This window comes from Athene noctua, chromosome 1 (genome assembly GCF_965140245.1).
Source record: "Athene noctua chromosome 1, bAthNoc1.hap1.1, whole genome shotgun sequence".
In the NCBI taxonomy this organism is placed as follows: Eukaryota; Metazoa; Chordata; class Aves; order Strigiformes; family Strigidae; genus Athene; species Athene noctua.
In genome coordinates this window covers 6891820-6963085 of record NC_134037.1, presented here as the reverse complement: position 1 = coordinate 6963085, position 71266 = coordinate 6891820, and the positions used below count along the sequence as shown (strand labels likewise).

General features: G+C 41.6%; 3 protein-coding genes across 6 annotated transcripts; 2 read left to right on the top strand and 1 right to left on the bottom strand.

Moving 5' to 3' along the window:
- Positions 1–18750: 18750 nt before the first annotated feature.
- Positions 18751–24071, top strand: LOC141967645 (opsin-5-like). The gene is made up of 4 exons (XM_074921635.1): positions 18751–18823; positions 21694–21987; positions 22576–22907; positions 23724–24071. The coding sequence occupies exons 1-4, from the start codon at positions 18751–18753 to the stop codon at positions 24069–24071; spliced, it is 1047 nt and encodes a 348-aa protein (XP_074777736.1).
- Positions 24072–29772: 5701 nt separating this feature from the next.
- On the bottom strand, positions 29773–56038 carry MMUT (methylmalonyl-CoA mutase). Of its 3 annotated transcripts, none has more exons than XM_074895491.1 (13): positions 55994–56038; positions 54171–54582; positions 51694–52061; positions 50828–50985; positions 49279–49450; positions 46725–46973; positions 45361–45472; positions 43953–44068; positions 43171–43286; positions 35063–35194; positions 31800–31947; positions 31517–31684; positions 29773–30192 (listed from the first exon to the last, which is right to left on the bottom strand). In XM_074895491.1, exons 2-13 carry the CDS (start codon positions 54547–54549, stop codon positions 30064–30066), a joined length of 2247 nt encoding a protein of 748 aa, XP_074751592.1. In that variant the 5' UTR covers positions 54550–54582; positions 55994–56038; the 3' UTR covers positions 29773–30063. The 3 variants fall into 3 exon arrangements, with proteins under 3 accessions (XP_074751592.1, XP_074751591.1, XP_074751594.1); XM_074895490.1 differs by having other exon boundaries at positions 55916–56021; XM_074895493.1 differs by lacking the exon at positions 55994–56038 and adding an exon at positions 55770–55790.
- Positions 56039–56082: 44 nt separating this feature from the next.
- CENPQ (centromere protein Q) lies at positions 56083–63403 on the top strand. Of its 2 annotated transcripts, none has more exons than XM_074921620.1 (9): positions 56083–56184; positions 57360–57516; positions 58260–58317; positions 59023–59137; positions 59401–59469; positions 60730–60859; positions 61120–61239; positions 61508–61585; positions 62004–63403. In XM_074921620.1, the coding sequence occupies exons 1-9, from the start codon at positions 56096–56098 to the stop codon at positions 62130–62132; spliced, it is 945 nt and encodes a 314-aa protein (XP_074777721.1). In that variant the 5' UTR covers positions 56083–56095; the 3' UTR covers positions 62133–63403. The 2 variants fall into 2 exon arrangements, with proteins under 2 accessions (XP_074777721.1, XP_074777730.1); XM_074921629.1 differs by lacking the exon at positions 56083–56184 and adding an exon at positions 56476–56546.
- The last annotated feature ends 7863 nt before the right edge of the window (positions 63404–71266 follow it).

Here is a 71266-nt window from a genome sequence, read left to right as displayed (position 1 = left end):
TTGGGAAGGACTGATTTTTTTAACTGAATCTGTCTGAAAAAATACCAATGTGAAAGAAATGTGGCAAAGGAAGTTTCAGCTTGAAAGTTCCAGTATAGTAAGATTTCATTGAGGAAAACATGAGGAAATCTTGATAGAGTATATTGATGCCTCTGCCTTCGATAATAATTTGAAAACTGAACATTAAAATACTGACAGTTTAACAAAGAGTAATGTGCCATCACTTGTCAAAAATAATATTGTAGGAAAAGGTCAGCTGTTTGAGAAAGCAAGCGCCTGTGGATTGACAAGGTTAATCATAAAAATAAGTGTATTGCTGCCAAATTGCCAGTTGCTGGGTAACCCACGGCTGAAGAAAAGTTTATTTGATTAATGGAAGGAATTTAACGATTTACCATCTGTGTGGAGTTTTCTTCAGTGGACCGTGTTGCCCCAGGGAAAGTTCAGACTAGATGTTAGGAAGCATTTCTTTCCAGAAGGGGTTGTTGGGCGTTGGAACGGGCTGCCCAGGGAGGTGGTGGTGTCCCCATCCCTGGAGGGGTTCAAGAGTTGGGTCGATTTAGAGCTTAAGGATCTGCTGTAGGTGGGAACTGTGCTAGGTGAACGGCTGGACTAGATGATCTCCAGGGTCCTTTCCAACCTAGATGATTATGTGATTCTGTGTGTAAGACTAAATACGTGTTATACAGACAAAAAGCAATGAGCTTTGTTGGTGGAGTTCCGGTTATGATCGAGACAGGAGGCTCAGTCCAGTTACTGCACGTCGGTAGGTGTCTTGGGCTGATTGAGAAGCCCTAGGCTACCCCACTGGTTCTTCTGCTGCTGGTCTACAAGGAGCAGGTACCCTGATTCTGTCATATTGGCCAGGCCTGTGACTATGTCTCCCATATCACAGAATGTTTAAAACTGCTAGAAATCATCTGTGAACTGACTCAAATCCTTAAAATGAGATTGAACTACAGATTAAGAAATCTGCACCACATGTGTCTACAGGTGCAGCAGATGTCTAAGATCCCATTATAGATGGTAGACCCTAGGGGCTAATTAAGCTGATCAGCCACGGTTCAGTTGCCTAACCATGGGTGTCTAGTACCACCAAAGTGCCATAGGGCATGTGAGACGTCCGTGTTGGCTGGCAGATACAACAGATACGATGTGAAAATGAGCCCTTCTGGAAGAGCCCCTGTGGACCAGGTAAGATAAATCAAGGCTTCTCAAATGGCTTGATGCTTTTGCAGTCTACCTGTTACATTTGGTCAGCTAACCTCTCTCTAGACTCCACTGATAACACCAGCTGCAGGCTCAGATCAGTTGGCTGAACGTGAATAGTAATAAAAAGTTCCTTTATTTAGTTTTGTTGTATCCCTAATAGACTTAAAATAACTTAAAATAAAACATCAACACCGGATAAAATAAACTACATGTGGTTTATTTATGGAGAAGTTTCTTCACAGGCACAAGGATTGAAGACCAACCTGAAAGCATGAGAAAGAGCGTTTGGTGGCTAGACCTCCTCACTCACAATGGAGAATGTTCTGCTAGCTTCTGACTGGATATTATTTGATTGTTTAGCTGGTTCTTGACACGGTTTTTGCACATGGCAGAGCATTTTTGTTGATTGGAGGCCTTTTGGTGTGATCTGGTCATGTCCTATTGTGAATTTCTCTTATCCTCCAGAAGTGGTTGTCTCGATCCCAGTTGCTGTTCAGAAATTATCCATCCATCTCTCTGTCTCTGCCAGGCTCCACCAACAAATTACACAGTGACAGCCACCTTCACAAAGCAGTAGAACTCAATCCATCTATCTATCTACATTGTCGACAAAGTACTGGTCTGGTTTGCATCCAGGCAAACTAAAACTCTCCTAAGCAATTTCCAGGCATAGTTAGGAGTTAGCATGGGCCAGGGACAACTTCCCAGGACAGAGAGCAAGAAAGGAAAACAAACGGGGAATGACCAACGAAGATTAATTTCCTTACTGATCAGGTGAAAACCTCTAGCACCAGTGAAGGAATCTATCAAAACACTTACTACAAAATAAAATAGCCAATCAGAACGGAATCCACCTTCTTTTCTTCTCTTTTGCCACTTCTTAGAATAATGTATTACCTCACCTATCTATGCTTCTATAAAGCTTCCTTTAAACTAGACACCTAAGGCTCTTCTTATGGATAAAAGGGAAATAGTGTGTGATCCATCTAACCTTTAGATGTCTACGTTAAGAGAAGATGAATCTTTCACCTGGAAATACCTGTTGTAGTGTGTAAAGGGGATCTAGAATAGCTTAGACGACTCCCATCCAAATGTACTTCTGTAATTTCCTGAAAAGCTTCTGTCTGCAAACTTAGTCCACTGATCGCCAAAGTCCTCAGCAAGGGAGACTAAAACAGGTACATGCAGAACAAGAAACCTCGGAGTTAGGACTTCTGCTCTGGGCTGCAAAAATGATAACTTGTCTGAAGACATAAAAAGGTATGTCTGACTATAACTTATCTTTTTTTGGTTGTTTCAAAAGATTTCTTAAAAAATCCCCCCAAAACCTGAACTATATGCTGATCAGATGTGGTTTATGGAATTACAGCCTGTTTGGTTACTTTTCTGCAGCTGGGAGGAGTGTCTCAACTGAAAACAAAATAGATAAAAGGCTTTTCAGCTGTTTTCCAGCTTTGTTATGTATTCTGCAGCTGCTTCATAATCATAGCAAAAATCAACTATATTACTCATGCTGACAAGATTGAAAATGATGGAAAATTATGGGAAAGGAGAAGCCAAAGATTTTTGTGTTTGCAACCTTTACCCTAGCTAAACACATCAGGTCCCTGCTAGCCTATTTTTGTGTTTTTCTTCCAGCTTAGATTATTCCATCCTAAAAGTTTAGGTTATACTTTTAATAACAAAAAAACCCATAAGGGACATTTTATGTGAAACAAGAATTTTCTCCAGAATTGATTTTCCTCCGCATGTTGCAGAGCACCAAGTCTGGCATCAAGTAAATTCCATTAATGCAAGTACAAAATACTCTTTTTTTCTATCATTTTGTCTTGCACAAGTGACAGTTACATGGCATGTTAGAAGTGATTGAGTCTTTCACTGAGTGGTATGGACTTCTCCTTAGAGTAGGATGATTACTGGGGTTACTTATCAGTCAGAAGGCATTATATTTTCAATGACTATGTTGTAATTAAGCACAGATGAGACACAAGCAAGCATTGCTCTAAAAAATGCAGTTCACGTAATGCTGAATTGAAGAAAATTTCCAAGGAAAGGGACTAGGAAGAAATTTATTTGGGACACATGATTCCTGTGAATTGTCCCAAGCCACCAGCTTGCAGTGTTTCCCCAGAGACCCACCTGTGATGTGCTACAGGAAGACACTTGGTTCTTTCCCCGGCAAACAAAAACAGCACTTGGGGTTTTTCCAGAGGGTCATTTGCTGTGCTGGCATTTAGCACGTACTCCAGAAGTGGCAAAGTTAACACTGACAGACTTCTCCCTAGCTGAAGTGACCTGGAGTAGCTGTGGTTCACTCAGAAACAAACCAAACTGTATTTCTGTTAGACAGGCTTCTCACCAAAAACATTACAAAGGAGATATCTCATGTTAGAGATTGAGAAAATAAAAGAAAACATAGATGATTCTCTTGCCTAAACAAGGAGACTGGAACAGTCCTGGTGTCTCAGGTGCCACCTCAGTGCTGTATCAACGGGAACACAAAAGGCAGTTAATGTTTATTGCACTGACAATTCCATGGCCCATAATATCTCCTTGCACCAGTTCCCGTGGCTGATATCACAGTATGTCAAAACCTTATGCCATCTCTCTAGTGCAAAAGAGAGAAATCCTACTTACTACCACTCATTAAAAAAGAAATCTTCCCACTCTTTCAAAAGCTAAATATAGCTTCTAGGAGCATTCTGAGAGCAAAACTCATATTGAGCCTACCTGAAAATCCAAATTGGGCTCAATTTTCAGAAATCTGTATTCATGCCTTATCTGTATTTCTTTATAGAATTTTTGAGACCACAAGTCCAGTTCTTGCCGCAAAGGGAGCTGCATTCCCTAACAGATGATACGAGTCTGTACATCTCAGGGAAGTCTGTTAAGTTCACAAAGTGCTGTGAGATTTCAAAATACTGGTATTATGGAAATAGGCATTGTTATTCTTGTTTTTAATAGCTGTTGACAGTCATGAGTATTCTGAGGATAAGTGCCAAGTTAGAAGCTGTGTTTCTGACTAGAGCTTTTCAAATTCGCAAGGACTCTATTATGTTTTCGGTAATTTTGTGAGAAGCTTTATGTTGGTGTGTCTGGACTCTCATCCGAGAAACATCTGGTGGAAGGGGATCAGACTGACACAACAAAGACTGGCAGTCACACTTACATGTCCTCTTGTGGAGCCAGTTTATGGTTTTGGTTGTGGTAAAGATGTTGTACACTTAATCTTTGCAGGGCTTTATCGAATTTACTTGAGCCGTTTGAAACTCAGGATTTCCATTTCATGGCAGATACTGAAGTTTCATGCTTTATTTTCTTTCTCAGTATGAATAAAACCACAAGTATAAAAACTGTCCTGCACATTTAGAAAAGCATTACTTTAAAAAGAAAAAAGAAAGAAAGTATGTACACAGGAAACTTCACTTAAAATTGAAATTTCTACTTAAAAGCTTATTTTGGGTTCTTTTAATCTTTTTATTGATTCATTATGTCCTGACAGAACAATTCTAGTGCTCCAGGATATGGCACATCTCATCACACTGTAGCCTGGCAGGATATGGTCCAGGTAAGGATGCTATTACTGGGCAACCAAGTGGGCAGTTTCCACTGGATGGGTTTCAACTACAATTACCTAATTTTAGGTATCTACTTTGTGTAGTAACTACATTGGAGCTGGCGACCCAATTCCTGGTTTGGAGAAGGATCTTCTAGAACCAACAGAGTGTAGATACCTACATTTAATCAGGTGAATTGTTTTCCAGCTTCTACTGCCTTTATTGACTAGTTCTTCAGCAAGTATAACAGGAGCCTGTTGTAGACATGTACATTTAGGTTTGAATTTGGTGCGAATTTCACCCTATATTTTTCACCAGTGGGATGAGAGCTTTCTGAGAACAAAGTATTGGCAATAATTTGAAGCCTCTTGTCCATTTAATATTATTATCTTTGGAATATACCAGAGACTATTTTAGACCTGTCATCTAGAACATGTAACCAGATCAGGGTACATTAAAGGCAATCTTGTTACGGAAATAACTTGGTATATTTTTAAGCTATTAATATAAAATCTCATGGAGGCAAAGCTCTGTAGTTCATGGAAGACAGCTCAAAGCCGACTGGGTTTACCTGAATCTCCACTGGGATCTTGCCTTGATTTAGCTGTTTGATTTAGCAATCAGAGATAAAAGCACAACATTTTTGAAGCTTGTCTAATGAAGATGCTTGCAGTGAAATTCTTCCCACCACATGTCAGTGTCTGAATCTGAGAAAATTACTGCAGGCTCCCTTTATTGTCAATGAGAAGAAACAGGCATTTAGAGTGTGAGTCATCTGACCTATTTTAGATGTCCGTTTTGGAGTGATGAGTTGCAGATGAAATACTGACTTCTCTCCATTGAGTACCAGAGCAGAGGGTGATTATCTTAGATGTAGACACCTAATGGGATTAGATGAACTCATCCCATCCCCATTTCAGAGTACAATGAGGGTATGCTTTGCCCTATCAGCAGCAAACAGCTTTATCGCCCAACAAGCACCATGGCTGATATGGGATCTGTCCCAAGTTTAATCTGCATGGATATGAGAACAGCCACTGGAACTGGAGCTCCATTTCCATTTGGGAATGATTCACAGCCCACTGAGGTCAACGGGAATCTTTCCATTGGCTTCAGTGGGCTTTGCAAACCCCCGGGGTTTCGCATACATTAATTTAGCAGCTGGGTGCCACAATTTAAGATAACATCATTCTTCTGGTTTATATTATTAATGTTTTGCCAAAGGTTGTCACTCATGCGGCAGAGCTGGCAGAACAAAAGTGAGTCATAAACTAATATGGGGGCTCGCTCAGTCATAAAGGCTGTGTGTATACATTAGCACAACAATCCCTCCCCTTAGTACCTGAACCTCCTCTTATTTGGTCAGTCTAGTCCACAGTCTTCATTATCACGGCAATCAACACTTTGTCCATCTAATCCAGGGCTGCCACTGGTCTGTGGGATACAAAGAACAGCTTCCCCATCCAATCTGAGTGTTGACTGCCTTCCTCAAAGAGCCCCAGCAGTCTGGTCAGCTGGCTCACCAGAGGCAGGAATAAGTTAGGGAGTCTATTCTAAACTGTTTACATAGGTTCTCGTTATGATCTGTGAAGGACAGGTCACCTCCAGCTGAAGGGAGGTGGGATGATGTTTCATATGGAGGATGTCTGTCTCCAGCCGTGCTGTGAGGGGGGCCTGTGGGTGACTAACGTTGACAGGACTGTTATCAGAATGTGAATCCATCAGTAGCTGTTTCCCTGACACGCAATCTCTATCCTTTCATCATCTGACCATCCTGAAGCCTACATCTCAGTAGCAAGTCTGATGGATTAAACAAACTACCTCTGGTGATGAGGGGATTGAAAGTACCTTTGATAAGAATTCAGGGTAGAAAAAACTGGGATAAATCTGCATGTTCTTCCTGTCTGCCAGACAGGCAGAGATGTTGCTTCTATGAGGGAGAACTGATAAGAGGAAATACATTATTGCATTGTATTACTCAAGCTTGAAACTTCATTAATTAACAATAAGTAACATGAAAGGTCATTGTAGCTTTGGGGCCAAGTGAAGATTTTAGAGAGAAAATATGAGGGTTTAAGGATTTGTCTTATTTTTGTGGCATTGTGGGTGCTTTTGCAATACTTTTACTCACCCCACTGCTCCAATCTTTCTTCTTTTCAGTATCTGGGAAAGATTACTCTTTTGTGCCTGGAGAATGCCTCAGAGAATGTGCTATTGCCTTATTAGCAGAGCCTTACAGGTACCAACAATTTTCTGCAACAACAAAGTGGAAAACTCATGTTTCTCCTGTTGTCCAATAGGGTTTTCACAGTCAAACTGGGATCATACATACATAAATAACACCATTGTCCTAATCATGTTTCTACAGGAAGAAACTAGTAATTTAAAACCTTGGGGAAAATAAATTAAAGCTGGACAGCTAAAATACTTTATTATATTAAATAGCACAGCAGGATTCATGGCTGTTGCGTGGTCTGAGGAATTTCAGATTTTGCTAGTAGTGGAAACAAGGAGAATATACAGAAAGTTTAAAGTCTTAACTCGAGATTTGAGGCACCTAGGTTCCAACTCATCCCTTCCTATAGGTTTCTTCTGTTGCCTAGAATAAGTCAGTCAGAACAGGATTCAGCTCAACCAAATGTAGCCACCTCAAACCCGGTGGCTTGTTTAAGGCACCTCTCTGGGCTCCCTGTAGTCACTTCCAGATGGCAACTGATCTCATTCAGATAAGGTGCATATTTCTGCACCAGTAGTTCCTGTCTTTCACCATTGATTCTAGAACTTTGAATGACCAGTTTAAAATAGACCTAAAACTTTTAAATGGTTTTATTTAGCTGACGTAAATTTTGTTCTAATGTTAGGGTTATAAAATTGATTTAAGTACACGTGAAAGATTTTAATATATCCAGTTACAAGCCAAGAAATAAGTTTTGTTTCTGATGTTAGGGTTATAAAATCGATTTAAGTACATGTGACAGACAAATATTTTAATATATTCAGTTACAGGCAAAAACAGATTAATATTATCCTGTCATCTCCACACGTTAAATTGGTCACAAGTCAGTATCACAGAAACGATGAGTGAAAAAAGCATCATAATTATGGTTCTTTATTTACCTCATGGTTTTTGTGCCTGTTGTATTCATGCTGTCAGGGTTTTTCTAAATAACCGTAATGGATAAAGATGGCCTATTCTGAATGAATACAGAGATTTTCTCCTAATGAGGAAATGGAGTCTACAAACAAACAAACAAACAAATGTTTGCAACACAGGCTGAACAGAAAATGCTCTTGGGGAGGGATTCTCCAAGTGGAAAGCATCTCTACTTCCAGAAAAGCCAAAGTGTGCCATGGGGGCCTTTGTCCCCACGTGCTGATGTGAGTTCAACAAGCCCCCAACAACAAGCCCCTTTTGCCCCCAAGTTCTGTGCTTACGTGAGTAAAAGGAGCCACCAGCTGTGCTCTGAGCCGCAGGGCAGGCGGGTGGCACAGCTCAGATCTGTGCACCTGAATCTTCTTTCCTCCCAGCACAGGACCCACCAGGAATGGTCCCTGGTGCACTGGTATCCCTTGAATCGTGCCCAGACACTGCCTGAGAGAATGCTGGTTCGCACAGGACAGAACCATGCCATGAAGTGTGCTCGCGGTTTAAAGAATATAAAGAAGAAGAAAGCTTTATTGACATCCATAATTCAATTTTTGAGCATTGAGGCAGAGAAAGATTTAAACACTTGCCAAAAAGCAGACAGGAAGACTGTGGCAAGGCAAGGAACTGAACCCAGCACTCCCCAGGGCCCTCACCACAAGACTGTTCTGATTTTTTTTTTTTCTGAGGCTAGGTTCATCTCTGTTTTTTCAGTGTAATTGAGTACAGAACGTATTCACAGTTGCTGTTTTTAAGAATGGTTTATTACAGAATAATCTAAACCAGTGTATTAAAAGTAAGACAATATTTTTTCCGATGTCCAGCAGATTACTTAAGCAGCAGAGGAATTTGTGTCACACCTACCTCGAGATGCAGAAGGCTGCAGTCATGCATTACTTTTCTGAGGCCTTTTGTTCTTCTTCCTAGTTTTTCACTGTAGAATGGCTCTTGGAAGGTAATCAGAGGGATAACTCTATATTGGCAAAACATATCTGAGCCCTGTTTAAATATGCAGGAAATTGCTGAAAGTTTCTCCGTGCAAATACAGGGAATATCCACTAACCATTTAATTTAACCCCAGTCCCACTTTTGTTTCCTGTCAAGTATCAAGAACAGTGAGCCGAGCACCTGACTGCAGTTTAGTAACACTTGTGGGAAGTATTTTTTGCAATTTCCATGATCTTTTACATCCCTGCAAAGGGCATTTCACACCACTGCAAAAAGGGAGTGAAGTGCCAGGGAATAAACTAAGCACCTTCTGACACAGAGGTGTGGGATATGCTCTCTGAAAGCAACACGTAGCTGCAGCTTGATTGACTTGGAAGGCTCAAGCAATTAAAATGTTAGTGACTAATATCTAATAATATCGAGAAAGTAGTACAGTAGTTCCTTTTCTTTGCCTCACAGTCCTACTCTTCCATATTTGCAGTCAGCTTGAATCTTGGCAGTTTTGTATAGCAGGGATTGAACACTACTTGACTGGAAGGGTCAAAAGGCCATGGAAAGGAAGTCAAGACAGAATAGCTGTGACTTCTCTCACTCACAGAAATATAATCTGAAGGCTGAAAAAGAGACCTGAACATGATTTTGCAAATTTAATAAAGACCTCGAAAGCGACAGGGAGTCTTGACATGAAGGCTTCTTGTGCCATCCCTGTTGCTCAGGCCCCTTAAACTCACTCAGCCAAGCTCTTTCATGTGAAGTTAAGATCCAAGGAAGTTCCCTTAGTAGTGGGTTGTTGCGTTAGCGGTTGCTGGGCAGGCAGCTGTGCTGAATGCTGTCCCTAACAGGGTCATTTTAAAAGTACTGTTGGTGCCACCACAGCTTATCGTAGAACAGTTTTGTCTTCCCCATTCTACCTAATAGGAGATTTGTTATCATCAAGTCTGTTGCACATTTGTTTCCCAACCTTTCTGTCTTCTTTCTCCATTAAACCTTGTTTTCCAGATTGAACAAGGAAACCTGTTCTTTTCCATCCAAGGGAAGCATCTCCATGAATCTCCACTCATATTTTCCAATATATTTTTACAGGATTCTGTCTCTCAGCTATTTTTCTCTTCCAAGTGTCTCTAAATAATAAGTTGTAAATCTGGCATTTCTGAATTCCCCGTGTGGGTCCATTTAGAAATTAGTTAAGAGTAAAATTAGCCAAATCCTAATATGAAAGAAAATTGGCCTCCTTCTTAAAACTATTGTTGTATCACAATGGTGCTGAGAGGCACAAGCCAGTAATGGCACTGCATTGTTACCAGACACTGAGCAGAAATTGTAGATCAGTCAGATCTTGAAAAATGTACGATCTCAGTGGATAAATCAGAGGCAGAAAGAGGAAGTAAGTGTCTTGATGAGTGTCACGCAATAGGCAACAGCAGGACCAGAGCAGTACCATCGAGTTCATCTGTAGTGCCATACGACTGCACCCTTGAGCCCTACTCCACTGTCTGTCTGCACTGGACACACAGACATTCTTGCTTTGATATCACACCCCTGTTGCTGTCTGTGGAGAAACTGGAAAAGGGAATAGAGGTGGATGCACCTTGGAGCTTCAGTCCTGCAGACAGTGTTTTTAAACCCAAACAGTGTCCAGAGACTCCACGGTGTCAACACAACTAGGTTACACCATCTGGCTAAAGAATATCAGTATATACTTCACCTCTGTCCCCACAGGTAATAAAACCTCCATCTCTTGTTTCCCACTCTGGTAACCTTTCCTCTGACAACCTTTAAATAAATCTAACAAGCTCCCCTCAAAAGAAATCCCCCTCTCCATCCCTCAGTAAAGCATGCAACACCAACACAAGCAAGAATACAATCACTGGAATCTACCAGAGGCACCACTGGGTGGGTTTTATTGTCCTCATGCCCATGTTTAAAAAGGCCGTCTAGTGTTAGCCATTCCCTATGACCCTGGATGCCAAACATGCCCATTTGTGGCTATCACCACCGCAGCCTGTTTTGTCCTGTCTCAATTCTGCCAGATCCTAGTCCTGCTACCAAAGTTAAAGAACAAAGAGAAGGACCAGTTTCACCTGTGCCGTCGGAGTGATGCTGCCTCTCAACACGGTTCCGTATTTCCCAACAAAGCGGGGAGAACTGAGTTTTGTCGTTCAAAAGAGGAAGGAGTGAGTCCCGATCAGCACTAGGTCATATGAAAAGAAGACAAAGAAGGAGAAGCGCTGAGACTGGTCTTGAAGCTGGGAAGATTCCTGAAGAGCTGGCCTTGGGCTCCCAGTGATGCTGGAGTCATCTGGGCAGGTACAGTCCCAACCCTACACACTGTGATCCCTTTCTGATGTCTGACTCCCACTGGCATGATTACTATTTTGCTGCTTTCGGGACAATTCTGAGCTCAGCATCACAGTCAGTCAAGTCTTTGTTGCCACCATGCTACAGTTACACAGAACCAGAGAGTCTTAAATGAGTCAATCTGTTCACTGGGGTTTCTTTGGTGCATAGAGTGGCTGCAGTGCATTGCTTCCCAGTTCATCCTTCTCTGTAGCCCTGCTCCTGCGTGCAGTCTGTCTAGAGGTGTGCAGAGAATAATGATACAGAACTACCACACAGGAATAGTCTTGTGGTGGTTGAGTTCTGGGTCGTGCCTTCTACAAATTGTATAGCTTTTTCTCATGATCAGAATGACACAGAAGAACCATGAATAAATGGAGTGCAGGACCAAAATGCAAAGGAAATTCAGTGGAACTTGCTACCTGAAATGCTGGGGTTTCAACCCCAAGCCCCAGATTAAGGTTGACATCTGGGTGATTCCCCCAGCCCTTCCCAAAGGGGGGTGAGTTTCCCTTTAGGCTCCCCCCCAGGGTGGGCCGGCCTGGCAGACAGAGCCATTGGGTCAGTGAGCCCCAGGGGTCCCGCAGTGAGTAACCCAAGGTCAGGTGTCCCACTGAGGGATAAAAGCTGGGACCCCTGGCAGGAGGGGCAGTGTCTGTGTGTGAGGTGGGTGCCCTGTGCAGAGTTCCCTGTTGGGGAAGGACCTCCCGCCTCCCTGGGACTGGGCTCCAGTCAGGTCTGGCTTTTGTAAACGCGGGCTGTGTAGAGATTCAGTGTGTGGCTTCCTCGGTCTCATGTGTTTGGCTTGTTGACCTGGTTGTCTCCCGTCCCTTCTATGGGAGACTGCATTTCACTGGTTATCCCACTCACTGTTGGTCGTGTGGTGTCGTTGTTGGGGTCATTGGGATTGATGTCAGTTATGTATAATCTGACTTGTTTGTTCCCCCAGCGCTCACCCATGTACTGACCCTTTTGTTTCAGATACAGTTTGGTTATTGGTTCATCTTTATGCTGGCTGTGTTCTTTATGCTAGGCCTGATAATTGGCAAAACACTACCAAAACCTACTGTCAATAAATAGTTGAAAAATTACTTAAACTGCAAGTGAGAGTTCCTTCATGATTATTTGTGCAAAATCCAGCATAACAGGACATGAATTTGTCTTTGAAACCTTGAAAGTTAGAGTATTAGTGCTGTTCATACTATTAAAGTTGAGGTCCAGAAATTCTGTCACCATATTAAATACGAGCAGGTTTCCATTGTCAAATTCCACACCGTGGGCAATACGTTTTATTCTTATTTTTTTCCTGACATAGCAGTAGTTTTCATGTTATGTTAGCACCTTCGGTGCCATTTCTTTTTCACTCATAGTGTATTAGTGTCTGTCTTATCACACCTTTGAAAGAAATAGCTGTAATATGCTTCATACTTGCATGTTAAATTAACCTTTTCGTAACTCATTACCATCTTTCCCTTCCTACCTCATGCTATGTTTCTGCTTTGTCTTGTTTTCGTAGTACTTCTCAAATTAGTGCCTTTCATTTCATATTTGGGAACTGTTAAAAAAAAAAAAAATTGTTTCTGAGAGGGCAGCCTGTTGGCTAGTTGGAAAGAGCTGGCTTGTCATGTCAGGGACATAACACATCTTTACTGCATGTGTGAGTTTCCTCACAGCTGTACATCTTATCTTCTCCTTTTCACCAATGCAGAATGAGTATCAATGGTTACCAGCTACAAACAAATTATGACACTGTTGTTTGATAAGCGTGAGCTTCTGGTTTTAGTTCCATGTTATATTTACTAGTCCTGGTGTGGATGTTGTACAAGTTTTTGTTTCCTTGTGTCTCAATCCCTGGTACATTTTTCAATCATTTAGTGTTAAAATGCTATTTACCCTCACCTCAAACTGCCAGTAGTGTTGAACAACTCTTAAAAGTGAAGAATAAAAGCAATGTAAAAATCTTAAAATCATCTTTCTGTCCTGTGTGTTGGCCTTGGGTTTGGAATCCACTTTCTGCTCTGGGGTCAAACGCTCACTGGGATAACAGCTGCAGCTCAGGTCTTCCTGCTGATTCTCTAACTGCTATGGTGGAAGTTATACCCACTTCGACTGGCTTAACCAACAGCTGAGTATTATATGTAAAAATGGTTTTAGTGAAAGAGAAAATTTTTTTGATCCAAACTGGATTCTTCAGGGGAGCAACTACCTTCAGTTACTGTAGGGGGAAGCCGGGGAGGTTAGTGTCCCTAGACCAAATTTAGACTTTGTAAATGACCCCTCAGGCAATAACATGCAAGTCAGTGCAGACATCCAGAAGAAAACAATTTAGAAATTACTATGCTTGAGGTTGCAAATACCAGCTTAAACAAGATTTGGTTGTTGAAAACATACAACCTCATGAGCAGACTCTGAGAATTCAACTTAAATGCTGATTCTGGTTTTCATAAATGGAGATGAAAGCTAGAAGCTCAACTAGAGGTCTCGGTTCAAAGATGAGCTTCCAAAAGTAAGAAAGACTGCAGAAATAGCCTAATAGTTAAATGGAAAGAAGTTGTAGGAATTCCTGGAGAATATGATGAAGTCATCTCCTCTGCAGAGTTTGAGAAAGGTGGCATTTGTTAATAAAAAAGCTTGAGTGTGCATCATGACAGAGTTGTTTTGAAGCGAGGAGAAGGCACCCAAAAGGGACTGTCCAAATAGATTGTTTCCAGTACTCTGCTCAGCTTGAGGTCTCAGAATCTTCACAGAAGAGAAGATCTGGACGGAGCAGCCAGAGGTAAAGAGGAATAGCAAAGCCATGCTCCTCTTCTCAAGGGTACATGACTATTTTTGATAGACATGACTTCTGTGCAGATATGGACATAGATTCATAGTCCTCTCCACATATCAGGAGATATCAACAATATTGATATATGGTACCAAACCAAACACAATATCACTGGCTCCAAAAATCTCTGCAAATTAAACTACCACATATTGGTAAACTGATAATTCAGAATAATTCCCTTAGTCCTACAGATTCAGAATACTCTTTTCTTTTTCTTTTTTTTTTTTTTTTTTTTTTTCCTGTGAAAAGGAAAAAGTTGTGGTACATTCTAACTTGGTAGCATCAAGTAATTACACAACCCATACCTTGTTTTACATCAACGATAGGAAGTCTGTTTATATATATGTATATATTTATACCAAATATGTATATATGTTTTCACGGTGAATTAATTTTAAGTTTCACGTAACCTTTCAGAAGTGAGAGGTAGCAACTTTATTCTTCTGTCTGTCTAATGTAAAGAGCACTTCCTTAAACTGAAGTTCCACAAAACAGTTCTAAAATATGATCCCCAAAAGCTGTGTCTGTCAAGCTGTATAAACTTTGACTGTGCTTTGGTTGTAAACAGATAATCTAGATTGATCCGACGTGCAGAAAGATAATGCTGGGTACAACTTGCTATTGTTAAACACCGCATGAATAATGCACTGGATTTGGGATCAGTCAACTCTTCTGGTTTTAATCATTTATTTTCTTTTCTTCCATTTCGTAACTGAACTGTTGATGTAATCCTACCCCATGTGAATGCTAAATTCAGGGTTTCACAATAAATTAAATGCCATCTAAACCAGCATGAAATATCCACAGTGTAATCTAAGGTGCCCACAAAAGTTGGAAGAGGACTAGGCTCTTGATGTAGCCAATGGGGTCTTCAGGGAGTCGTTAAATTCTCAGCAAAATGTTTTAATCTTGCCTCTGTTTTCTCTTTGCTTGCCTGAAGAAATGTAATACCTTATTTCAGTAGTGAGAGGATGGACCATGCAACAAGTGGGAAAGCAGGACAACTGACTTGGATTGGGTGATGTCAGGCTCCTTGAACTGAGCTCTCTGTCATGATTTCAAAAAAAAAAAAAAGAAACATTAGGTGAGCTGACTACGTGACACAGGCCAGGAACTTTCCAAAGAATTTTCTTTATCAGAATTATAAGATATATATATTTATATATAAGTAATCTTTAAAACAGTTACTTCTCATCCAATGACGGCACCTTGAGAATCTATTTCTCAGCTAAATGTTTGCATCCAGGATCAGAGCAAGACCGATGGGCAACATCTGTACCAGGGAACTAAACACTGTCACTTTATCCTCGAAATCAATGTCCTTACTGCCATATCGGGAATGGTCCTGAGCCCATTTTAGCTGATCCGTGCCTGGGAATGACTTAGGACAGTGCTAGTTAGCCCAGCCCAAAACAGTGCCAACAACTGCTCTGTGAATTTAACAAGGTGAACTGTCAAATTCCAGCATCTTTGTGGTGATCTGACATCATTTAATTTACTGATATGATTCTGTGTGCACTATACTGGATTGTCGGAATGCACCAATCTTCTTTCCGTCACAGGATTTACTCTCTCTTTTGCTGACTCTAGCAGGTATTTCTTCCCCAAATTGGGATCGAATGGTAACCTCTCTTTCTTGAACAGACCACACTGATTTGATCAATCTGTTTAAGACTTATTGCTAGGCATGTTTTTGAGACACGATATCCGTCCTTTTATAGCCTTTTCTGATAGAAGAACTTTATTTTATAATTAATATTGTATATATCCCACCTTCCTAGATTAAATTGATACTCACTTGATACCCAAGGCTTGAGAGGCATTGCAGCAAACAACTACATTCAGGTGACTATCTGCTGCCAAGGAACATTCAGTGAGGGATGTCTGTACTGAACAGCTCATGAGTAGGTGCTTGATTTCTTGAGTTACATGGTATCTTTATTCAAAAACTCTATGAGACTTTGTATGAGACCACAAAGGGGCACAGGAACAAGATGTCTGCAGAGGAGCTCCACCTGTTGTGGCGTCTCCATCCTTGGAGATATACAAAACCCAACTGGATACGGCCTTGAGCAATCTGCTGTAGCTGACCCTGTTCTGATCAGGGGGCTTGGACTTGGACATCTTCAGAGGTGACTCCAGCCTCAATGACTCTGTGTGCTCTTTTCATTGGATCAAGCTTTGGAACATCAGTCTCTCTTCACCCTGATAAGACTCAGAGTCCCTCCTACCTGTTTTTGCTTCCCTTTACCCATAACTCACACCTTCCTAGCTGTCCAGTTTAAACAGGAACCTCACAACCTTTTTGTCTTAGCTGCTCAGATTTTTCAGGCCAGCAATTTCTGTCATCGAATTTATAAGCTCAGGAGAAGAACTGGTGGACTGTTCCATCTCCTAGTACTTATCTATGCCGTGAATACATGCGGACTCCGTTGTGTTTTTACAGACTTTGGAGCAACATGGAGTGGGTTGGGGGAATTTTTCAGAAACCTTTAAGGTGACTACACATAAGCCAGCCTCAGTCAAGAAGTAGCTTTGTACAAAGAAGTGGTTTCTGAGGATGGGAATTATTAGGTTGTAGCATCTCTTGAAATCCCCACTTGGGTAATACTGTGAGCTACAGTATCTGTTCTCTGATGGAAAAATAGACATTCCCTCTCTGCTCTCCTCTGCTATATCTTGCCTCCATTTAGCTCCTGACATCAGGACTTGTGAACTAGAGCATTGCTGTAGGCTAATGAAGCCACCTAACTCTCAGTAGTGCTCAGTCTCGCTTAAAAATAAGGTTTGTGTCTGTGACAGCAGAATTAGTGCTGAATTTCATACCCAAGTTCTCTGTTCGGTGGTGGAGGCAGATTTACTAAGAACAAAATTCATAACACCCAGCATGCTGACAGTGGGGAATCCTGATGTGGGGCCATGGTCCCAGATACAGGGATTTTGTTTATTTGAAGTAATAACTATACCCTGAGCAGCATCTCTGTGACATTAGTTCACATTTTGAAGCTGTAGCTAGTGGCCAATACTGAACCACCATTACCCCTGCAGATTTTTTTTCTATGTCATAGCTGTTCATTGCAAAATATATTAACAACTTCTGGGGCAAGAGCTCCCTTCAGCACCGCACTAGAGAGTCAGATACCAGTTGTTTTTTATCCCTCTAATCTTGTGATTTAGGTGTGGAGTAATCCAGCTTCAAGTGCAGAGGAAAGCTTCTCTCTGTTTTGCCATTTTCCTTATCCCAAAGCATCTCTGTAACCTGCAGAATAAAATGCTTTTACAGGAAAAAAATATATTCAAGCCCCTGAAACCAGAGGAGGGAACTGATTTCTCCATTTCACAGAGGAGGGCTAAGCTTTTAGGACAAAGGTGCCCTGAGAAGACTGTGAGTACTACTGAGCCTTGTGCTATATGTCTTGTGTTGCATGTACTTTGTTGCTGAATTATTCCTCGAAGTCTTCAGCGCAGGGATCCCTGGTGTGTAAATCCCAGACAGCTTCCGTGGGGAACAAGCCCAGAGACACGCAGCAAAGCTGAGGCGGCCGGTTTCGCTTTATGGTGAAACTCAAAGCTTTTAGTCTCTCAGATCCCTAAGGATTTCAGAATTTAGGCTGTTCCTTCTATACTTAAGCACCTAAATTCCATCTAGATTGCACATGAGATGCCCACATGTTCTTGGGGATTTTACAATTCCCTATGTCTGAACAGAGTAGAATAGGCCAAGCGGAGAATGATGCTAATGCAGCTTAGCACATCCAGGTACTGGAATTAAGTAATTTAGAATAGGTCAAGTCTTCAGCGTGCTGGGTGGGTGTTGCCCAGGCTAAAAGTCAAGTTAATGACACTGCAACTACAGAGCTGTTAAGTGCGTGCATCAAAACCAAGACCTGCATATGTAGATTGATAGATAAACCTGTAGCACTTACCTGGAGCCTGGACCAAAACTTAGCATTAAGACTGAGAGAGCATTATGATGATTTTAAGGCTTGAGTATTACAAGGAGAAGGTAAACTTGGATGTAAGGCATTGCTCTGGTTGCCTGCCAGGTAAAAACACTGAAGTGTTACTCGAGTGAACTCAGAAGTTGGTTCTGCTGCGGTGCTCTGCAGCTGTGCACACCGGACTGAGCATCCTCCAGTTCTGCCCTGGAGCAGGTCTGAAAGTCCTGCCTTCAGTGGTGTGACTTTGGCCCTTCTGAACCCCTTCAGCAGACAGTTTTCCTCTAATACTTCAACACCTCGTATTTCCCATACTCAGCTATAAAGCTGGAAAACAAAACTGCCGACCTTCCTTCCCCTGCCTGATCTCTCAGCCTGGATTTATTTCCCATGCTGATGGTTGAATTAGTTTTGCTCGGCAATGGCAGTTTGAGGGGATTTGCGTTGTGAAGTTTCTTGACAAGCCAAGGAGCAGGGTGGTATGAGAGGAGGGGGTGGGTGGAGAGATGCTCTGCCAGGCAGGCAGGCAGGCGGGATCACTCTGGCAGTGGCTCTGCCTAGCTTTCACTCCCTCTCCCCAGGGAGGGAGCCTTTCCCTCACTCCAGGCTTCTCCCCTGCCACACAAGAGGGAGGGGGAGAGGAGAAAACAGAAGGGTCCCTTCACACTGACAGCACCCAACTGCCCACCTCACATCTGCAGCCGGCAAACCGTGAGGAAGAGTCTATTTGCCCCTACAGTCACTTCACCTTTGATTTAAAACCTTCACCCACTTCCACAAGGGATGATGGAGGAGCAATACATTTCCAAACTCCACCCGGTTGTGGATTACGGAGCTGGGGTCTTTCTTCTGATCATAGGTGAGTTCTGCCTTCAAACCTGCCTGTTTGCTTCAAGCCTAGGAGCGGACACAGCGGGGCTGCCCTGTCAGTGCTGTGGTCAGCACCGGCAGCTCCAGAGGAAGCTGGAGGGAAATGATAGAATTATCTGTTTCCACTCAGGTTCCTGCTTATCGCCTTTGAGTTGGTTGGATGCCAGGATTAATCTCCGCTCTCAGATTTACAGTCTTTTGTTTCAATGCTGAAGGCTTGCCAGCATAAGTTTGCCTCTGAGGCATCACAAGTGTTTAAAATAAGTTGTCTGCCACTTCTCCCGGCATCTCAGCCCTGCAAACTGAGAGATGAGGCAGCCTGTTTCATGGGACTGATAGGGGAGAGCAACTCTGATCTGACCCTCGGGGGGGGGGGGGGGATGTTCATTATGCATAAGGAGCAGCTGTGTCTTGGTAGGATAAACTGCTATAAAATAGCACAGGGTTTCCAAATAGCATTTCTGGATTTTATAATGGCCTGTTTGCCCCGCTGAAGGCAGATTTACAGTGAAATACAAGTGGGCATATCTACCAGTCTGCTCCAGCATGGCTTTAGCTAAGCTTTTTCTGCCTTGTCTGTTTGTTGCATGTACCCAGGTGATTTGTTTACTATTGGTGTAGATTTGGAGAGGAGCAGAACTGGTTTAGGCATGCAGTCCAACTAAATTTTGCTAAGATGCGAGTATCTTCTTCCCTTCAGATCATTTGAAAAAGGAAGACAAGCGTATATTTTTATGTGTTTTAATACAGAGCCTCTCAGCAGCAATGCTGGACTTCAGCATTTCACACCTCACCCCTGTTCCCGCACACTTTTCCCTGCACTGCTCCCTCAGTTGTGCTGACAGCAGAGACTAGAGCTCAGGGTGAGAAAAATCACTATCGGGAAAACAACGAAGGGTTTTTCTTTTAATACAAGTCAGGATACCAGCTGTTTTCTCATACAAAAGTTAAGTACATGGATGCATCTCACAGATTTGTCCTGTGCCATCCAGCAGCCTCATAGGCAGCGGAATGGAGGGGAATAATATCTGTCAAAATAAAAAAGAGGGTGGGCCTGGATGTCTGCCCCCGACGCTAAGACTAAGAGCTACTTCCTACCTTTTGTGTAGTAGTTACAGCTCTCACAGAAGAAAGTGAACTGGGTTCGTTTTCCCCCTGAAGCCTGAGGATGTCCCAACCTGTGGCTGTTGTTTGGCAGGAGAGTGCTCTCCTCACCACGCCACAGGTTGCCATCTGTCAGCAAGCGGCCCCGTGCCAAGCCACCGTGGGCATCTCTGGGTGTGCAGATGTACAACTAAGAGCAGGGAACTCTTCAAGCATATTCAGAGGTGCCAAGTGAATGTGTGTGGTTAGAAAGGGAATGAAAGAGGGATGTGGGCTCTCAGATTTGTACCTCTGTGCTGTCTAAGCTTTGTCTTGGGATCTCTGCCCATTCTTGGATTTATGCCAATGTATTTATTCCATTTTGTTGCATATGCCTTTATTAATTCCTCCGTGGGCACTTTATTATGTGGCATCTGTGAGCAAATGCAGCCTTTCTGCAATAATAGTGACAAGGGAACATGACAGAGTCTTTTTCTGTTTCTCTATTTAATTTCTGACTTTAGAGGGCACCTTCTCAGGAAAACCTTTGATCAAAGTGTAGCTCCAGCACAATGTTCTCTTGAAAAAAAAAGAGGAAATAATTTCCTCTAGTTGTTTGCTACTTGGACTGTTGACACTGTTGTCATGAATGCTTTGAAGCCCTATGGCATAGCTGAATAACATGTGTCCGATGGGTCCTTTTGCAGAGCAATCTCCAGCCTGCTGCACGCTTCTGGCTAAACAGTTTCTATGGTCTGTCTGACTGCACTCAGAGACCACCAGAACAGTGCGGGTGTCTGAACTGTGGCACAGAGTGATTCTGAACCACTTGACTAGAGAGAGCCCTGAGCTGCCCAGCCAGCCCATGTGGACTACTGAGGCAGCTCAGAGCCCAGGAGGCTTGTGCTGGGGCTCCAGTGGAAGATACATTGCAGAGAGGGAAGGGTTTGGGAAGCCGAGGGCACCAGATGAGAGGCGGGGACAAGCAGGCAGCACAGCTGGAGTTCTTCAGTAGGAAGGAGAAGTAAGTGAGGATGTTACCAGGGAAAAAAGAAAGTGAATAGGCCCATTTTATTTGATAGTGTGTTGTGCAGGATAATGTAAGGATGGAGTGAACGGGTGTGGGCTGTTCGCATGAGGTAGGAGCCACGGGGGAACAGGTGGGATATAGTGCCTGGGGAGCGGAGTGTGACATGGAAGTGAAGAGCTATAGTGTGGTGATGTGAAGGGGCAAGATATGGTCTACTATTCATATGACAAAATCTCCCCCAGTCGGTAAGGCTGGCCAGCACTACAGGAGGCTGTGAACAGAAATCTGAAGCACTCTTTGCTCTAACAGGTCCATAATGGAAACACAGCCTGACTGGGAAATCCTTGCAGGGAGGCAGGAATTGAAATCCAAGAGCTGGCTGAAGCAAAACAGTGGATGCTGTGGTGGGGATGCCGAGCAGTGGGGCAGCTCTCAGGAATGCCATCCAGGTGGCATGTCCTACCTGCTGTCTAGGAGACCGAGTTCCCGCGCCGTGAGCTGAGGAGCACGGCTTCATAGCAGGGCACAGCAGGTACACACCGGCGTGTTTTCAACCACCGGGACGTGGTGGTGCTCTGTTAGCCAGGCAGGTGCTGAATTCTGGCTGGTCTCCCGGTCTGTCCTGTCTTCCAGACTTCAGTTCCAGGCCAATGACTGGCATTTTTCACATCATTTGTATAGTCAACAGGTTTCACAGGTGTGTAAACTATGAGGTATTATTGTCTGTGCTGATTCTTCTCTTTCAGCCATCCTGACAATCCTTGGCAATTCAGTTGTCCTTGCTACAGCTGTGAAACGCTCTTCCCTCCTGAAGTCACCAGAGCTGCTTACAGTCAACTTGGCAGTAGCAGATATTGGAATGGCAATCAGCATGTATCCGCTGGCCATTGCATCCGCCTGGAACCACGCTTGGCTGGGAGGAGATGCGTCCTGCATATATTATGCCCTGATGGGTTTTCTTTTTGGTGTCTGCAGCATGATGACCCTGTGTGCCATGGCCGTGATTCGATTTCTTGTCACCAATTCATCCAAATCTGACAGTAAGTAATTACGTTTCTGGTAACCTTGTAGTGGTGCATTTGGGCTATTACGTTCAGAGAAATACTTTGTGGAATATGGCATGGAGTATCAGTTCACTAGTTGTAGGAGTAAGCCTCAATTTTAAGTCCAACATCAAGCCCTAATGTTCCTAGAAGGACCTGATTAAATTCTGTATTAAACAATGAGGTTTCTCACTTCTCAGCAACACTAAGTGAAACTACTTGAGAGTGGAGAACCCAAATGTTCGCTAGACAAGACTGTCTTGTCTTCCTATTTGTGTGCAAGCAGACATACTGGAATTTGAGAGGAAGGAATATTCTCCTGGAATTCCGGGGCTGGGAACATGGTACAGTTGGGCTCAACTTGATCCTGTAAAGCTCCCTGACCTACTAAACTTTAGAATAGCACTGAGGCTGCACTCAGGTGTCACCTAATCCATGGACACTCTGTTATGTTTCTCAAGAAGACCAAAGGTTAAGGAACTTCAGCAGCAGAATCCCGGGTATATTTGTAGCCACCACCCTTCTGTTTGAAAAGTTATGACTGAGGTGAGATCAGTATATGGTTGGTCTTTCTCTTTTCTGCAGGTAACAAAATCACCAAGAACACTGTTCGCATCTTGATTACCTTCATCTGGCTCTACTCCTTGCTCTGGGCCGTTCTGCCCTTGGTAGGCTGGGGCTACTATGGCCCTGAGCCATTTGGCATCTCTTGTACAATCGCCTGGAGCAAGTTCCACAACTCTTCCAACGGCTTTTCATTCATCCTGAGCATGTTCCTCCTGTGCACAGTCCTGCCTGCACTGACCATCGTTACCTGTTACTTGGGAATTGCCTGGAAGGTTCATAAAGCATACCAAGAGATCCAGAATGTTGACAGGATCCCTAATGCAGCTAAACTGGAGAAGAAGCTGACATTGGTGAGTTATCCCAGTGATGGGAAGAGTCTGGAGTAATCAGGAGCTTGCAGAGAACTGGTTCTGCTCATGCATGGCTCATGAAGACCCTTCTTTGCTTTGTTTGGTAATGACCAAAGAGGAAGATATGGTTCCAGTCTCACCCATGCTCTGCACTCCTCAGAGGAGCAGAGGGCTTCTAGAATCCTTGTCATTTCAGTAGCTTGATCAGGATAATATATTATAGGTACAATGCAGCTTGTTAAATTTTTAGGCAGTTGCATCCAAGAACTTAATGGACATAATAGATTTCCAGTCATACTGGAATAGTTGTTGAATCCTTTCATGTTGTAGCTGGGGTGGAGGTCTTGTTCTGTCATCCTAGGTATTTTTAATTGACTGAGTGGCTATTCTGAGTGAGAGCTACACAGAAATTCTGGATAGAAATGGGAATTTTTAATATAACTTTTTTTTTTCAGATATGCACTTTAGTTGCTTATTTCTTGTGGAAAATCAGAATTGACCCAAGCTCTCCAGAGACCAGTCTATTGAAAGGCTAAACTATCTGGCTGGGCTGTGTCTCCCATGACATATTGCAGCCAGAGTCAGGGAAGAAGATGAAAACAATGGACTCATAAGAAACCCATTGTAGATGTGGTAGGTGGGAACAAAAGCATACAGGCACTGTCCAGTGTTACCTGTGCTCCTGTCAGACCGCAGCAAACATACAGTTTCAGGTATCTCAGCTGCCTGAGGTGTGATTTTCCCCACACACACCACGTGCCCAAGTATCAGACCCTGTCAGTGAAGCTGAGAACTGAAGCCCTGTTTCCCTTTCAGATGGCTGTGCTCATCTCTGTGGGGTTCCTGAGCTCCTGGACACCGTATGCAGCAGCCAGCTTCTGGTCCATATTTAACTCCAGTGATTCCCTACAGCCCGTTGTTACACTGCTGCCCTGTCTGTTTGCCAAATCTTCAACAGCGTATAACCCTTTTATTTACTACATCTTCAGCAAAACTTTCCGTCGTGAAATTAAACAATTGCAGTGTTGCTGTGGCTGGCGAGTTCCTTTCTTCAGCACCAACAACTCCGCTGAAAATCCTGTGTCGATGATGTGGAGCGGGAGGGACAATGCACGTCCCTCTTCTGCTGCAAAGGTGGAGAACCAGGGAGCTGCAACTCGTTGAAATGCAGCGATGGTTTCACAACACAGGTCGAAACTTGGGCTCGCTCAGGGGTCCAAATGAGTAGGACTGCAGCACGTGGGGTTGTCACGGCATATCTTACGTCAAATACAGAGGTTTAAGTATATATTTTTAAGCAACTCTCCAATATTGTCTTTAAGCTACACAACAAAAATGCTATTTTTTTTCCAGAATTTCCACTTTAGAGGAAATAGATTTATGTACTAAATAAAACATGTTTAAACATTTAAAACGTTAGTTTACTAAACATGTGAACTAAACTTATTTTCAGGGAAATAGTTATAATTAAAAGAGGATTTTTTTTTTTCTTATACTTTTGACTTTTTAATGCAATCTATCTGCACAGTCTTGCCTCTACCATTAAAACAGCCATCAAAGAAAACCATAGGTTGAACACAAAGCGTTACCAAATAAATGCAGCTGAGGGTGTAGCCTTCCAGCAGCACAGACAGAAAACCATATGGGTAGCAAGAAATATGGAATGCCAGGAAAATATGATAAAGTGGCTGCTATCAAAATGTCTTATAGAGATCTACAGTTCCTTGCTCTGTCAGAGGTGGAGTTCCAACTCCTCAAACACAAGCTCGAAAAGGAGTCGAGCAGCCTTAGTCTGGAGAGGTGGGGTGGGAATGTGGCAGTCAGTGACAGATGCCTTCTGTGTACCAGAAATAGCACAAGGACAAGTGAAGGAATCGCTTAGCAAAAGGAACTGTGCGCTTAGGCTGTGGCTTGCTGAGGTATAACGGCTCTTCAACCATGAAAGCTGTTGGAGCATTTGTTTTCTGGAGGAGCACTCGGTACAGTGTGCCAAAAGACATCCCCGGGGTAACCTGCCCTGGAGTAATCCTGCAGATGCATTCCTAGCTCTCATCGCTTCAGTGGGAGCTCCTGAGACCCTCAGTTCCCCGCTGGCTGGAGCACTGTCGCATCTGACACCAAGAGCAGAGTTTGCTGGTTGTGTTTATAGCATACAACCATAGCATCATCCTGTGAGCCAGTTTCAACAAAAGAGATTCAGAGGTGGAAATGATGAGCTCCTACAGTTTAAATCTCTCTCTCTGACTCACTGTTTGTGATTTTAAAGTTATCTTTAGGGCTTGAAATGTTGTACTAAATACAGCCTTAGAGGTGCAGCAGTTCTCGCTTCCCCTGCTTGCTCAGCTGACCACATCCATCTTTGCATTAGTTCAGTGAAGACAAGAAGAGTTAAATCACAGATTTGGCACAGATTTTAAACAACAATCTAATACACTACTAGATGGACTTTTGAGTTCTTGAAAACTTCTGTCACACTCAAACCCTAATAATTAGTTTCATTTGATAAGCTACAGCAAAGGCCAAGAACAGGATTAAAAGATAAGCTTAAACACTTTTGTGGCTATGAGAATTTCCATTACTGTGGAGTGTGGATTACAGAAGAACAAACAAAATGAGATGTGAGCTGTAACACACTAAGGCACAAATTAATTACTAAGTCAGTCAGGGGTTAGGAAACTTTAAGGATCTTGCTTTCCCCTGAACTCCTGCTCCTGGCAGTGTCACCAACTCTCATAAATATTCCACTAGATTAAACTAGGTCTATTTGTAAAAAGTTGTGAAAAATTCCTAAATTAAGTTGGCCTCCAGGGCGACATTATCTTGTCCTAGGTTGTCACTCACAGATGGTCCATATGGAATGAGGCCGCTCAGTCTTCTCTCCCAAATATGAAGAGGTGAAGCATCCTCTGGGAAACCGTCACCTCCGACAGCCCCTGGCACAGGAAAAAAATGGGACAAGGGAAAAGGAACGTGGGGGGCAGCAGAAAACATGAGTAACTGAGAGGGGAGCATGTGAAACCTCAAGGAAAATATTTGGGAAGAGGAGAGGCAGGAGAGTGTTACACAAGTGTGTGTGGGGAGTGCAAGGAGATGGCAGAGGGAAGTGCAAAAGGGACAACAGTGTCAAACAAGAGGGGTCAGAGGAGTGTGTCAGCAGGTGGAGAAAATGTGAACATGCTGGAAAGGGACTCGTTAGGGTAAATGTCAACTGTCAGCTTTTTTTTCAGCTTTAAAAACTAACCTGATAGGAAAACTGTATTTTAATAATCATCTTCCACCTTAAGAGTTTTTGCTTTCACTTGCTCAGCTGCTTGATGTTCAGAATAAATAGCAAAATATATATTCCCATCTGCTAATTGAAGATTTGTGAATGGAACAGTGAGATGCACGTTAATAACGTGGGGTAATTAATGTGAGCTTCCTCTGTGAAAAGTTGAGGGCAGAACAGGCCCATATCCACTTGTAAATGCTCTAAAGTCTATGTAATATGAAAATTATGTCATTCTATAATACAGATAAAATCTCTGTAAAACCAAAGGATCTGTATATTGTTAATGTTCAAGTATAATGCTTTAATAGCCTGATTTATTACCTGTTTATGCATTTCATTTTTAAAAATCAAAGTCCAGGTGTTTGTGTATCAAACATGGCTCAAATCTCTTTTTTGTTTTTTAGACTCAGTGAGAAGCAAATCAAAACTTCCCCAGTAGAGGCTGAATTTTAGATGGTTTTATGTTATATACAGAAAATTTAAAAAGCAAGGCTGCCCTTGACCAAAGAACGAGGAAAACAAGTATAGCATTAACATCAGCAGACTAGTTGTTTTTTCTTAAGTTTCATGAAGTTAATTTATGGTCAAATTATATAATTTCATGGTACTTCCTACCCAGCTTTGCACTATGTTGTCAACTAAGTGGTCTTCTAAGACACTGAAGCAGTATGCAAGCACTTACCTCAGGTGTGAATCTGGGCATCTTATGTCTGCAGTCACCAGCGCTGTCACCCCGATACAAACAAATATTTAAGGTAAAAACTCCAACTGCATCTAACCCCGCTCACATACTCGGAGTTACCTCACCAAAGTGTGGAAGTTTTCAGTGCAGACATGCACACCTGAGGGAACCACCTTCAGTTCCTTTCTTTCCATTGAGGATAAATGGAGTTCCCCGATCAGATGGTACGTGAAGTTAAATAACACAACTAGCACTCTGAGTTGCATTAAAATAAATGGGAATTCAGTGCCTTACTTTGAAAAACCTTCTAGGCAGTCTCTATCCAAGCACAGGAATAACTTACAGGACCAGATCACTTCTGTTAAGTGTCAGTTTTCCCATCTGTAACATTAAATGTGACTCACTTCGAAACAAAGATCAATTCTCTGAGGGAAATCATCGTTGTGGCAGTTGGAGCATGAGGCTAACACTGCAGGTTCCACCCCATTATTTTGCCAGTAGTACTGTGCAACTTTGGGGAAATCACTTTTTAAACACTGTCTTGGGTCCTTCTCTTGTCCACATAATAGAGACAGTTTTGCTGCTCATCACTGTAAAGCACCAATTGTTCGATGGGCAGCTTAATAAAAGTGCAAAAGCACCAATCCTGATGGCTGTGAAACACCAAGAATGAAAAAGGGGTTGCCACTCCCTTATAGAAAACTGACCTCTGTAGGATCCATCTGCCATACCGGGGAAGTTAATTTACAATTGAAAATCAAGTGGAAGGTTTGTTTCACAGTCAGGGCACTGGCCTGGGGCTCAGTGCTACGCTAAAGTTCTTGTTTTTTCAGAGCTTGTTTCATGAAAGACAACGCATTGCAGTAAGTCAATTCCAATCTGTAAATAAGGATCTCCACATCTCCAGCCCTTTGTCCTACCTGTATTCCTCACATCTTTGCAAAACAGAAACTGCCTTACAAATAAAAAAATATCTACTGTTTTGGAACTTCCTAAGGGAAATCACTTAGCCGTGCAGTAACCTGCTGCTACTTGGCTCATCCCTATTGGAAAGAGCTGAGTGCCTAGTCCCACAGTTTATAGTTATCATTTTGTCCTGCATTATGCCAAAAATACTCATGTTGAAACCAAATGTTTCGGTGTATTTGCAGAGTACCTACTTGATGGGGCACTAACCCGAATCCTCACCAGCCTGTGCAGCATCACAGTTTCAAAGCAGCCAGGTTGATGGGGAGGGGGTGTGCAGCACCTGTGATTTCAGCTGGTCACCACCCACCCTTATCAGTGAGGTCTGACAACCTGACAGCAACTTGTCAGCCAGTGCTACGTTCACTGCCATGCTGCTCCAGCAGCAGAGAACGTACGGGTAAAGCATGTTCCATCTTGGCTTGTCATCCCACAAGGAATCTCCACTTAGGCAGTGAACCGACAGTCTGTTCACTTGAGTATTTTTTCCTTAAGGGTCTTAATACAAACACTCTGCACTGGATGGGAAACGCATTCTTCCCCTGGATTCACCATTTTGTTTTCCAACCTTGACATGCCAAGAGAAAATCAATGTGTCTTAGTCAGTGGCAGTCTAGAGCTTTAAAGGGCCCTCCTTCAAGCTTTAAAGGCCTGAAGTTGGAAGGAATTTTTTTTACTGAATTCAAAGGGACCAACATGCAGATTTCAAAGATCATGAGAGTTAAAAAAAACCTTGAAGAGGGATCTGTAAGGCAAACACAGGTAGAAGACATTCATTATCAAAGAGCAGAGAAACCACAGACAGAAAGAAATGAACGAAATGACTGTCATTAGAAAGTTTAGAGGTTACTGACAATTTGTATTTTTCCAGCTGGCAAGCAAGAAGGCTTGTGAAAAAACATAAAGTAATATTTTAATTGTTGTCATTTTCTGTATATCCTGGTGTGAAGCACACCAATCTTTCTTGGAGGGAATCAGATATTTATTGATGATAAACCCCCAAGGAGTTTTCAAGGCAAAGGTTTGGTTTGGGATCAATACTTTAAACCCTAATTAGAAAGAGAGAAGAAAACAGCAAATCACTTAACCTCCTTGTTTCTCAACAATGTGAAACTATGGGCATGTGCCCCACTAAACAAGCTTTTTTTAAGTAAAGATCTCATCAACTGCAATCTTTGAAGTGACGATACAATGCCATTAGTTGGATCTGCAATTTCCAGCCAACTGCAGAAAAATCTCATTTTGAATAAAGTAGGATGATGCTGAACGTCTTAGAAATGTGCTACAGACTCTTCCACCATAAGGCAGCTGCGAGCATTATCCTGGGAAGGCTGTAGCCTCATTTTATGATGGGACACAATGAGCAGCAAGGCTAAATGAAGAGGGATAGGGCCATAACGTCAGAGGCTGCCCCTGAAAAGACACTCACATCCCATTTGCCTTGTATGGATTCCACAAAGGACCTTCCACGTGTACAAATCAAATTCCTTCTGGAGGGGAGATGAAAACCGTGAGCATTTAGGATCAATTTACCTGAAGAAAGTCCAACTGCTACGTAGACAGGGATAGGAAGAACAGTATTGGACAAAAATCACAGAACTAAGTAAGGGAGAGGGAGCACTAGAATGAACTTCATTTGAGAAATAGTGAATTATCAGGGAAGGGCAGTGATGTAGACAGAGTGGAGGTGCACTGCTGCTCCTGTATGGGTTACTGCCAAATACAGGATTTGTATCTTATTAACAAACGATGAACTTTGAAAAAATATGGTTTATCTACTTATATGTTTCTAAAGAGAGTTAAGTGAGATTAACATCAAAGTGCTGCTGGATTCAATCACATCTGTGCTGAACTTGACTGATTTTGCCTGAAGACTTCTAGGTCCACAACGCCTAAAAAAAATCTGAAAGAAGTTATCTGTATGCAAAAGAGATCAACTGAAGAGCTGGAACAGATATTTTATTTATTAGTATACCTGAAAAAACCCAAGCCAACCCACCTACTAAATTCCCTTCATTCCCTGGAGTCACAGTTCTAGAGATAAAATTTTCTTGTGGGTGCATATATAAATAATCCTCAAATAGAACAAGCAGAGAATTTACAACTTTCTTAGAAAGCACAAAACACCAGGCCACAGGGCAGTGGAACCAAAGGTGTGTGGCTGGCCATCCCTTGCTGATGATTACATTCTGTAAGTGATTAGTATAAGGCTGGTTGCGTTGTGTGACACTTCCGCGTTACATCGATTGCTGCCTCTTCTCCAGGCACCTCTCAATATCATCCAACACTTGGACAGCTGCTTTTGGAATACGAGTCCCTGGACCAAAGACATTGGTAACGCCGGCTTCATACAGGAAGTCGTAATCCTGGTCAAAAAGAAATTTATAGTTAATAGTGCAACAGAAAATTGATAATTGATTTATAACTGGTGTGTGCTCTATCCTGTATGCTGGGCCTGAGAAAGCACATACGGCAAGTCTGAGAGAGAGGCAGCACAGCACCAAGGGAAATGGGAAATACACAGTAGTTTGGAGGCAAAAAATATTTAAAAATATCCATGGAAAGTTTTATTTGTTTAGAATCAGACTAATGTCAGATCCTTGGAAAATATTCAAAAGTCAACTGGATGTGACCCTGAATAACCCAATCTAAATTTGATCTAATTTCTGATTTTCAAAAATACTGCTTTAAACAAGGGCTTGGACCAGATAACTGCCAGTGGGCTCTTGCAATCTAAGTCACTCTAATTTTATGATTGTCCAGAAGTTTCAAAAAGACCTGGGAAGCAGTTACGTAGTCTCTCTTACTTCTATATAGGATATATTATACCTTTTCCAACCACAGGCTAGTACCATCCCATTGAGAGATACTGGACAGAACACAATTTGTCTTAGAAAAATACTATGAGTTTTGTTTGCTCAATTTAAAAGTCTGCCATTCCTGTACAATTACCTAATTGGCTATAATAGGAAGGAGTCTGAAAAACCAGAGTAACAGGAGATTTATATATAAAAAATCAGTTTGAATTTCTATAGACAGAAGATGATACAGCCTAGATACAGATGATACAGAAAGTGATACAGCCAGGCACACTGTGGATGAACTAAGGAAAACTCAAAGACAAAAGCACAGATCTGACTGCAAGGGAATTCAACAAACTGTTCAGCAGTTTAGGAGAAATAGTCAAGCAGAGGGAATGAGAAGCAACACTGAGGCCTGATGATGGGGAACATGAGGGGAGGCTAAACAGCAAGTGAGATGTGTAGCCTATAGGTGCTGGGACCTGCCACATGTCTTAGGCACTAGCTGTGCCTCTTCTGAACTATCGCATGAAGTCCCTTAAGACAGGAGCTGGCCTTTATTAGTAATATGCAAGGTACTGGTCATTGGAAACAACGGAGCATAAAGAACATCTCCCTGAGGCTAGTCTTTTCACAACACAACTTAATATTCCCTTCAGGAAACACTGTAAATTAAACCAGGACATGGTCTACAGAAAACAGATCAATGAGACCTGACAGCACTCTGTGACCACCCTGTAGATCTGTGCTGACCCTGGTGATCGTACACAGTAGCCTTCAGCACTGCAAATCACCTCTGACATTAACAGAACACATGAAATAGCTAAATCCAGTACAGACAGAAATAAAGCAGTCTTCTAGTCTTGATGGAAATGATGTTGACCCGTACCTGAGGTGGGATGACACCTCCACATATGACAAGAATATCTGGCCGGCCAAGGGCGTTCAGTTCTTTCAGGAGTTCAGGCACAAGTGTCTTATGACCTGCTGCAAGTGTGCTCACACCAACACAGTGCACATCTGCATCAACCGCCTGCTGGGCCACTTCTCGAGGTGTCTGCATGGAAAGAGGATTACGTGACAAGTAGTAGCCCCAGCCTGGTGACTGAACAGGCATTAGAGGGAAAATCACTGCATTTGAAACACACTGGACACCGCTCCATCAGCCATACCTGGAAGAGGGGACCTATGTCCACATCAAAGCCAATGTCTGCAAATCCTGTGGCAATTACTTTAGCTCCTCTGTCATGGCCATCTTGACCCATCTTTGCAACAAGTATACGAGGTCTGCGACCCTCACGATCGGTGAACTTGTTAACTCTGATTGAAAACACATATTGTATCATTGTAAGTCACTGAGACCCGTTACAAGTATTTCCACAAATAAAAAAAAAAGCACTGGCTGCAACTGTAGCATAACTTCTGTACATCATATAATAAAAAGACCTTCTAAGTCATGGTTTGTCTATGTAGTTTGCCTACTATGTTAATATTTGTGTTATATGAGTACTAACTGATTTCTTGTATTTACTAGCCTCAACAATAAAACATTCTTTTTTAAAGAAAAACACTCCACTGCTTTTCTGCTTTCTAACAGACAAAATACTGAATTCTCTAAGGGTTTAATGAGCTGAATTACAACTAACTAAAACCTAATTTTTAGATTTTAAGAATAATTATGACTAACTATTTCAAAAGCACTTGCATGGCACACAGGCTACAGAGATGGGTCCTAGACATCACGCTGTGCACCATCATCCAACTGGCATAAGTCTGTGCAGGAAAGGATTACCACCGGATCCCCCATTCTGTGCACTCATTCCAGTGCCTCCCTTTTTCTGGCCAGTGGCAGTTCAGATTTCTGTTGTATTAAAGTGACCATGTAACCACAGTCTCAAGAGATTAATCTTTCATCTTACGTCTCATCCATTGAGGTGCTAAGGTTTGGGGACAACAGGCTCAAGCCAGAGTTGACCTATAGATGAATCCTGTATAATTTATGACTGCTAACCATTGTGCTAGTAGGTTTTGTACCACCTATGCTGATGTAAAAAGTGCTAAAGTGTTGAAGTATTGAAGCCTGAACAACGGGCCCTGAGCCGAAGCTGCTGACTTAGTATGTAGTCATTAGTGAAATATGTACGCTCATTAATGAAAGATGCAGCTTAGGTATCATAAAACATGTCTACCCTCAATATAACTCTATCCTTCTTTGTGTGGGGGCAAGTTAACAAGGCTATGGAGCCAGCTGTCTGGCCCTGTGACCAGATTTGTGACCTTGCTCATAAATAAATTAGATAAGCAGGGAAGCTCCCTTAGCTTCCTCCTTGAGCCCTGGCCAGGCTCTGGGGGAATCTAATGTGAGAGTGAAACCAGACGTTTCCACTCAAAACAAAGGTGCCAACTATTCTGGCTTACTCATTTTTGGTATATAAGGCTGGACCTGCTCACAGCGACTTTGGATGCCTCAGCTATGGGTGGATGCATCGTGTAGGATTTCCCACTTGCTGGGACAGGCTCTCCAAATCCTCGCTGTAACCGGGGCTGCCCAGCGACTGCGGGTCTGGATGATGGAAACGTATGCAAGTGGGGATGTATCTTTCTTAATCACTATTCTCTCTCTCATAATCCCATAATGATTTGATGCATTACCCTGTATTTTCCTATTTGTTTGCTCCAAGTCCTATTTGTTTACTTTAAGTGCACTATTCTGTCTTTTCTTACTGCCTGTTTTCTGTATTACTCTGTTACATTATTTAGTTATCCCCAGTAAAACAGACCTACTCTTTTCACTCTTGTGTCTGAGTTTAACTGGCATCCTTAATCAGCAAAACATCCATGTACTGCCAGTATTTTTCTTTGAGTGGGACTACCACTTCTCAGGAATATTACTAAAAGGATTTTTTTTACATTGTACTGTTCTGAGCATTCTATTAATGATGGAGTTGTATGGATTTGGTGCACTTTGAAACCGTATGCTGACCTGGCTGGAATGATCATTGTATGAATCCAGTGGCTTAGTCTGGGGAAAAGACTGACTCTTATCTTAATGATAAGCACAGATTTGAACAGCCTCAGGAGATGATGCCAGGACAGGAATATGCATCATCTAAGAGGGGAAAAAAAAGAACTCAGCTTAAAAAGGAATTATGTCAAGAGTGCCTGAAGAAGCAGACTGACAAAGCTTTTGCTTGAGAATCTATGAGTTGGGCCTGCCTTCTCTATTCCTAAGGACTGCTGAGAATATCAATGAAGTAGGTATCTGAATTGATTTGTGATATCTTGAAATCCTTTTCTCTGTGTTGTTTTCTGTTTCCATATTCTCGATTTCCTATTTCTCCACCCACAGGCTCCCTCCCAACAAGAACAGTTCTAGGTACTCCAGCCTCAGACCACCTGAGTCACAGCAGCCCAGGGCTTGGTTTAAGAGGAAAAGTGAGATCACGCTTTTGAAGGCCTGTGCAAAGGTGACAGGTAGTTAATCCAGTTTCATTACCATGTTTATTAACTGGACGTAAAGGCAGGCATGTAAAAAAGGGAGTGTCATCTTGATTCTCAAGGAATCGGCTGTTTTCTGTAATTGCATAATTATAGATATTTAAACTTAAAATAAATATTTGAAATAAAAAACAACAGTGACAGACCTCAGTGCAACTACTTCCAAGTCAGGCTAAACATGACCATTGTGAACCCATCAAGTAATTCCCTTTTAAGAGATCCTGTAACTCTATTTAATGTGTAAGCCCCAACACAGCAGGGAATTATGAACATCAATTCATATTACATCACCACCCACTAGAGCAATTCAGTGGCTTTACCCAAGAGGACAGCAGCAAAGCAGAAGCTGACAAAAGGCACAAATGGGCACTGTTTTCACACATAATACCATCTTCTGATGTTTTCTCCCTCGTGATATGAGTAACACCGATAGACTGGAAGTGGTATGTCGAAATCCAGAGAGATTTTAAGCTTGCAATTTTAGGAACAGTAAGAGTGAAGTTGCAGCGTTACCTTATGGGCAGACAAAACCCAGGTTTTGCAAATATGAATTGCTGGAAATATCTGTAGAGATCACTATTAGAGAGTCTTCAAAAGAAGCAATCCCATGTATGGGGACTTCAGGCAATGTTTCTCAGCTTCTTAATCTTACGGCTGCCTACTCTGTTTGAACAAAATCCTCAAATCGTAACATCACCTCAGTGGATTTTGTTTGCAAGTAAATACAAATTCAATTAAGTTTTGACTATTCTTGCACTTATTTCTTCTCATTCTGCTTAGTTGCTGACAGGCATGAGAATGACTCTACAGGTCTTTGTTTTATTCTGGGGATGTCACTCAGATTTGGGGAATGCTTTTTTAGGGCACAGTGAGTAACACGTGTATCTAATAGATTAAATATGAGACTGTGTTCGGCTTCCTGGGAAGCTGTTCTCACCTGTTGATGGCATGAAGAATTTCATCACTCTCTCCAAACTCCTGGCGATAAGCTCCGCTCACCATTCGGTCACTGGCTTTATGTTCCCCAAACACCTTCTTCATAGCATCTGTTATTTCTCCAACGGTGCACCTAAGATAGATACAGAAACAAAGTATTAATGCTATCAGAAGGCTTATTCGAAAACAGAATACAGAAATCACCGCCAGTGGCCCAACTATTTGCCTTGCTGCAGGACACAGCCATTTACACTCATGCTACAACTGAACATCTGACTCACCTCAGTGTCATCCGCTAATAGAACATGCAAGAGTATCTTTAAGAAAATACTGTTTAGCTTTTGTGAGACGTGATTTTACAAGTGACAAGGCAACAGGGACCACAGCATGGCATAATATTTCAGGAAATTAAATCAAATTTTCTCAACTAGGAATTTTTTTAGCATTCAGACTGGAAGATCATGCATTTGGATTCATACTAAAAATCAAAAGGAAAAAAAAAGGAAGACCATATAGAAAAGACTGAAATCTAACTTAACTGGAATTTGTTTGCCTTTCCCTTGATGTTTGTATTTTAGTATTTCTTCTTCTTCTCTACTCCTGACATAGGTCCTTCATCCACTGAAATGCAGAATAATCTGGGAAATCCAGCTACATGAAAGTTATAAGCTTTGTTTGCTACTGGAGACACTGTGCATGTTCAAAATAATAGACATGTTGCTGCTGCAGCACAAGTGCTAGAAGCCAAGCAGGCTGTGCTGTTTTCTTGTACAAACATCAGAAATAACAGCCTCTGTCCCAAAGCATTTAAAAATCTCATGCTTGATGGATTCCACCTTTCTGCGTAAAATCTACAATGCAGACTGGACCAAAAAAGACAAGAGCAGTTGAGCTGGTAGCTCCATCACTGCAAACTTCTTACTTTTGGTATGAAATTAACTGGGAGTCAGTATGCACAATGATTTTGAAGGCATGCTACTGAGGTCTTGATGAAATCTTTCATCAAAGGTATTTTAATGAAGATATTTTAGCTTATACTTGAATAGGAAAAGACTAGAGAATTTGTGTATACTTAGAAACGAATGCGACTTGCTGCAAACTTTGTCAAAGGAAAGAAAGAAAAATACTCCTCTTATAAAATACTTTAAAAGCATGGTTACAAATACGGAGACCAAACCCCATCCACTCAGCTACATGTGATAGACAGAAATGTCCTACGACTGTCTCAAAGCTTGCCTGTGTCTGTGCAAACCTCCAAGAGAAGCTGCTGCGGCCTGTGAGCTGCTCTGGGGGATGCTGCCCAGAGAAGCAGGAGTGTATTGAAGGATGTACAACCCCCAATTCCTTGAGGTTGCATTGTCTGGACTCTACATAAGTCTCAAAGCCTCAAAGGGGCAGACATGGACTGAGCTGGCCCCATCCGTTTGTGGCTCTATTGTGTAGGCCAGACCCCATGCATGCATTGCTAATGAAATTGTAAGAGGCAAATGTTCCTGTCCTTGACAGATGGATGCAACAAAACCTGCTGGGCCAGAGAAAAAAAAACCTAAGGTGAGCAGATAACGCTGACCAGCAGGTATGATGAACTTAAAAAGACAATAGAAAATCTTGCTCTTTGTGCATCTACCATCGAAGTCAGACCCGTGTGCATCTACTATCGAAGCCAGATCTGGTGCATCCTCCATCAAAGCCAGATCCGTGTGTACCCACCACCGAAGAACTGAAGACTGAGGACCAACGGGACGCCGCTGGATCCATGGTGGTGACTATTCTTGCAGTCCTATCCCGCATCCTTGCTTTATTTCTTCCTTTTCCTTCCATTCTATCCTATTGCTACCCCTCTTCACTTTTTTAATAATAAAAACCTGATTTGGGTACACGGCATTTGACCTCGTTTGTGTCTTAATCTCGCTCTTGGGATCGTATCGAAACCTCCTCCAACACTGGATCAGGACACTACTACTAAGCACATTTTAAACCCCTGGAATTCCCATTTTCTCCAGTCACACTACATTTAACTTTAAGCTACTCTGAGGCAAAATTAGGTTAAGCATCCTTAGAACTTTTATATAAAATGCTCAAAGGATGTCTGGACAAGATGTAACTTCTTGTCTGTGTGCTTTTAGAAGGGGATGGACAAATGACTGCACTCAGTTTTCCTTCTGCTGTTTGCAGTTTCAGTAGCTGTTATCTGATTCCTACCATATGCAATCTGCCACGCATCCAACGTAACAGAAGATGGATTTCTTCTGCATTAACAGAATTCTGCAGTAATTTCAGAAAGGTATTTTACTTCCTGTGACCCCCCCAGTTATTTTTCCATCTTATGTTTTTTATACTCAGCAAACTTAATCATAGTTATGAACTGTAACTACGTTAATGTAAAATGGGAGAAATCCCATCCTGAACACACAGCCGAGATCTGTATAATGTATATGCCTGAAGCTGGTCTCTTTATCTCTAGGTATCACTCTTCACGGTTGACCTGCTTTGTCTAGAAGGCAGTATCATGCTGGAACACACATTTTTAGCTCATGTTATTGACACAGTCTTGGCTGCTTTTTGTCATGTCCCCTCTGCCTGGCTTTCTGGGATTACGTATTTAAAGTTCTCTGCTATTATCCACTTTTCTACTCAGCGCACTAAGGACTCATAAGCTAGAATCATGAGGATCATAGTCTAGAAAAGCAGGTAATGCAAAGTAATATCAAATTTATAGTATCTGTATGGCTATATGTGAATGTGACAATCTAATATTCTCTTTGAATTTATTAATAATGATTTAAAAAGCATTAGTTACAGACCAATCTTTCCATGATTGCATCAGCACCCACTGACATAACTATGCCAGTCAGAGAGGGACCTGGGGGGGTGATTGACAGCCGGCTGAACAGGAGCCAGCAGTGTGCCCAGGGGGCCAAGAAGGCCAATGGCATCCTGGCTTGTGTCAGCACTGGCGTGGCCAGCAGGGACAGGGAAGGGATCTGACCCCTGTACTCAGCACTGGGGAGGCCGCCCCTCGATTCCTGTGTTCAGTTTTGGGCCCCTCACCCCAAAAAGGCCATTGAATGACTCGAGCGTGTCCAGAGAAGGGCAACGGAGCTGGGGCAGGGTCTGGAGCACAGGTCTGCTGGGGAGCGGCTGAGGGAACTGGGGGGGTTTAGTCTGGAGAAGAGGAGGCTGAGGGGAGACCTCATGGCCCTCTACAGCTCCCTGACAGGAGAGTGCAGAGAGCTGGGGATGAGTCTCTTGAACCAAGGAACACGTGATAGGACAAGAGGGAATGGCCTCAAGTTGCGCCAGGGCAGGGTTAGACTGGATGTCAGGAAGCATTTCTTTCCAGAAGGGGTTGTTGGGCGTTGGAATGGGCTGCCCAGGGCAGGGGTGGAGTCCCCATCCCTGGAGGGGTTGAAGAGTCGGGCTGACCCAGTGCTGAGGGATCTGGTGGAGTTGGGAACGGTCAGTGTGAGGTTAAGGGTTGGACTGGATCATCTTCAAGGTCCTTTCCAACCTAGGTGATTCTGCAATACGCTTAATTTTTACAGTACCTGTAGGATCTCGGAAAGCTTAGCAAGCACTCACCTGAGTTACAAGAGTTTTCAGATCTTACTCACTGATATCATCAGGTTTTGTTTTTCAGGACATGTAAATAATCTTATTAATATTACTGCTCTTTGATATTACTAACAAAAAATTGTACTAACAAAACTGTGTAAGTGCTAGATTAAGTGAATTCCCCAAGGTTAAAAAGCAAGGTTTCAGCAGACTTAAAAATAGTATCTGTAAACACTAACTCCCTCTCAGAGTGCTAGACATCACAGATTGCAGCCTGATATAGATACATGCCATGCATAAACACTGACAAGTTACTCCTGTGTAAACACTGGCAGTTTGGTGAAGGCTTACAGGGGCATAACACGTGTCCTTTCTTCTAGAGAAAACTCTAAGCTTAGATAAATCTTTCTCTTCTGCAGAAGCAGCATCTGAGTCTAACTTCTTTATTAAAGCACATCACGTGTAGATAGAGTTGTGGTGTGTTTTTCTGTCCTTACTATGCAGAAGTGTGAATGAAAGTTTCAGGTAACAAGTGACAAATAAATGGTCTGGACTATCAATTTTACTGAAGTATAATCTCGTGGCTGGGACAAAGTTTTTTTGTGGACTGCATAAAAAATGAAATACATTTCTTTCTTCTGTAAATACTGCTTCTGAAATTCCTGTATTTTGAAAATTCTGCCCCAATTCTCTGCAACCCTTTAAATCTAAAATTCCCAAGTAATAAGAAGAATTTTGATTTTAAACTATTCATGAATGCTTTCCTACTATTTACCACTAAATATATTTTTTTAAAATCTCTGACATATATGTATCAACAGTGGAATAACTCTGTCTGGAGCCAGGAATACAGCTTCTTTCTTAACAGGGAAGGAAAAGCATACTTTTAATGACCCTTGTATTTTTCTCTAATCAGCTAGCCACAACATTGGACAAGTTCTTTACAATTTGGATGCATAAAACCCCTTCCATTTCTGTTTATTGTTACAGCAAGATTTTGTTCTGGAGACAACTGTCTTCATCTCACTACTATAAAACTTAAGTAGCGTAAGTAACAATTCCTATAATTCATTTACAGTTTTTTCAATGCATGCTGATAAAAATCTACTAGACAATTATGCAAAATTGACAGAAGTCATTTTGCCTTTATTGTATAAATTTGTGTTTCCTTCATATGACTGTTGTGGGAATACAACAGAAGATTGGCAAGGAGGATTGTAAACTCATTCCAGTGACTTGAAGCTGGGGTGCCAAAACCCACATATATCACACTAATTGTTTAGCTTTGTGTGCTTGACAGGTAGAAAATCTGCACTTAGGTAACACAGGCCTGTGAGAGTCTCAGACCTTATCAAACATCCTTGAGATTCCTGCCCTGCTGTGGGAAAGATCAAAGCACAGTAGAAAAATATGCCTGCAAAAATCCCAAATATATACAGGCAAGAGCAGCAGGCCCAAGATACTTTCTTTCTTCTTTTCCTGACTAGCAAGGGCCAAGCTCTGCGGTGCCTGTGTCCCCACTTGTGTGCCTCTGCCTGGGTGTTGCTGCAGAAATCCCACGGGTTGCGAGGTAATGAGAATAAATTTACTCTTTGCATTTCATCTGTGGTTTTGTGGTTGCTCCTGCATCCTGCCTATGTCGGCTCATACAACTGTCATGAACATCTGCTTTGTGCAGAACTGCATTTTTTTAGAACAGAATATTTTCAGTTGGAAGGGTCATACAACAATCACCTAGTCCAACTGCCTGACCACTTCAGGGCCAACCAAAAGTTGAAGCATGTTGTTAAGGGCATTGTCCAAATGCCTCTTAAGCACTGACAGGCTTGGGGCATCGACCACCTCTCTAGGAAGCCTGTTGCAGTGTTTGAGCACCCTCTTGGTAAAGAAACGCTTCCTCATGTCTAGTCTGAACCTCCCCTGGTACAACTCTAAACCATTCCCACACATCCCATCACTGGATCCCAGGTAGCATTGCTCAGCACCCTCAAGAAGCTGCAGAGAGCAATGAGGTTGTCCCTCAGCCTCCTTTTGTTCAAGCTAGACAAACCCAAAGTCCTCAGCCGCTCCTCACAGGACATTCCTTCCAGCCCTTTCACCAGCTTTGTTGCTCTCCTCTGGGTGCATTCAAGGACCTCTGCATCCCTCTTAAATTGTGGGGCCCAGGACTGCACACAGTACTCGAGGTGAGGCGGCACCAAGGCTGTGTACAGGAAGATAATCACCTCTTGTGCCCGGCTGGTTATGCCGCGTTGGATGCGCCCCAGGATGCAGTTTGTCCTCTTGGCTGCTGGGGCACACTGCTGGCTCCTATTGACCCTGCTGTGACCAGCACTCCCAGATCCCTTTCTGGGGAGGGCTGGTCTCCAGCTATGTTTGCATAGCACCCTTTGTTTACCTATTAACAGGTAATTTACAACCTAATCTGTAGTTTTAAGTAAATTTAAAATTATGAAGTGCAGACCAAAAGATAGCTATCCTGTTTTATTAAGATAGTTTCCTGTTTTATCAGTCTACAGCCCTTACAAAATGCCTGGTGGCAAAGGTTTGTATGTAAACTGTAGTCTGCAACTTATGAATTTCTGTGCTGCCAGAACTACTGCTGACCAACTGTGCTACATCAGAGCGTTCACTGATCAGATTCCCTGTGGTCCTCCAAAGCAGATGATTTCCAGACAAGACGAGCTTGGCTCTTGGCTAAGCTTTTGGGCAGTTCAGCAAGGTCAGTGGGATGACAGACAACCACAACTGTGATGGCCAGAGAGGATATTGTTCAATTCAGTGTCCTACCAGGCACAGAATCCACCTCCTTCAGCAATTTGTGCTGTGACTCTCTCCCAGTGGTTTCACAACCAGCTGTTGAGCCTATGCAGCACAAATATGAGGCTGAAGAAAGTCAATGACCATAATGTGCCTGTTAGGAATCACAGGATCATCTAGGTTGGAAAAGATCTTGAAGATTATCCAGTCCAACCATTTACCTAACACTGACAGTTCCTAAATACAACAGATCCCTCAGCACTATGTCGACTCTACTCTTAAACCCCTCCAGGGATGGGGACTCCACCCCTGCCCTGGGCAGCCCATTCCAACGCCCAACAACCCCTTCTGGAAAGAAATGCTTCCTAATAGCCAGTCTAAACCTTCCCTGGCACAAATTGAAGCCATTAACTCTTGTCCTATTGCTTGTTGCTTGGTTCAAGAGACTCATCCCCAGATCTCTGCACCCTCCTGGCAGGGAGTTGCAGAGGGCCAGGAGGTCTCCCCTCAGCCTCCTCTTCTCCAGACTGAACCCCCCCAGTTCCCCCAGCCGCTCCCCAGCAGACCTGTGCTCCAGACCCTGCCCCAGCTCCGTTGCCCTTCTCTGGACACGCTCGAGTCATTCAATGGCCTTTTTGGGGTGAGGGGCCCAAAACTGAACACAGGAATCGAGGGGCGGCCTCACCAGTGCTGAGTACAGGGGTCAGATCCCTTCCCTGTTCCTGCTGGCCACGCCAGTGCTGACACAAGCCAGGATGCCATTGGTCACCTTGGCCTCCTGGGCACACTGTTGGCTCATGTTCAGCTGGCTGTCAATCAACACCCCTAGATGTAGTCCGTTAGTGCTTTTACAAGTATCAAAACCAAGGTCACCAAGGAGAGAAACTAGCAGTTGTCTGGTCAGCTTTGATACAGAAGAGATGAATCCCTGGTAAATCTACCACCACCCTCCTGTGACCTTTGCAGTTCAAAGACAGGTGTAGACATGCTGCTGGCAGTACTGTGACAAGCTTTCTGTGGAGAAATTATATTCAAAATATGTCTGTTCAGTGTTCAAGGAAAGGGAATGAAGGAATTTGAGACATCATAGTAAAAACAGAACCGTGCTCCTCCAGTAAGGAGTGAATTTGGTTTGCTCATTTCTGGGGCATTCAGCTAATTAAGTAACAGACAGGTCTGATCTATTCTAGAGACCGATGCTTACTTTGAAGCAGGAATTAAAACAGTCTTAAAAGCACCTTAGGTGAAAAAAGTAAATGTTCCACTGGATTCTAAAGGATGCCTCATTGCTCCACTCAAGAGAATCTTTTACATCTTTGCCTGGCTAAGTAAACTGACTTATCTTTCAGTCAAAAAATGTTTTCACACCAATGTGTGGTGCAAGGAAGGATGAAGCAACAGACCATGATAAGACTGTGAATATCCATTTTCACATCTCAGCCACTTCTTAAGCTCCCTGACCTATGAAATAGCACAGTGACAGAGAAACTAGTTACGGTCTGAAACTGGTAAGAGTCTGAGTTGTAAACAACACAGTGTGTATGAACAACATCGTTTCATATGAGATTTTTTGCATCCATATTCTCTGTGAGAAATTAAAGTGTAGACTTTACAACATAATAGTCTATCTTACAATGACAAACTGCAGCCATCTTTTACTTCCACCTTGGAAAAAAACCCCCAAAACACCTCAAGACACCAACCTCACTGACACCATACCCAATAACAGTGAAAAGATGAACATGAACCACTGATTTTCAGAGAGCAGTTGGATATTCACTCCCACACCCATACCTTGAACGTGCTGCTTCCACTGCAAGCGCAAGTAAGTTGCCTTCCCCAGTAGCAGCACACTGTGTTAGAGCAGTGAGACATTGCTGGGCTGCTGCTTCATCTCTACTAGCCTTCACCTAACATGGACGAGAAAAATACTAAGTTAAAATAAACTACAAGGTGAACTGGGAAGTCGAGTGTGTAAGACATTCTGATTTCAAATATTAATTCTGGAGGCGTGGAATTGTCAACTGTCAATATATGCTATATATTTCAAAAGGAGTAGAAGTAAAAAGCTGTTTCAGACCTTAAAACAAGTGTACAGGTCCATTAAAGAACTCTAAAATCATTTTATCTACAATTCTAATTACAAAAGTGGATGTCAGTTGCTGGTTCCATAACCCTGGCCCTTAACAGGGGACAAGCTCCACCAAATAGTCTGAGTGATTAAGTAATGTTACATACTTCTAGAGCAAAACATTGCATAACTGTTTTCTATCTCATTTTCAGAAAATGTAAAGTTCTCAGTTTTGAAGGATTAGACATATTCATGAGACTTTCTGACATACAAGGATTAAAACCAAATGAATGTGACAAAAACACTTTTGGATTCTAATACTGTGTTTCTTGGGGTTTTTCACCACCCTCCACTGAGGTTGAACAGAAATCCAACTTCTCTGCTAAAAATTACAACAGATTCTCAGAAATTGGAGGGTCAAGTTTCTGGAAGGTCACCTTTCCTTAGCATTACAGTCCTTATCTGCAATTACAAGAACTTTCATTTTTAAGAAGGTAGTTCCCACCTTATTGATCTTCTCGATCTGCTTGCTACGGACTGAAGTATTATCAATAGCCAGAACTTCAACTGTCTCCTCTTTTTCTAGCTGATGCTTGTTTACTCCAACAATTACTTCAGACCCTATTTCCAGTGGAAACACCAGAAACTCAGAATACATTTGCAACTACTGTGAAAAGACACAATATTACCAGGACAAGAAAACGTTGAGCAATATAATGCAGCACTTTCTTTGTAACTATATACATTTCAAATATTTAAAATTTATTCTTATAGGAAGGACTTAAGCCTGTATTTTCCATATTTTATGATGGGAGATGATTACATGCATGAACATTCAACTCAGTGAATAGTGGGACATAAAAAAGATTTGAAATAGAACAATATCTATCTTACAAACTGATTTAGTAATGATTCCCTAATATACATTAGCTATTTTTCTAAGTTTACATAACTGAATCTTACAGAATTAAGCAGAAGTGCTGGTCTCCTGCATTGCTCTACATTTACTTTTCTGATTTGCCAGATAAATAAGAAAGTGAAGTTCCTACCAAAAACTACTCCATGTGAATAAAAATTAATTTACATGTTGAAAAACTGTACTTTAGCTTTCTGTGAGTATGGACTTTTAAGACCATTCTTATTTGTAGTGCCTGTTAACACTACTACACTCTTCATAGCAACATGAAGTAATTTTCCTTGACAGAGAAAACACTGAACTTTATTGATTATTCTTTACTGGTCTCAGTTAAAGACTTGCTTCAAATTTATCCTCCAAACAAAAAAGTTCAGAACATTTCTTTTATGTTTGAGTTATCCCAAGTTTCTGTTACTGGACTGCTACTAGAATGCAGACTACAAAATGCAGAATAGAGCTATAAGCACACATATATACACATCTCCACATATACTTACTTTATGCGTACATATGCATATATATATATCTCACAAAGAGCTGTATCATTCTCTAATGTGCATTTTTTCTGGTCTTCAGTAAAAATGGGCAGCTCTCAAGCAAAACCGGGAATTTGGCCAGATCATTCAATGTTGCCATCTGCTGGCAGTCATGCTTTTAAATTCAGGAGTCACAGTTTTAAAGACACTATCAGAAATCGAGCGATCAACTGTTGAAGACTCAAAATACTCCTTTAAAATAAGTCTTTCTAGTGTTTTGTCTAATCTAGTCTTAAATATATCAAGCAAGACTGTTTTCATACTGGTATTGTGTTTCATATATCCTGCTATCTCTTTCCAGGCGCTTTCACTGACATAAAACTAAAATATTACCATTTTATCATTCACAATCTGCTACTCCTAAATGAAGAAGAAAACACGCAATGAAAATGTGTGTAAAAAACCTTTATAAAAAGGTATTCTATTGGCAATTTTCCCTTTTTCATCTCCCTGCTCCCTACCAGAGTCAATCCTGGCTTGTCTTCGGGCTGCACACTCTTCAATACGAAGTTTGGGAATCCCCTCAGCAACAGCTTTGGCCATTCCACCCATTTCTTCTATCTCCTCAACAAGCTGAGAAATGAAAAGGATTAAAAAAAAATTAGTAAAGTTCAGAAAATGAGCTTTGCACTTGTACTGCCATCCAAATTTCTATTGTATCTATATATACAGTCCTGTGCTCTTAAAAGTGTGTTTCCTATCTCCATGTCTCCGACTACAGGTTTTGGTATAAATTAAGAGACATCTCAAACAAAAGAGCATTTTTATTACCAAAATTCCATGAATTCAGTAACAGTGCACAGCATATTGTTCAACCAGTAATGCCCACGGATGAAAAGGCTTAAAATTTGAGCCCTTGACTCTGCACTGGCTTCTGCCTGCCAACCAGCTCTTATGGTTCTATGTATACAAAGACAAATAAATTGATAAAAGCTGGGGTCAGTTCTCTGATCCTGAAGACAAGTGGCATGGCATGGTTCAGCTCTCGCACAGCAGAAGCCTGTTCAGCTCCCAAACAGGGTGACTGCACTCAAACTGCCTAGTGAAAATGGCCATCAGACCATGCCTGGCACTGTCTAGAAGGGTCCTAGTTGTCAAGGACGTAAAAAAAATGTTAGACACTGTTTAAGCCTGTATTAGCTTATTTATTTGGGACTTTGCATAAGAGCAACAATTTGCTCAAAAGAGAATCACTGGGTGTAGCTGTAGGCCTAGACATGTAGGCATGTATCTTTATGCAGGATTGTCACCATTCAGACTACGGCTGCACAGTATTTTTCACGTGCAAGTAATGACTGACAGCTAAAAACATTATTTTAAAAAGTATTTTGATCCAACAGAAAAATTTCTCCTAAATTCTGCATAATACTCATGGGCAGACATCTTGGCTATAAAACTTTGCTGTCAATAACCCCCTAGTTTTAAAGTCTCAGGAGATCACCATAGGCATGACTAATCATGTAATTAAGTAGGTTGGTTTGACTCTTTCTTCTGCTGAACTCTTTTTTTTTTTTTTTTTCTTACACGTAAACCAGAGATCCCAGCAAACTGAGAGCCTTCAGCATGCAGGGGACTTTGCAGTGCTTCATTATTTGTTCCACACAGGGATATTTCCCTTTTGAACGTAGTCTACTAGAAGGCCGAAGCCTCTCTTTCTCTAAATATACACTGTATTTTTGTAAAGTTCATTTACAAAGAAATCACTGAAGCATAAGTGTAAAATATTTCCTTCTTTAGAAGTTACCAACTTATCACGTAGTGCCTTAAAGGACACTTCTCATACCTAAAATTCTCCCACAAAACATAAAAGGCTACATAAACTGACCTTTAAAGCAGCTTCATAGACATCGTTGGTGAGGCACTCCATGAGGTAAGATCCTCCCCAGGGGTCTGCCACTTTGGGAATACCTGACTCCTCTTGAATGATGATCTGTGTGTTCCGAGCAATGCGAGCACTCTTCACTGTAGGCAAACCCAAGGCTTCATCAAATGAATTTGTATGCAGAGACTGTGTACCTCCAAACACTGCAGCCATTGCTTCGATTGTGGTACGGATAACATTGTTAAAGGGATCCTGGATGAAAAAGAAAAGCTCTGAAGCTCAATGATCCTACCGTGGGCTGAAATAGATTAGTCACACATATACTACTGCAATGAAATGAATTCAAGACTCCCCACTGAAACACTGTGATCATAACTAAAGCTGAAAAAACCTCCCAGTCAATAACAAGCATCTAATCAAACTGATGTAACACCTACCAGTATCTCAGACAAAGAGATTAATCCATAAAGCAAGCCAAAATTATCAGTGTATGAGTAAACTAGTCAAGACAACAAAGCAAAGCCTAATTTATAAGTAGTGGTGTGTCAAAGAACTTAACAAATCCAAGTTGGAAAGGATGGAACAGGCAGTCCTGATGTCCCCAATCCTCAGATTGCAGAATTCTCAGAGCTGTCAATAGCAAATCTGTCAGACAGGTTACTAACCAAGATCTGTTCTGGAACTAAATGTGCTTAATATTTTCATTAATGACAGCATTACATAAAGGTAAGAATTACAGTTGAAATTAGCTGGTGCTATAAAATTGAAAGATATCTATGGGAGAACTGGGATATTAACCAAAACAAAGGGATAATCTGGAATACAAGGTATACTCAGTACTAGAGAATATAATCTCAGCCTTTAGGTCAGAATTTTTTATCTGCTCTTTTCAGACATCTAGCAGTTGAGTTGTATATACGTGTCTTTACAGTCAAAGAGGAGTTATTGTGATCTCCAGGGGGTGACTTACGTTCTGAGACTAAGTGATGAACCACACACTACAGCTGCCTGTCTTATTTCATGTGATTACTGAGGGAATTTAACAGTAGCTCAGATTGCATACCTAATTCTTGACATGCTTAGTTGACATGAAATTTATCCAAAATAATTAAGAACTACCAATGTAACAGGACCTTGAAGAAGGCAAAAAGGAATCATGAGATTTGTGAATTATATTATTTTCCATAAAGAAACTGAATTAATATGATTATTTTACAAGCACATGGTAATTCTACCTACACTGGAGACTATTTCTGGTTCTGGTATTCCTTTAAATTCCTTTAAACAATTACAGAAAAATGTGATTTGGATGAGCAAGAATGTTAAACCTAATTTATGAGTGGATACCTATCTAAAGGCAGGCCAAAGGAAAATATACTTGCCCTTTGAAACGTATAAGGAGTAAACACTGGGCACCGAGGAGCTGTGTTAAGATAACAATGTTTTGAAAAAACGATTACGATCCGGACAGAAATATATTTACAGTGGACACTGGAACATAGTTGAATGTATTTTTGGTAGTATTAATCTTTTTGCAGTCACACAATACTTCTAATTAGAGGACTTGCAAAGGCCACTGTTCAGAAGATTCCCTTGTTTTAGTTTTACTGTGTTCCTGTAATGTAAGTAAATATTACATTTGCTTGGAAGAAAAGAACAAAACCAAGGCACAAAAGTCAAATACCAATGGTTGCAATCACAACCTAAAAATAACTCATCTTGCATGACTCTGATTGAGAAGGGCCTTGGAGTAAGAGCTGGAAATCTGCTCTGACCTCACTTGGGAAAGTATATACAGTCCAATGATTTATTTTCTTATTGTGATGTAACTCAGCAGGAAGAGCAGATAGTGCACCCTGTTTTAAAAGAGCAGACGAGCTGTAACCATTACTTCACTCTTCAGCAGGGAGAGTCAGGTGCATGAATTAATTCCTTGGCTTCTTAAATGAATTTTCAAGCCAGCGATCCTGAGAAAAAGGTGCCTCTACTTCCTCATTCAGCTGCATTTTTAAAGGATAACTTACAGGACAAATCCAAGAGTGAGCTTCATCCTCTGAGTCTTGAATTAATATAAGCACCTCTCTGCAATTCTCTCTCTACTTAGCAGGTTTGGATCCTACTCTCAATTCAGTATTCATAAGACTGGGAACACACATGCCTAAGACAATGACTCCAGAATGAAAATGAAGGCAGACAATGAAGAGTTAGGCACTGAGACTCAGCCTATCACCATACTGGAATCCTTTTGTTAATACACTCTTAAGTCTTTTAGCTTCTGTCCTTTTACCTGAGTGCTACGGGGCAGTCCAGAATACTGAGGTATTTCATAAACCAGCATTTGGGGAAGCAATGCTGCTGGCACTCAACAAGACTTTTTGTGTTACGTAAGCAAAAAGATGTTCCCAATGCTAGAGTGTGCATCTGTCAGACTGAGAGTAAGACAGGTTGTCTCCTTCAGAAAGCTTCATCTTTATGAGTAAAACCAGCAGCCCCCTTTAAGATGTACACCATGAGAACATAATTAAATGAGGAAGTTGCTGAGAGTCCAATTTCTAACCTGCTCAGTGAGTGACCAGCCCGAAGTCTGACAATGAGCTCTCAGCAGAAGAGATTTGGGATCCTTGGGCTTAAACATTTTCTCTATCAGGTGAGCCCACAGCCGCCTCCCAGCTCTCAGCTTTGCTATTTCCATATAGAAGTTCATCCCAATTCCCCAGAAGAAGGAGAGCCTGTAATAAGAGCACATGAGCAGGATAAAACATTAGATCACTCTAACATCTGTTTCAGTAAAGGAGACGTCCTACAGCAAGGTCTCTGATTAATTTACTATTACAGATGTAACCCAGACATAAAATGATGGGAACGTTCCTGGACACTGATGTCAGTTGCTACAGGATGATACACATTTATGCCAATAAACTGACTTAGCCTCCAAACAAGGTGACTGCAGGCAAACTGTCAATGACAGTGGTCCCTGGAACTGCTACACTGTCCCCAGGGACTGTTTTAGGGGAGCCCCAGGTCAAGCAGTGTCACAGAGAGTGACACACTAGTGCCAGGGAATGCTCCTGGACACAATCTACTAGTGTAGTTATGCTCACGAACTACTTACAATGAGAAGACGTTACATATTATGAGCATGTTTTCTTCCTTTTCCTGATGATTTTAATCAAAATTCCAAAACACACATCAGTTCAATATTGAATAGCATTAACAGAGAACACACCGATTGATTTACTTTTTTCCTACTTACAGCTTCTATGATTTATAAACATAATCATGATAGTTAAAGCCAGTAAAACTCATATACTAAAGATGCACTTTTTAAACAGTGAATTAGCTACTGAAACAATTTGCCAAAGGCTTGTACAGATTCTCCATCACCAGAAAGTCTGAAAATAAGGCCATAACTTTTTCTACATGATCCACATTGATTTTGTCACAGATCTTGAAACAGGTTAATTCACCTGACACCTACAGTTTGAATGTGCAACAGGCTACGTGAACCACACCTTTTGTTTTTCAGACTCAACATACAGTTAGGGAATCTGTAAATCAGCTAGACTACTGAAACTGTGATCCTGCTTAGTTTGGCAGTAACTATACAAAAATACACTGTTCGGCTTAAAACTGAATTTTATTTTTAGGAAATCTGCAACTGTAAATTGAACGACCTCAACTTCCCCTTGTTAAGCATTTTTCCCAAATATTTTGAAATAATAATAATGAAAAAAATTCAGTAACACTACAGCATAAAAGAACTGCAAGAGCTCTTGATGCATTGTGCAGTCCTAATGCTACAACTGCATTAGATGTAAGAGCTTTAGAGATCATCTTTCTGAGACCAACTGTCACAACAGACCTTAACAAAGCTTGGGCTTGTGAATGAACTTTATTCAGTTTATTAGTGTAGATCTAGTCCAAGTGTCTGTTGGACCAGATATATTTTCCTACTGCTGAAAATGTGTAAAAAAAACCCCAAACAAAACCTATGTGCAATGTGAGCATTGCCACTATTGCTTATATCTGTAAAAATACTGAATTTGATATTAAAGTAGAGGTTTTAAGAAAAGTGAGTTTTATACTTGCAAATTTCTTTAGCTTACCTTGGTGCAAATTCATCGATAGTAAGGCCAGCTTTAAGTCCAGTTCTGCAGTACTCCAAGCCATCTGCTATAGTATAAGCTAATTCCAGAATGGTGTCAGCTCCTGCCTCTTGCATATGGTACCCGCTGATTGAAATGGAATTAAATTTTGGCATATACTACAAAAATAAAAGATAACAGGGTACAACAGCAGAAGGGGGGGTGTCAGATAATTGTTCTATCAACATTCGTAAATAACCAATTCTTTGTAGACTGTGAATACAACCCGCCTCTAATAAGTTGTTTTAGAAGATTTTTACTTCACATAATTTTACCTTTTTGCACTATTCATTGTTCTTAAACTATCACCCACCATGGTAAGTATCCTTCTCAATTACAGGCTGTGTACCAGGTATCTCTCTAATGAAAATGCAACTAAGAAAACAACTGGTAGTACTGAACTTCCAGTCATCAGTTCAGGACTTCGCTCCTTTCATTACCTCTTTCTCATGTTTAATTTTGCAGTAGAATTCCTTCAAGATTTCTTACCTCTTTGTTCATGCTTACAGCTGTATAATGCTTCTTAACCATAGGGCTTCTTACTTTCTACGCAAAGAACAGCCTATTTGTTCCTCGTCTCCAAGCCTCCTGCTATCCTTTCAGGTTTAGGCTCATCTTAATCTGATTTTGATTTGGACAGACTTAAAAATCTTAAAATATATACTGTAAGTGATTTGGGATCTTAACTTCTCCTCCCAGCTTTTTCCGCAACCACATCATTCTTCATTATGACAGGTCTTCCCGTCTTCTGCTTTGTTCTCCAAAGCGCCTCATCAATAATTAACTAGATGTGATAACAGAAGTAAATACACTCAAACAATGAATACCTTTGAGGTGTACTGGAAGATGTCAGCAATAATCCGCATCGATGGTTCGGGGGGGAAAATATATGTATTTCGGACCATGAACTCCTTCAAGATGTCATTTTGGATTGTCCCTGTCAGCTTCGCCTGAGGCACTCCCTGTTCTTCTCCAGTTACAATGAACGTAGCCAACACGGGAATGACTGCCCCGTTCATTGTCATAGAAACGGACATTTTCTCTAGAGGAATTCCATCAAAAAGGATTTTGGTGTCTTCCACTGTATCAATGGCAACTCCAGCCATCCCAACGTCTCCTCGAACTCGTGGATTGTCTGAATCGTAACCACGGTGGGTGGCTAAATCGAAAGCAACAGATAATCCCTGCTGGCCAGCTAAACAAAAAATAAAAAAAAACGAAAAAAAAACCAACAAAGAGAGAGATTCAGAGGTGCTGAACAGACTTGCATTAAAACTGGATCTAAATTTTTTAACGTTATTTCACATGATCCGGGCTTGGACAATACACTAATTTTTGATGTTAACACTGTCCCCTCCCTAAGCTTGTCCAAGGTCTTCCAGTCTTAAAATTTAAATGAAAAAGCTTTTAACTGAGAAGAAAAAATACTGTAGTTCTTTTAGCTCAGCCACACAATCAGCTTATTGTGCTTAACAAATTACTGAGTAACAGTTTAGCCTCAAGTTATAAATGTGCATAGACAGACAGTATCAGGGCTTGTATACAGAAATTCTACTTAGCTTAGATGGAAAGAAAACTGTGATAAACTATGTCACACTACCTTCTTATTGCAAAATAAACACACACACAGTTTGTTACCCTGGTTCTAGCGACATACCTTGTTTATTTGTAAAGGAAAGTGAGTCATTACTAAATCTGCAGTAGAAGAAAATTATTCACATGAAGCAAGGAATGGGACAGTTAGAGCTCTAGGCAGACTTGTTGCTGCAACCTGAAAGCAGTAGCTGAAACTCTGCTACCCCCAGGCATTCACTCCCTGACCAGCACTGCTGTTCTCCACTGCGTTTGCAAATCCACTTCCCAAAACCAGCAGAGAGCCCTTGTCAGATACCAGCTATTTATTGTCTCTGGCCTAAAAAGCTAGGTGTTTACTCTGAAGCACAATGACAAAAAATTAAATTTCTGTCTAGTTTCAAGCAACAAAGATTTCAGCAATTAAGACAACTGGCAATTTATTCTTTTTCAGCATTCCTCCAATTACAGAGATTTTAATTGAATTATTATAAATGCTTTACAAATTACTAGGTCAGATTCAGCATCTATGTTAAATAATTCAATACTAATACAACCATTAACAGAACAAGATAAAACTACAGTATCACAATGTCAAAATTCGATTAAAGATGAACAATCCCTGGCAGCAAACCTTCTTGAGTAACAGTTAACCCAACTGTTAGTACTTCTGCTTCAGCAGCAACATTCAGCAGTAAGAGTATTATACATTCAGAAAAATCTTTCTACTGAAATGTTTGTTTGCAAATCTCTAATACCCTGTCTTTGTAATTTTTTAATTTCCTGACAGTCTTATAAATGGAAAGAATCAAAAATACTTGTAAGGATACTGCAGCAGCTAATATTGCTTCGTATTAGCTAACCATAGTAACGCAAGAGGTAAAAATCTCCAAACCTCTCCCCCAACCCTAAACAGTTATGGTTTGAGTAGGAGGGAGTGTACAATGGGAAAGAAAAATGTCACAGATTTATTACTCAGAAGTCAACATTCAGTGGTCTGTTGTTTTGACTGGTAAGATTATAATTAACTTAAAACAATTGCTAAGATCTATGACTGGTGTAAAACTATTGCTTCGGTCTATCAAGAACAACTTTTTAGTCGTGGTTTTACAATGCCTAAACTCAAGAGTATATTATGATGAAGCTCTGTCTATTAATTAAATAAATTGCTGCAAAGCACAATACTCTGCAGAACTACTGGGAAAACTGCTCTCAAATAAGGAAAATACCAACACTTTCAGGAAGCTGGCTTTACTGATACACAGTGAATAACACTATTCATATGTACTTATGAGTTCATTTAAAATTTAAAATATGAGATGGAAGCCCAAAATGTCAGAATGCGCTAACATCAGACATTTAGTTAAGTGACAAAGTTCATAATTTTTTTCCACTAAAATCTTCTTTCACAGTCACAAAATGAGTGTAAAGTGCTCCGCGATCTCTGCTGGTTGGACCCTGGGATGCAGCCAAACAATGTCTAACTGTTAAGGCAGAATAATTAAAAATAACATTTCACACATAAATTTTTCCATCTCAACAGCAAAATAAAGCACAGGCAGTTTCAGAAATGATCCGGTTTCCCAGTAATAGACATACAGCGCCACTGGGAAGATCTTACCAGAAACCAAAACTCACAAGGTTGAATAGCTACATTTGCCATGTAATTCACTATATGAATGCTCCCCATTGCTTTACAAGGCAACGTTGTTTCCCAAACCAGCTGTCTCACCTTTAATGTTGTCCTTGTAGAACTTATTGCTCTCCTCCACTGTACTGAAGCCAGCATACTGGCGGATAGTCCATGGCCTGTATGTGTACATGGTTGGGTAGGGTCCTCGAGTGAAAGGTTTTACCCCTGGCAGCTCCTCAGGGAGATCTTTCGTGTCCCTTTTGGAGTATAAGGGCTTGATGTCGATCCCCTCTGGGGTGTGCCAAATTAAATCCTTTGGGTTCTTGCCTTTCAGCTGCTTTTCAGCAAGGGCAGCCCACTCGGGGTGCAGTGGCTGCCTGTGCAGTGAACGCCACGCGAGCTGGCAGGCTGGAAGTTGTGCCAGGCATGTGCAGCAGTGGGGCCGCAGGCGCAGGAGAGCATCTTTGGCTCTCAGCATGTCTGCCCCTCTGGTTGGCAAGTACAGGGTAAACTGCAGAAAAAAAAAAATAAAATGTATTTTGCATTATCATATAAATCTGACATGGGAGAGGTAAGCACGGTGAGGTCAAGCAGTTTCCTAAAGCAAAAACAATTACTCAGGAAAAAACTAAGTATATTTATTCACTTACTCATTTGACAGACATGCCCTCCCCTTGCCTTTCAACCAGACAATGCATAAAAAATTTCAGGAAAAATTCTACACTTTCCTCTAGCTGAGGAAAACTTTCCTACAATTCATCTACACCCACATATGAAATGTGTAACTTATTTCAGTCCCTAAGTAGCACCATTAATCACTCACTGAAAGTGTCAGGAATGGAGCTAGTAGCTACCTTCTCACCTTCCCACCTCTCTTTCTCATCTATGAATTCCTTAACATCAAAGAGGGACCCACAACACCAGAGAGGCACTCTGGAGAAAGAGGACTGTCAGAAAATTGCTGACATATCATACACTTTGGAAAAGGTGCCTTGGGCTGGATGAAAATCACAGAATCACCTAGGTTGGAAAAGACCTTGAAGATCACCTAGTCCAACCATTAAAGTGTTAAAATCAGAGCTATACTAAGAAAGAAAGGAATAAAAAAAAATGTGATATGCAGGAACACAGGGATAATAGAAGTTGCAGAACTCATCTCACCACGCATGAGATTGAGAGTGTGGATAAATTCAGTAACTCCTGAAAGCTGCAAGCTCCTCTGCTTCTGCTCTCTGTACCCTACCCCTGCACCTCCTCCCAAGCAAAAGTTTCACATCTTGGCTTCAAGAGCCAGTCACCTCCTCACTGCCTCATCTCCTTCACAACTCCCTGGAAACACACACTTCCCTGACACCTTTATGAGAAAGTCTGCATAAGACTGGAAAGCATCTCTATCACTGTTACGGTGCTGCAGCAAGACGCTCCACACAGGTGCTTTAATAATATATATGCTACATGTGGTATACATGTAATGTGATGAGCACGAATGAGCACCAGAGGGGCACCCAGTTCCCTGCAGAGCCGTGACCCCGCAGCCAGGATGGAGGGCAAGCTCGGCCTCCGCGCTGCGCGGGTCCCAATGCCACCCCTCCAGCCTCCTACCCCGAAGGAACCACACAGCTGCCCTGTCACCCTCCTCCTCGCCTCTCCCTCCACCCCTCACACCACAGCCGGAGAGGCGCAAGGACCAGAACACACCGTTCACCCTTCGCCCGTCCCGGCCTGGCAGCCCCCCACCGCCCTGACAGGCCCGGCTGTGCGCAGCGCCCCCCGCCGCCACCGCCCACCCCGACACGCCCCCTCGGTGGCCAATAGGGACGGGGGGGGGCTAGTGCGGGGGCTACCCCGGGAGTCGCGTCCCTCCCGCCCGCCCGAGGGACGGAGCGCTGGGCGGGCGGCGGGCTCAGCACAGGCCGCGGTACCTCCGGCCGCCCCGGCGCCGGTCGCACCCCCTGGCGCAGTGCGCATGCGCGCAAACCCTCCCCGCGCCGCTCCCTTCCCGGGGCGGGGCTGGCGCACTGCGCATGCGCCCGGCTGCGCGGGGAAAACGGTTTGGTGACGGCTCGTCGGCCCGGCGCGGGGTCCGCGGGAGCGCTGAGGAGGTGCCGGGGCGGTGAGTCCCGGGCGGGATGAGCTGCGGGGAGGTTTCCCGGAGGTTCCCGCGGGGTTGTGCGGCGGCGGCAGCAGGGAGCGGGAGTTGTGGGGGTGATGGGTGGTGAAGACCACAACTCCCGGCATGCGTTTCGCTGGGCGCGCCCGCGCCGCAGCTGCGGCGGGCAGCGTTGCATGCCGGGAGTTGTAGTCCGCGCCCCTGCTCCGAGTTCTGCTGCGGATGCTGCCCCACGACATCCGTGATTACTGGAGCGGGGGGGGGAGAGGCAGGGTTTATCTACCTGCTGTCTGTCGCGACTGCGGCCTGGCGAGCCGTGACGGGGCCTCTGCGTGAGGGAAGATCATAGAATCACAGAATCCCAGGTGGGGAGGGACCTCAAGCATCATCCGATCCAACCTTTCTTCGCAAATCACGGCCCAGCCCCCTGTCCAGATGAATATTAGAAATGTCCAATATTGGGGAATCCACCACTTCCCTGGGGAGATTATTCCAATGGCTGATTGTTCTCATTGTGAAAATTTTTCCTCTTCTGTCTAGTCAGAATCTCCCCAGCTTTAACATGTACCTGTTACCCCTCATCTTTTCCGCATGACGCCTTGGGTGTGACCTAAAGGGATGAAAGAAAAATTGCGTATATCTCAGCCATTGCATTTAGAAAGGAGAAGGCTAGTGGGGTGTAATGATTACTCTCCTCTGTGTAACTTCTTTTTCCTCTACCTAGTGAGTAAGAAAAGAAGCTGTAAATGTAAACTGCAGCAAGGAGTATTATGGTTAGGGTAAAAAGTTCTGGTAATATGATGACTGTACTGGATTGCGTTAGAAAGATTAAGAATTTCTGTTGTTGGAGGCCTTTAAGAACATATTAGACTGTTCTCAGTGCAGTTACCATTGGCTGCTCTTTGGTATACAGATATGCTAGCTTTTAAGTTTAGAAAGAGATGTGGAACATGTGAAGACTTGTCTAAAAGGCTTTTGCGGATTTTTTTTTTTTTTTAATTAGTCCTGCACTTAAATAAATATGGAAGATTTAGGCTCTGGGTTAGCAAATATGCAAACGTTTAGGCTCGTTTAGCGGTTGGTATTTCTGTTGTTTTGCTTGTTAATGTGTGGTTTGCACTAACAGATTATAATTGCTGGATTTTAATTTTGGTTTTGTTTCGTCCTGTTTCATTTAGTTTACAGGTGATGAAACGCTGCCACACATCTTCCAGTAAAATGGGCGAGACTACTGGTGGATCAGCAAAAAAGTCTAAATCACAAAATCAACAAGGGCCTTCCAGCCAAAAAAAGGGAACACAGAGAGAAGGAAGAAAACAAGATCAAAAAAGAAAGGTAATCATTATATTGTATTAAATAAATTAGAAAGTAACAAAAGAAAAAAAAAGAGGCCTTTTAACCCATTTTTTTTACTGGAATTTGTAGAGAATGTTTCATTAACTAAAAGTAGTCTTCTTGAGGAAATGTCCAGTGTGAGCAGCTCTTTTGAGACCCACTGTTTTAGCTGCTCCCTGGTTTCCAGAATTTCTTATTGTGTGCTACTATGCCTGTAACAAGTAGCAGGCATTGATAAATCTTGATCACTGATCATTAATAAAAAGGCAAGCTGGCTGTGGAGTTCTGAAGAGCTGTCTAGCATCTGTTTGAACAGTGATAAAGTTAGAGTTCATTCAGCTTAGGTGACGTTTATTCAGTTCTGGAGCATATTATCTGTGTGTCTCAGGACTGACCTAGGCAACTTTCCGTTGGAGAGAGCTTGCTTAACCACTGAATTTATGAACAGCATGATCTCAAGATGTGGCTGGATGGGGAAATGTCATGTGCATTTCTTATTTCATGATCTGATTCTTGGAATGGGAGCAATTAAGACGAATGAATTGCTTTCCCTAATCTGTTTGGGATGAATTACTGTTTCACAGTTTAAAAAGCCTTTTTTTGTTGTCAGTGTCAATAGACCTCTGTCAAGTTCTAACATGCTTTCACAGCCTTTTTATAGTGGGTTGCTAGGAGTAGATGGATGGTTGCACAGCAGAGGATGTTTCAAAATTACCACATCTGCTGTAAATTTTTCTCTTCAGCACATCACTGAGACAGTCAAAAGAAAAGCTAAGGAACACGGGGACTATTCCCCTGCAGGTAGGATTGTATTCTTTCCTTACGTTTGTCTCATGCCAATTCAGTGTTCTGAAAAACACTGAAAGTAAAAGTAGCAACTGCTATGTTGAAATCATAGATTCCTGAGATGTCACTGAAATAAGTTTCAAAGTTTTCTGTCTGAATAGTAACAGTGAGTATTTGCTGTACAGTGTTCGCCAGTGTGAACTCACATTGTGTTGTATACGCATGTATTAATCACATGCTTTTGTTTGCAGTTATTGTTCTTGTAAAATTCCACCACAAGTACCCATAATATTTTAACTTCCTCTTCACAGACCATTGTCTTCTCTGTTAACCTTCTGTCTTAAGACTGGCATGTGTTGTATTGAACATACAGATGAGATGAGACCCCTGCTACATTGAGTTTCTTGCTTATATATATTCCCACTCTTTTATTTCATTCTGGGTTTTCTCACTTGTATTGCCAATGATTTGGGGAAAGTATCTGTTTAGAATGAAACTGCTGTAAGAAAGAACCTTTTCTATTTTGTCCTTTTAAAGAAACTTGTGACTTGCAAATAATAAGTACCACCTAATATGGATAGATTTGACCTGATAGTTTTGTGACATGGAAAAGCTTTAACTGTTATGCCTCTGACTACAATCTGAGTGAACTGAGTCACAAAGTTTGTCTATCCAGGTTTGACAGATCATATCTTTTCCTTTTTTTTCTTGTGCTAACAGGAGAAAAAAGTTCTTCAAAAAAGGTGAAGCTAACCAGTGCTAAAACAGGATCTTGGCAGACACTCTCAGAGACCAGTAGGCAGTTTCTGGAAACTTTAATGGATTCAGTAATACTGTAAGTGCCAAATATCCTGGTGGTTCTTCTCTGTTTCCACAAGGAATAAAGTAAAAATCATAACATTGCTTGAACTGGAAAAGCTTTGGAGCTTTTCTTGGACAATACGGCTGGCTGTGTATATTTTGTCCAATATAATATAACGCTTTCTATCTGGTTTTGGAAATTTTTAGGTAGAAAAGTTCTGACTATTCACTTCACTTGATGCATTCTCTGTGCTTGCAGGCTTTGTGATGAAAATTCTGCCTTTATTTTCTTTCCAGATCTGTTTTGTGCCAACAAGGTGAAAGGAAAGATAATGTTCAGAAGCACCTCAATTTACTGAAAGAAAAGTAAGAAATTATAATTTAGTTTGGATTGGGGTTTTTTTAAACAAAAAAGGAGGGAGAGAAGGGATATGGTTATATGGTTTATCCAGTTGTTTTGTACCACGTTTACAAAATTGCTTCTGGGAGCAATCACATTTAGGAAATCTTGGAAGGGAGATTTGATGCAAAATAAAGGAGGGAAATGTCTTGACCGAAGTGGACAAGCAAGAGTTGTTGAAAGACTCACTTCAACTACTTCTGTATGAGTAAGAGATCCTGGGAGGAGGTATTCTTAAGAGCTCCTTGAGTCAGCTTGGTTCTCTATACATGGTTTAAACTTGTGGACAGCTATTTATTTTGCTATCATTTTATGATAGTGGCAGGAGCAGTTATAGCTAAATTTTCTTAAATGCTAAATCATTTTCTGACTGTTGAAGTTACTTCAAAGAGAATTGAAAGTTTGTCTTGGGATATATTGTAGCCTCCTTATGTCATTGTGGGAGTAATTATGTACACTTGAGCGTCTGAGAATTTTTGTGTGCACGTGTGTCAGTATACCAGGTTCTAATCAACATAGAGCCTGAGCATGTATATTGCTTTTTTTGTTCTTACCGTACTTCAAGATTCAAATCTTGAGGAGCTAGTTCTTCATAAATGGTTTACTTTGTCTGTGTGTGTGTTTTAATATGTGACATCTTTAATTTCTGAGTTGCCAAACTCCTTCAATCTCATCTGGGATGGATGGAAATTGTGGTGGTTTGGTGTATCTAACTGACAGATCCAACTTAGAAGAATTCAAGTCTTCCTTAGACTCAGAAGGACCTTTGAGAGTGAGCTAAAACTTTTCCTCTGGCATAAAGCTATATATCATGTTTCACAAAAGCATTTACAGATTTTACTAAAATTATCTTTGGAAGCAGCTAAAAATGCTGCTTTTAGAACTTATTTTTACTTTGAAAAGCAGAAACGTCGGAACTGGGAAAATATTAGTTAATGTCTATTTACAGTCAGGGAGTGTACAAGTCCAGTGGGATAGAAACCACGTGTCAGTCTAATAGCAAAGGTTAGAATGGTGGGATATCTTGTTCCCAGTTCCTTCCTTAGACATCTATTCCACCTGATTTTTGAAAGCAATTGAAGACAGCTTTTCTTCCTGTCTGGGTCCTTTTACTTCACCAGGCTAAACTGAGTTTAGTTTTTCCCCAGAGAAACCATTAGTCAGTTTTCTTTTTTGTTTTGCAAAGAACTCCAAACAAGTCATGCTTTCCTTTTTCTATAATAAAGGGTGCTGAAATTTCTCAAGACTTTAAAGGTGCCTCCAGGGATGCTGGGCAACCTGAAGAACATCCCAAGCCTTCAAATGGCAGAGAAACAAATGCTTGAGGCAAACAAAGAGTCTTTGGTACAATTGCAGGTATGAAAGGCAAGGAGGGGAAAAATATCTTACCTGTCTGCTAATGTGTTGTAACTTTTTAGTAGATGTTGGCTATGCCTGTGCTGCTGGGGAGGAGTTGTCCACTGTTCATCATTGTCACCCACCTTTGCTACAAATCAGTGAATCTTTTTGGATGGTGTTTCTGTGTCTTGGGTGATGCTGATGATCAGTGTCATATGCAAAAGGATCACCATCTCTAAAGTAAACTTTGTTCTGTGTTCTTGTCTATTTTACCTTAGGAAGAAATAAAAGAAGCTGAGCAATCAGCAGAACGCACTGAAGAAACTGTGCTACAACTGCAGCACAAAATTCAGGTGCTCAGGAACCAGTTAGAGGAAGATGAAAAAAAGGCCAGGAAGGTATTTCCAATAGATATTGCTGCACTGCTCTAGGTTAGAGGGAGGCCTGTCTTCCAGAGCTATGCCATACAAGCTGTTTCTGCAGAGAGGGTCATATAAAGAGGGCCTTATTTGCTTTGGGAATGTATCTTTTCAGTTTTTCCAACTTTAGTTGCAAAAATAATAAGTGGTTTTCAGAAGTTGGATAATGACAACCAGTTTATTTTTCTACTTGTGTGACTGATGTTTGAGTTTGGATTATTTTTTCTCTCTCTTTTTCCCTTTCTAGGTATTCCAGGAAAATGGCAGAGGTGAACTCTACCTTCCAGAACTCCCCAAGCACAGTTTACAGACACCCACTTTGCAGGTGAGCATGGAATATATTTTCGGAGACACTTTGGCTATGAGGAAGAAGGCAACAGAATGTGCTTTTATCACTTAACTTTTGCCAGAGGGGGGCAATTCTGAAATATCTGAAAGTTTTCTTCTTCCTTTTAATTGAGAACTAAATGCTTACGTTTAAAAAATGGAATGAAGCCCTAGAAAACCTGCCATTTAAAGGATTACATATCTTTTCCTAGGAACCCTATAGTCCTAGGGAACCTGTAACAATTTCTGAGATATATCTCTCTGTGATTGCTGGAAAGAAGACTAGCTCAATTCTGAGTCTTTGAATCTTTATTTTAGCTGTATTTAGGTACAGCTAGGCTGCATGAAAGTGAAATTTCTGTTGGACTTAATGAAACTTGTTTTTTATTTGTTGTCTATTATCCTTCCTTCTTTAGGAAGAAATGCTGAAGATGAAAAATCAGAATGGTCTCTTACAGGATATGAACATTATTCAGCAGTCAGCTGACTTGAAGAACATGTTAACCCTCATTGAAAAGACCTATGAGAAGGTGGACTGCCTTTGAGAAACCGAAATATTTGTAGTCTTCTTTCAGGAAGATAACCTAGGGCAGCACTCTGTTAATGTAGAGTGGCAGGATGCTGGTCACGGAAACAGTGTTTTCTTCCTAATTGCTTTAGTGCTGAGACTGCTGAATTTCTGTTAAAACATTTTCTATGAATATCGGTATATAAATCTGTAGATGCATTCTGGGATTCTAGTGATTTTAGTGGTCAGTTGAGGGTTTTTGTTTTTCTGGACCTCTGACAACTTCTAATGATGATACATACTATGTTAGGAGAAGGGAGGGAAAGGGATCCTAGGTTTATTTGGGCATTTTTATAGAATAAGACAACCTATTCCACTATATTTGGACTTTTATATCATATTAATAAATCGATGAAGGCAGTATCTTTTGACAAACTAATTTTTGTTTTGGAGTTAAATTGCTTTTAAACCTGAAGCACATAGTAAAAATATGATTAATGTTCAGTTACAAATTCCCTGTTCAACTTTCTTACCATTTTTTAATAAAAACATCTGTGGCAGGAAACTGAATAATTTTTATCAGGTGTACAGGATTTTTTTTACATTTTCATAATTGCTGCTTAAACCAGGTGTGAATGTCTTTTTTTTTTTTTTTTCTTTTTATCCAGATGGTTAGGGAAAGCATGTAAGATTGTTGGAGCAATGCTCTAACCCGAATTGTTTACTTGCCTTATATTTCATTAACTGTCAGATATTCTTCAGCTTCAGAAGAAAAAAAAAAAGTCAAAAATCTGTTTTCAATGCACTTTAATCTCTCCTCTATTTTGCCATGATAGAACTTCTCCCTTAAAAGACTCAGTTACTCAGTGCTTGCTTCAGTCAAATTATCTGCTAGGAGACAGCAGCGCTCTTTACATTGCTTTAGTGTGCAAACACTATTTTGTTTACAAACTGCTGGTACTCTTAATGAGACGTGAGCTAATTATCTCTATTCTCCTATGAGAGATTAAAAGCCTCTCTGTAGTTGCTACATGTAGGAAAATCAGACTCGGTACTTGCTTGCTTTATACTGAATTACATGAAAAGGTATAGAAATATTTAGAAAATCTCGAATTTCTGATCACTCAGCAAGGGGAGCATTTACTGACATAACCACTACCCCAAAGTAATTTAATCCAGATTGTGGGTTAATGATTGTCCTGCATGCCAGCTACCTTAATTTTTGTCAAGGAGAGAGATACTCCTTTTGTTAAGGATGGTCTGCATGCCAGGAATTTACTATGTGGGTTTTGAATTTCATGAATCATATAGGTACCATTTTTCTTTTTTTTTTTTTTTTTTTTTAAAGTATGGAGAAAGGTAGTAAGTAGGAGCCAGAGATCTAATATAGCTTCCATACAAGGAAAGTTGAAATAGCAGTAGCTGAAGAAGGAAATAATAAAAAAGTATTTTATGAAAGCATTGAGTAGGGATTGGTTACTCACTGCTTTTTACAGCACAGGAATGAGGGAGTAGGCAATAAATTCTTAAAGTAAATGTAACAGTGCCAGCAGGTTATGTAAGATGGAGTGTACAAATAGGTGTGAAAAAGAAGTAAACAAATATATGAATTATGTGTCTATCAGACAATTAAATGGTTTCAACAAGGTTGTTGATTTACTTTTGATCACACATGCTGACTCTGAAAGACAGGGTACTGAAGTAGGATGGATTTTTTCTTAGCTCTTTGCAGCATTTCTCATGTTTCCCAACGAAAGCCTGTATCATAAGACCTTTTGCAATTATTCCTGTGTGGTCGGCTTCTGGAGTTGAGATTTATGGTCTCTTCCCTTCCTTTCAAATCTAGTTGTTTAAATCCTTGTGTCGTGCTCAAAAGAGTGTTTAAATGCAAAGAGGAAGCGCTCTTTGGGGGTGTGTGTGGTATAATGCCTTTTATATATGTTAAATGCTCTTTCTTTGTTATTCCTAAAACCAGTTTTGTCTAGTTCTGGGTCTTTATTTCCTGAGCTGATTGTTGGTGATGTCTTTGTAGCTGAGGGGTCTCCTAGGCCAAGCCTCTTCTCTTGCCATCCTCACTGCTCTCCCGTGTCCCATTGCTGTACCCCATAGCTGTATGCTGCGCCGTGTCCCCCATCTCCATTTCTGAAGGCCTCTGCTATCATACTCTGTATTTCTCTGTAGCACATCATTATATTAATCATAAATATCTCATTCGACGTAGAATAACTGCTTGTTACTTCTGTCTGTATAAAACTGTGGTTATAACATACAAAGATAATAAAAATAAAATTATTCACAGACACCTGGTCAGTCAGAGGAAATGTTAAATTACACGCTTAAGTAAAACATTTGGAAAAAGCCTCAACCCTCAGCCCTTGTAAATGCAGTACAATGGAGGTACTGCATTACAGGGCTAGATAGTTACAGAAGCAAGCCATAATTTTATTTATTTATTTTTTTTTTTTTTCCTGATATCGGGTGATTTATTGGCTGGCTGGCTTGTGGGTGTGGTTACTATGGAGTTGTCATGTACACATGAACGGGACAGCAAAAACCAGGAACATCAATCCAGACTTTCAGGAGATGGTTTTAGCTGAACTATTGTGGTTGTAGATACCCTGGGCCAGAGTCGCAGGAGGATCAGATTGTGGTTTCTCATGAGATTAGAGGACTCTTCTAGGAGAAGGTTCATGGTTGTTCTGTGTGCATGGAGCTGTGAACTTCTGTGGTTCGACCTGGGACTATCTGAAACTTCACTTTCACAGACCTTGGGTTCAAGTAGATAACCTACAAGTCACAGATTTCTTCAGATGAACAGGATTATCAATCTATCCCATATCAACCCCTCCTCCCAGTCAAGTAAAACACCTTTCTGCATGTGCTCTCCATAACACTTCAACATTCCTTCTCTATTGACTTTTCTGCCTTGTCCTATAGGTTATCAAGTCCAAATCAAAAGGACAATATGAATCAGCATCATCAAACTGGACTAATGGTGAGCACCAGAAAGATCAGGCAAAGGGTGAACAGGGCTGCCACCTCAAAATGATGCTCAGGGCTGCTTAGCTGGCTTGGTTTTTTCTTTGGCAGAATGTGTTGCAATTTATCTCAGGCTCTTAATTCCCTTGTGGTATGAAGCCTGGCACTGAGAGTGAAATCTGACTGCTTTAATTTCGCTACCATTGAGAAGAAAAAGGATATTCATAAGTATGTGCAAAGTAGATCATTCATTGGTATGAATGCAAAGAGATTAAATATCTTAATGAAAAAAATTAAAGGTTCTTGCTAGAATTTACACTCTTGAACAAGTCTTCTGACACTAGTAGTTAATAAACTATGCTCACAGAGGCCCTCTTCTTCTGAAGGTGTGGCGTGGCTGGCTCTGGCTTTTATTTCCATGCTCTCTAAAAGTAAGAAAGAATAAAGATTTTAGGGACAGTGTACCAGTTTAGAACAATCATCTGGATCAATTAAATTGTAGTTTTAAGATTCTGGACAAGGACACTCATCATTCCACATGCAGAAGTAGCCACAAAGTGGATGCCTTTGGTTGTCTCCTAACTTCAACTTTATCGTCGCACTTTGAAAGGGCAGGCTACAGGACTGAAAGCAGGTAAGTAATCAGGTGGTCTATTGGTGCAATATTTGTTTTCAGTCTGAAAATACTTCCAGGCACAGAGGTGTAAGAACTGTATTTATGTAAACGTAGCTGTGTGTTCAAGCACACATCAATACTGCTTTTAGATATAGTTGCATGTATGCTGGCACACTGGGACAATTTTCCCCTTGCAAATGGTGAGAAAATGGAGTATGAGCTTCAAGAAAGGTAAATATGCACATGTGATCATAGAATGGCCTCTCTTTTTTTTTTTTTTAATTTTATGTTTGGTGAAGCAAGACAAGAAACAAGGGGAGGGCTGGAGGCTAATGGTGGATCACATGGATGCTGGAAGATAATTCTTATCTAAGGCACAGGTGTCTTAGTGGGGCAGCCTGAGCTTCACTAACTTGCTCCATTCACGTATTTCTATGCTGACCTTGGGAGCAGGTTGTCTCTGTAGGGGACTTGCTTAAAGCCATGGTTTATTAAACCCTTAATCTGTCTGCTGAGGACAACAAGAAAAGGCAATTAGTGATGACTGTTGTGTTGCTTCTCTGTTAAAGGTCTTGTTACTTTACCCGACTAAATGTTTGAAACCTAAACATAGCCTGGAAAGAAGGTTCAAGTTTTGAGGTGCAAAAGCTTTTAGAAAAAAATACATGCTGTGCTATCTGTAGAATTAAACAAAATAAGAAAATGGCCAGATGGGCTCGTTGTATTAAGAATAAGTGAATAGACTCCTTGTTCTAGGGGTGCTAGATCAGTCATAGAAGTGATCTTGGAAAGACTCCTTGCAGTAAAATATCAAGGTTAATATATGGTGCTGACAAGGTAAGTCATCAATGCTAAAACCCTTCAACTTTTGTGGTATGCAGGTGGTTTTTGTTTCCTTTAAAAACATAGGAAAATCAGATTAACACCTGATTGTTGTCTTACTTGTGATCTGTCTGTTGGATCACTACCTTTGTAGTAGCCATGTAAGTGTCTAATAAGCAAACAAGGGAGCTGGGGATGGATGACCACCTAGCCCCCTGCTACATCTGTGATCCAGAGAGGTGGCTGCTTATAAGATGCTTGTTACTAGTAAAGCGGATACTTGATGGCTGCAAGGATTTGTAAAGAATGTTAAGATTTATAATGAACTGTAGCAAAGGGAAATGCTTTCAAGAATAACTGGTGCACATTTAAGAGAGGATGAAGGATGCGGTACTTCTGAGAAACCTTAGGATTTGAATTCTTTCCTTGACATTTTAAGTGAAGATACATTATTATTGCTTCTTGGGGGTTTTTTGGTTTGATTCCTTTTTGGGAGGGGGGAATGATTTTTTTTGGCAGACTGAAACTATGCTGATTTGGATGGGCCAGTTTGGATTGACACCAAAGGTAGAAAGAAAAAAAATAAATGACCAAGGCAAGGCATCTGTTTCACTGATAAGATTTGTGGCTGTCATTCTTGCAGGAACTCCTCTGCTGAGGTTACCCTGGGGTATGAACTGTCCCAAATCATAGGCGAAAAAGTTAAAGGTTAAATTAACATAGTACAAATTACTTGTTACTAACCAGTAAGAGAGGTCAGTCATATCTAGGCTTAAAGAATTTGGTGGTAAGAATTTATTTTTACAGTTTTTATCAGCAAAACTAACATGATTTTTGGAGCAGGTATGAGAAAACCCTCTTTTTGAACCTATCTAGAAGTGACTTGTCTGATGTTGCACCAGAAACCTGGTGTAGGTTTCAGATTAAGCCCAGGATTTTCTGACTCCAACTTGGTGTGCCAAACACTATCCCATCTTGCTGTTCTCTGCCCACTCATCTGTTGCAAAAAAAAATTATTTCCAAAATGCTTTCCATAGGAAAATGCTGAATCAAGGCACTTGTGGGAGCTATTATATTTTACGAAATTAATAATTATGCCACTCAATTCTTCCACATTATGGCTTTTCTGAGTGACTCTTTACACCTTGTATGTGTTCCCAGGAAAGAAGATGCTGGTGATAATGAAGCTGCAGGTGCTGGAGAAAATGTTAAGGTGGAATTTCCCTGAGTCCCTCAAGGTAACACAGTGATGACTTGTTGTTTTCTGTGGTACTTCCATTGGTGAATCAGGATGTTTGTTGGGGAATCAAGGCTGTGGGGAGAGGGTTTGTGCTTTGTCTACACTGACATATTTGATGTTTAGATGCCTACATCTGAGAAATCCGTTTGGCCCTGCTTACTAACCCAAATCCGCATGCTTAAGAAAAGAAAGAAGCAAACTGGTTACCTCCTCTCCAAAGTATTTAGGGCTGGCATAGTTAGGTATTGGTTTATTTTCATGATAATATGCCTTACTGGTGAGTGTGTAGGTATCAACCTCTGTGATAAATATGTGTGTGTGTATGAAAGTCTAAATGTGTGCTTTCAGCTCTGTGTCACTGGTTCAGTCTCTGGTTTATAACACAGGCGCCATGTTTGCCTGTCTCAAACTGTCTTTCTTCTCTTGGCTATTCGTGCTGCAAGTTTATGGAGCTGTGATGAACATCAGCCGAGGGAACCCCTTCAGTAGGAAGAGGTGGTGGACTCATGGCCAGACTTCAAAGCTGTTGTCACCCGGCCGCAGAGGGAGGCAGATTGACATGGGTTTCTCTCTTTGTTTCTGAGAGGTGGATCTAACATGACTGAGGCCTTCCTCTCAGCTTTCCAAGAACTTTGTGGATGGGGCTAGCTTTATCTGGGAAGTGCATAACGGGCGGGTGGGAACTATGAAGTGCTATGGGGCATCCCTGGGGGTACCAGCACAGAGCCCACTGCAAGGAGCACTGCTCTTACCTGAAATGTTCTGCCTAGCAGTTATATCCTGACATATAAAGTACGTGTTCTAATTGATTGTCATTATCCTGGTTTCACTGGCTGAAGATTAACTTGCACAGCTTGTGCAGAGGAGGCATACCTGCACTCATGCCACTAGATCGAACTTAAAGAAATAAATTAAGAAATAGACTCTTTGGTCTCTCTCTTTATGCAGTCAGAAAAAAGAGCTTTAGTGAGGTGGTGATGGGGCAGATGTGGCTACAAGCTGAAAGAAAGGTCCTTCTGCAGTCTTTTATTCCATAACGGGCAGCGCTAAAGAGGTGCTGGGAGGGGTCATTGCCTCAGCCCCTTCTGTCCACCATGGTAAAGCAGTCTCCGAGTTGCATGGATTTGTGTCTCCAGGCTAGGAGACAAGCTCTTGTTGGTGTATTCTCATATGGGTTACTACAAGTACTACCTGTGCAGTTAAATCCTTGGCATGCTCTCTGGGACAAGCAGTTCCCTTAGGCCAGCGATGCAGGAGTCAGCACAGGACATGGACAATACCCAGCTGGCAGCTTGGATATTTCCAACCTGCTTTGGAGGCCATGAGAGTTTAATAGTATTGATGAGGCCAGACTCTGCTATTTCAGCTCAGGGGCAGAGAACAAGCATTGATACTATTTCGTTTACCAGAAGAGATGTGTTCTAAAGAGATGCTGACCTTCACAAGTAAATAACACACATGGGTTTCAGGACAACCAGTAGCAGAGGTGAGCTTTGAATTAGGCCAGGTTTGGGTTACTGTGCCTTGAGTACACCAGGACTTACTATTGCTGCTTTCTGTTAATATGACACTATGGAGAGCAACAGATATTTCTGCTGTCTTGCTTGAGAGTCACTACTGAAAATGTCCTAAAAGAAGCCACTGTGAAGCTCCAAACATTCATTAAACCTCTGGGGCTGGCTTTCAGTGAGCTTTGATTCCAGTGTGAAAAATGTGCATCTGGGTATGGGGAGAATATTTAATTCTTCCAGATTTTTTTCTCCCCAGAATGAGGTGGATGACCTTGACCATTATACCAATGCTCATGCAGTTTTCTACAAGAAGCTACAAGCTTACCAGGAGCTACTGGAAAACACAGATGTCATCAACTGGGGACAAATTTTTCAGATACAAGGTACACCTCAGCCTTACTTCATTTAGAGGAAACAAAATCATTTTAGTATTTTGAGAAGTTAGTAGAGGACTGTCTCCTGTGGCAGGGACTCCACACTGGAGCAGGGGAAGAGTGTGAGGAGTCCTCCCCCTGAGGAGGAAGGATCAGCAGAGACGTGTGATGAACTGACTGCAACCCCCATCCCCTGCTCCCTGCACCACTGGTGGGGAGGAGGTAGAGAAAATCAGAGACAAAGTTAAGTCCAGGAAAAAGAAAGAGATGGGAGGAAAGCATTTTTAAGATTTGGTTTTATTTCTCATTATCTTACTCTGATTTGACTGATAATAAATTAATTTTTTCCCCAAGTCAAGTCTATTTTGCCTGTGACAGTAACTGGTGAATCATGTCCCTCTGTCCTTATCTCAGCCCACGAGATTTTCATTATATTTTTTCTCTCCCTTTTCCAGCTGAGGAGGGGAAGTGGCAGAGCAGCTTTGGTGGGCACATGGCATCCAGCCTGGGCCAACCCACCACAAGCATCTCAAACAACGCTCAAGATCTAGACAGAAGTCACAAGGGCACATATAGACACTTATATTCAGACACATAAATTTATATGTCTGAATTTGTAGTTGAATCCTGCCAGTTGCATGTGTTTTTAACTATAATAACAGCATGTGGCTTGAGGTACTGCTGACACCAGCGTGCGAAGAGCAGATCTGAATGTTTTTCTTGCTGGACGTCACTGTCCTTTGCTAATTAAGGCAGTTGATTCCAGTGTTGGTTCCTGGTATTGTACAAATTACTAGTCTGGACCACCTCTTCCAGCACCTTGCAGAAGATAGTTTAAAATGGGAGAACACTTGTTTCACAGCGTATCTGGTCCACTACCCCGATTCTCTTTTACATTTTAAGGATTACTAGCCTTTGTTACTTAGTCAGTGTTTCTTAGCTTTCCATGTTATAGCATGTCAATTTTCCAGTACATCCCCAGAGAAAAGCAAAGTGGTAATGCAGGGGTGGTCTTCTGATGATAATTTGCCTTGTGAGCAATTTGTCACTGTTGTGGAGACTGCTTCCACTGCACCGGTGCCTTCTGCTCATGGCAAGGTAGAGCAATAAGCATCATGCCATGCAAGCTCATGCGAAGAGCCTGGCTCTCAGCCTGAGAAATGTATCAAAATCAGATCTCTTCTTCAAAATAGAATAGTGGGAGGCTTATTATACCATCTTGGCATTTAACTTTGACCCAGAGAGGTACTGTGCTTTCTGTTACACCTACGTATGTCCAAAACTGTATTTAGATCCATCTGGATTCAAAATCAGATTGGATAAAGCCCTGAGCAGTCTGGTCTCACCTTCTGGTTGATTCTTTGGCCTTCTGCAGTCCCCTCCAACCTGAATTATTCTGTGGTCCTGTTGAGCCTGCGAATCTATTGGCATTACAGTTTTGCACCACGGTTTCACCTTTTGGATTTGAATGGGTGCGACTGGAAGCAAGATGTGACTGTGAAAGGGATGTTTGTCTACAGGTGCTGCTTTCTGGGGAATTTGCTATGTGTATTGTATATTGTGGGTATCTCTGTGCAAACGGGTACCTAGCGATGCTAGTAAGGTTCCTCACAGACCTGAAAGGAGTCC

Coding starts and splice junctions, on each gene's coding strand:
- LOC141967645 (XM_074921635.1), top strand. CDS start 18,751: ATGGAGGAGCAATACATTTCCAAACTCCACCCGGTTGTGGATTACGGA. Junction 18,824..21,693: donor GGTCTTTCTTCTGATCATAG/GTGAGTTCTGCC, acceptor CTTCTCTTTCAG/CCATCCTGACAATCCTTGGC. Junction 22,908..23,723: donor TGGAGAAGAAGCTGACATTG/GTGAGTTATCCC, acceptor TTTCCCTTTCAG/ATGGCTGTGCTCATCTCTGT.
- MMUT (XM_074895491.1), bottom strand. CDS start 54,549: ATGCTGAGAGCCAAAGATGCTCTCCTGCGCCTGCGGCCCCACTGCTGC. Junction 50,986..51,693: donor TCTTCCAGTACACCTCAAAG/GTATTCATTGTT, acceptor TTATTTTTGTAG/TATATGCCAAAATTTAATTC. Junction 30,193..31,516: donor GAGGTGTCATCCCACCTCAG/GTACGGGTCAAC, acceptor CTTTTTGACCAG/GATTACGACTTCCTGTATGA.
- CENPQ (XM_074921620.1), top strand. CDS start 56,096: ATGCGCCCGGCTGCGCGGGGAAAACGGTTTGGTGACGGCTCGTCGGCC. Junction 59,138..59,400: donor TTAATGGATTCAGTAATACT/GTAAGTGCCAAA, acceptor TTTTCTTTCCAG/ATCTGTTTTGTGCCAACAAG. Junction 61,240..61,507: donor ATGAAAAAAAGGCCAGGAAG/GTATTTCCAATA, acceptor TTCCCTTTCTAG/GTATTCCAGGAAAATGGCAG.